Source organism: Panthera tigris, chromosome X (assembly GCF_018350195.1).
Source record: "Panthera tigris isolate Pti1 chromosome X, P.tigris_Pti1_mat1.1, whole genome shotgun sequence".
Lineage (NCBI taxonomy): Eukaryota > Metazoa > Chordata > Mammalia > Carnivora > Felidae > Panthera > Panthera tigris.
Window position 1 is genome coordinate 97,177,306 of NC_056677.1, and position 71,061 is coordinate 97,248,366.

General features: G+C 49.4%; 1 protein-coding gene across 9 annotated transcripts; it reads right to left on the reverse strand.

Annotated features, from left to right (window-relative positions):
- Positions 1 to 2,665: 2,665 nt before the first annotated feature.
- On the reverse strand, positions 2,666 to 60,000 carry KIAA1210 (KIAA1210 ortholog). 9 transcript variants are annotated; one of them, XM_042974665.1, is made up of 12 exons: positions 59,560 to 59,629; positions 43,032 to 43,279; positions 39,481 to 39,551; positions 33,571 to 33,736; positions 31,287 to 31,404; positions 30,593 to 30,730; positions 25,450 to 25,602; positions 15,582 to 15,690; positions 9,908 to 13,645; positions 8,748 to 8,899; positions 6,343 to 6,448; positions 2,666 to 4,721 (listed from the first exon to the last, which is right to left on the reverse strand). In XM_042974665.1, the coding sequence occupies exons 2-12, from the start codon at positions 43,262 to 43,264 to the stop codon at positions 4,513 to 4,515; spliced, it is 5,193 nt and encodes a 1,730-aa protein (XP_042830599.1). In that variant the 5' UTR covers positions 43,265 to 43,279; positions 59,560 to 59,629; the 3' UTR covers positions 2,666 to 4,512. The 9 variants fall into 9 exon arrangements, with proteins under 9 accessions (XP_042830599.1, XP_042830606.1, XP_042830602.1 ...); XM_042974666.1 differs by having other exon boundaries at positions 4,629 to 5,292; XM_042974672.1 differs by lacking the exons at positions 43,032 to 43,279; positions 59,560 to 59,629 and adding an exon at positions 59,930 to 60,000.
- Positions 60,001 to 71,061: the final 11,061 nt, after the last annotated feature.

Consider the following 71,061-nt stretch of genomic DNA (forward strand, 5'->3'; position numbering starts at 1 on the left):
AAAAAGCATGCATAGGAGAGATGCCTACAAATGTAGCATGTGTGGGTGGGAAAGGTAAATAACTCATTTAGGGTGGTGACTACCTCTTGGGGAAACGAAGGGAGGAGAATCCTACTGGGGAGGGCTCCGCAGTGGCTTCAACTGTATTTCCAATGTTACATTTCTTTGTTTACATAAGTTTATTTATTTTGAGAGAGAGAGAGTGCTCCTGCGCGCACTGGAGCGAGCACAAGCAGGGGAGGGGCAGAGAGGAGAGACAGAATCCCGAGCAGGCTCTGCGCCATCAGAGATCCAGAGTTGGATGCTTATCCAACTGTGCCACCCAGGCGCCCCTGCAGTGTTGCATTTCTTAAGCTGGGTGGTGGGTCCATAGACGTTGATAGAGTATTCTCTCTAATTTTGTATAGATCTGAAATATTTCCTAATAAAAAATGAAAAAAACAAAAGGAGGAGAGAAGAAGCTTAATCTCTAGACTCCACTTAAGGGGGCAGAAAGGTACAGGCGTACCTGACCAGAGGATCAGAGAAGGGGAAGGGCCCGGGGGTTTGAGAGGAGGGGGCCTCATTTCTGCATTTAGTTAAGGTTTCCCAGGTGCCGCCTTGGAGGCATGAGATAGCTTCTCCAGCATTTTGTGGTAGCTCATTTCATATGCTAATTTATTTAGCATTATTTTTTCATTGAGGTGAAACTCACTTAAAATTGACCATCTACAGGGGCGCCTGGGTGGCTCAGTCAGTTAAGCGTCCGACTTCGGCTCAGGTCACGATCTCACTGTCCGTGAGTTCGAGCCCCGCGTCGGGCTCTGTGCTGACTGCTCAGAACCTGGAGCCTGTTTCAGATTCTGTGTCTCCCTCTCTCTCTGACCTTCCCCCGTTCATGCTCTGTCTCTCCCTGTCTCAAAAATAAATAAAACGTTAAAAAAAAATTTTAAAAATAAAATTGACCATCTACAACTGAACAATTCAGTGACGTTCACAATTTTGGGCAACTATCACTTCAGTTCCAAAACACTTTGATCACCCTCAAACTCTTTACTCTTTAAGTAGTCCTGCCCCATCCTGCCCTGTCCCAGCCCCAGGCAACCACCAGCGTGTTTCCCATCTCTAAGAATTTCCTTATTCTAGACATTACATATAAATGAAAAGCATACAACATGTGAACTTTCGACCCCAGCTTCTTTCACTTAGCCTTAAGCTCTTCGGAGGCATCCACGGTGCAGCAGGTAGCCGCACTCCATTCTTTCTTTTGACTGAATGTTTTCTTCTTCACTTTTTATTAACGTTTATTTATTTTTGAGAGAGAGACTGAGCGCGAGCAGGGGAGGGGCAGAGCGAGAGGGGGACACGGAATCCGAAGCGGGCTCCAGGCTCCGAGCTGTCGGCACAGAGCCCGACGCGGGACTCGAACTCACGAACCGTGATCACATGACCTGAGCCTAATTCGACGCTTAACCGACTGAGCCACCCAGGCGCCGCAAAGAATATTTTACTGTACGTATAGGCCACAATCTCTTTATCCATTCTTCTGTTGCTAGACATTTACATTGTTTTCCACCATTTGGCTATTGTGAATAGTGTTGCTATGAGCATTCCTGTTCAAGTATTTGTGCGTTACTTACACATACGTGCGTCGACCTCCCCCCCACCTCCCCACCCCCTGGCCAGTGAACTTCTGAATTACTGGGACCTTAAAAGGTTTTTATCTTTTTCCCCCCAAAGCCCTAGGCACCGAGTTTTTCACTTAGTGGATACTCCACCAAACTCCTGTTGAAGTGAAGTAAACCGAACACTTTCACCATCCTTTTTTTTAAAAGGAGCATTTAAAATGCGTTATCGTGTATTCCTTATGGCTAGAACCGCATGGGGGTGAGACAGAGGCCCAGATGCCTTGTCATCATTACCTGAGTCCACGGGGACAAGGGGTACGCCCCGCTGCCCATGCTCCAGGCCCCGGGCAGCGGGAACAGTCCCAAGCCTGCTGCCAGGGCCTGCGCGCTCCTCTTGGAGCTGTCCTGTGGGGTGGGGGGGGTGGGGCAGGAAGACCTACACCATCGGAGCAGAACTTAGAGGGGTCTGAGAATTCCAAATCCCCACTGGCCCTTTCAGGTCATTACGAAGGTACATTTGTCATGGGAGGAGAGAAACTATCCAGTAAAACGTGCTGATTTAAATCTATAAATATATGGTATGTGGCTCCCCCCCCCCCGAGCTTTTTTTCTGACAACTGCAAATGCCATAAATGCTACAGGAGGTCCAGGGTAAATATCCTCGTCCATCACCCCTTTCCCTTCTGCGGTCCATGTTACACTTCCCTACCTGTGCACGACGGGGCCCCTCGCTTCTGAAAACACTTGTTCTAATAGCCCATCTTGCTACAAGACGTAGATCTAGTCCCTAGTCTTGGCTGGAGTACAGCCACCAACCATCTTTCCCCCTGTCGTCACCCCCAACAGCAGGTATTTATACGCAGAACTTCGATACCATTTCTTCCCCATACAGACCCCCACCTGGAGGCCATCGGCTTGGTTGGGCACATCTGCGTGGAGGCCCTCTGTGCTCCGCACAGCCTCTTAAGAACATTCTGCTTCTCGGACAGCCCTCAGCTCTGAGTTATCAATAACGCTATTCGACTTCCCTCCCCACGCGACAAAGACAGACTACCGAATAGGCTTTATTGAATTTATTTGCTTTGCACGTATATAATAAAAGTCAAGAATGCTAAAAGAAGCTGAAAACGTCTCAGAACGCGCATCTATGCATTGAAAAAAACCTTAACCTCTTAAAAACAGAGTTTTGTTAACCGTGGGAAAGAAGTGATTAATGGAGAGCTCTCAGAGTGAGAACGAGCTAATAGTGGTCTACGCTGAGGGAAGGGGGGTAAGGAGGTGTTAACAGCTAAGTACCAGGGTCACTGGGTAAAGCACATCCACCTAAATAAACGGCTCACTATGGGAATATAAAGGAAATCAAACCCGATCAATCAAGAACCTAGCATTATCAGAACGGCAAAGATACAGCATCGGGAAAAATCGTTGCCTTATAAAGAAAATGCAAAATCCAGCATATGATTGTACAAGGTCACGTCACGCCATCACCGGCAAAACCAAGCATCGAGGGTTTAAATTCACTTTGGCACCTCACTGCCTCTCTGAATTTTGTTTTTGCATGAGGCAGTGCCCCACTCTGAGTTTAAAGGCACAGTTAGATGTCTAGGCTTACATTTCTGTTGAAGCAAAGCAGCCCCGTGGTGACAGAGGCAGACACAGTAAAACGTATACCGAGAAGACACTTCTGGGTCTCCTAAGAAAATGAGCGAGGTACGGCCTAGGCACCCAAAAGAAGCTCTCCCTTCGGTGTGTTTGGGGGCTGGAATGGAAGGAAGGGATCTGGGGTGAGTGGTTCACTGGGGGGAGGTGGGGGCTGTCTAGCCGAGTGACTTTTGAGGTGTGTGCCTCCAGGAATGAGGACAGGCAGAGGCTAGGCGGATGGAATTACTTAAGGTTTCCAGTTGGCAGAAAGTGAACTGTTCTATGGCTTTGGGGTTGTGGTCTTGCTTTGGGCTAAAATCTCGTGAAACAGAGGCTGCCGAGGAGAAGAGACTGGAAACCGAGCTACGTGGAGCTTTCCACCTTAAAACTAGAGCCAGAGAGAAGACAGCTCTCCAGGGGCCCCAGACTTCCTGCAGGAAGGCTTCCCATCTGCCTGATAGAAAGTAGTTTTTGGCGTCTGTAGGATTTTGAATTGGGTCTTTGCTTAAAAAACAAGATCTATATGGCATTCAGCACATCTCGCGGCAACTAAAGAGTCACAGCGGCATTGGGGCAAGAGGTCAAACACTGATGAGCTAACCATCTAAGGGAGGACGATAATCCCCAAGAAATTCTCTGTCTCAGTGGGAGGTGTTCACGGCTACCAGACCTGTGACATGGGGACATGTGCACAGAGGGAGCTCTAAGCTGCAGGCGCTGGGGAGCCCCAGGGATACAAGGGCGGTGCTTCAAAGGGCAATGGCGAATTGGAGGACAGGCTGGGCAAAATTTTCCTCGGAGCTTCAGTTCCACCATCTCCTCTAGGGGCCTCTGCAAAGCTTGGAGCAGGAACCAAAGAACTGAAACATTCAACCAGGCTCACAAAACCTAAAAGCCAATCCTTGGGCCAAGCCATCTGGCCATTTCCATTCGAATTAATTTATTTAATCAAGGGAAATGACCGCGTCTTAGTTGCTCCAACAAAATGTTTTTTTTGCTTTCCGTCTCCTAAGGCACATTGTCCAACGTTCGAGATTTCCCCACCCTATGGCAGTGCAAACATTGTCACATCGTTTTTATAGAGGAAACGCTGGGTTTTCAGACGTTGGCGGTGACTGTCCTGAAGGTTAGGCATTCATGGCATTGGCTGCATTCTAACGGTTATTAGCTTGCATGACCATCTTAAGGCTCTTTTGCTTAATGAAGAAAAATGGTTAAAAGTCAGTCAGTCACGACTTGGCATTAATATAGCGCTTGGCGATTATCATTTGAAATGTTGACTCTCCACCCGGGAACTACTCAATGCATGATTTCTGTTATATGGCTCCAAGCTTTGGCTTTCTTCTTGGCCACGGAGAACCAGACTGGCTCCTCTGGCTGTACCGGCTCTTGGAGCGTGGCTGGGGGGAGTGGAAGAGCGCTGGATTCCTTTTCCCACGGCGAGCTCTTGAAACGTCCCGTCACCTTCAAATCCTACAAGAACCACAGCAAATGACACACAAGCGGTAAGAGACACGGAGCTACGTCGATGGGAGAGCAGTACAGTTCTTCCTCCTTTCAGCTTTCCTCTGGCTTCTAAAAGCCAGCGCATGTGCACTGCCCCGGGTGGGATGTCGAAGGGACAAAATCTACGTGGCTATGGCCACAGGGGCCTGGGCATGGGAAGGCCTGAGAGAAAACACCTACAGCTGTAACGGCCAATCTTTGGCCGGTTGTTGTTACTGGATGGCCTTGCACTTTTGGATTGAGACCAGAGAGGAAGCAGATAGTTATGTTATCTCTTCATTCCGCTTTATGGTTGACTTAGTGGCTTAGACTCAACCCGTGGTTCTCAAGGCGGGTTACACATTAGAATCGCCAAGGGCTTTTCTTTCTTTCTTTCTTTCTTTTTTCTTTCTTTCTTTATTTTAAGCAATCAGACATTTGTTTGCTTCGGGAGACACAGATTTGAGTAGAAACCGGACTGGTGTTAATGTCGGGTCCTACTATTTCGTGGCCAGACCATGGTTTCCTAAATTCCTCGTCAAATTCTTCACGAAAGGGACTACGGGAGAGGACAAAGATGATTCAATACAAATCCATCCACCCCTCCCCCTCCCCCCGCCCCCCCCCACCCCCCCCCCGGCTCCTGCTGAAAAGAAAATCCCCCTGGCACACAACTCTACTGATGAGACCACATTCTTTCTTAATTTTATTTATTTATTGTGTGTGTGTGTGAGAGAGAGAGAGAGCGAGCGAGCGCGAGTGGGATAGGGGCAGAGAGAGAATGAAAGAGAATCCCAAGCTGGCTCCGTGCAGCCAGCACAGAGCCTGACACAGGGTTCGAACTCACGAATAGTGAATCCATGACCTGAGCCGAGATCAAGAGTCAGCTCCGTAACCGGCGGAGCCACCCGGGCGTCCCGATGAGACCGCATTCTATTCTATCCCAGCCCAGTGCTCTCTCAGCTGTTGACATCGCCCCACTTCTCACATCTTGTTCAGAAGGTGGAGAAACAGGCGTTTTACATAGTCAAAAGGAGGAGTGCCTGGGTGGCTCAGTCGGTTAAGCATCCAACTTGGGCTCGGGCCACGGTCTCGCGGTTCATGGGTTCGAGCCCCGCATCGGGCTCTCCGCTGTCAGCGCGGAGCCCGCTTTGGATCCTCAGTCCCCGCCCCCCCAACCCCTCCCCTGCTTGCATTCTCTCTCTCTCAAAAATAAATAAACATCAAAAAAAAAAAAAAATAGTTAAAAGGAACAATTCAATACCACTGGGCCTTCACAGTGGATTAAAGTGCCATTGGGGCTGTAGGAGGCAAGAAAATACTGTTTTCCCATGAACTGGAAAGTAGCTTTTGCTTCTTTCCTCCTGAATACCAGCCGCAGGAACATTTTAGTGAGTGATCACAATTTTGTGCCTGTAACAGCGTCCTCGATGAGGCGGGAGCCCGGAAGACCCTCTGGAAGTTTCACAGTGGACTTAGAGCGGTCGTAATAACTGGATTTGCCTAAAACAAGCTAATATTTGCACCGGGGCGGGGGGGGGGGGAGGGGGAGAAAAGGAAGGCGTGGATTGTTGCCAGGGTCCTTTTTGGGGGGAGGGTGTGTTTTTACCTTCTTTGGTAGGCTGAAGTAGCTTCTTCAGTGCCATCTGCCCCTGTTTATTGACGTTGAAAATACAACTACTTGCCGGTTGGTTTTCATCTTCTAAGATATCTCCCTTTAATACAAAAAGCGACAACGAAAGGCTTGTAAGTCCTGACGTGGAAAAGAGCCAATCGCTTATTCAGAAAACCACAAGGGGCAAAGCCTCATCCCGGGTAGGAGTTCAACATTAGTCAAAAGGAAAGAGAGAGAGGGAGACAGAGAGGGGGAGAGAGAGAGAGAGAGAGAGAAGGAAGGAAATAGCACTGGGAGACCTTGGTTCAGAATTGAGGTTCACAAAACCTTAGCTGGGTCAAGTTTACCACCTCCGAGATCTGGAAGAAAAAGGCTGTTCTAATCCCACAAATGGTTTAATTATGCTTAAAATAACATGATTATTTAACCTGAGAACAACCTTTTCCCAAGCACATCACCGGCACTTAACAGCAAGCTGACGGAATGTGGCGGTTACCAGTGAATCTTGTCAGCGAATGGAAGTGAGTTCCACAGGATCTCACTTAGCCAAACTGTTGACATCTGCCTTGCACTCTTCGCATTAGAAAGAGATGTAGCCATGAGTCTTTTCGGAGTTATACAGTTGAAGCTTTTCAAACGAACCTCTGCACAACTGGTCTCAACGAATGGGTTTATATACCCTACCGCGTTTCCCCGACAACAGCTTTAACTAAGGTGGACTTGGCCCCTCTATGGTCCTCTTCCCACAAAGATACTAATGATGGAAGGTGAAAAAAAACTCTTTAAAGCAGAGTTCAACAGATCTGAACGTGATCCATCAACAAATACAGGAAGCACTTACGAGTACGGGACCTTAGACATATCTCTTTTTTTAATGTAAAAAAAATTTTTTTTAAGTTTATTTATTTTTGAGACATAGAGACACAGAGCATGAATGGGGGAGGGTCAGAGAGAGAGGGAGACACAGAATCGGAAGCAGGCTCCAGGCTCTGAGCCATCAGCCCAGAGCCCGATGCGGGGCTCGAACTCACGGACCGCGAGATCATGACCTGAGCCGAAGTTGGATGCTTAACCGACTGAGCCACCCAGGCGCCCCTAAAAAATTTTTTTTAACGTTTATTCATGTTTGAGAGACAGAGACAGGGCACGAGTAGGGAAGGGGCAGAGAGAGAGGGAGACACAGAATCCGAAGCAGGCTCGGATCCGAGCTGTTAGCACAGAGCCCGACACGGGGCTCGAACTCACCAACCGCGAGATCATGACCTGAGCTGAAGTCGGACGCTCAACCGACCGAGCCACCCAGGTGCCCTTTTTAACGTTTATTTTTGAAAGACAGACAGAGAGAGAGAGAGAGAACAAGTGGAGGAGGGGCAGAGAGAGAGAGAGAGACAGACAGACAGACAGAATCTGAAGTAGGCTCCAGGCTCCTTGAACTGTCAGCACAGAGCCCGATGCAGAGCTCGAACTCACAGACCAAGAGATCATGACCTGAGCCAAACTCACAAGCTTAACCGACTGAGTCACCCAGGGGCCCCGTAGATATATCTCTTGATATGCAAATTTGATTTGTTTTCTGGACAGTTTCGACAAGAGGGCTTCTCATTCCAACACCTCCAAAGACATTGCAAATGGGACACTGAAAGCAAAACACCACCCCATCACCCCCCATCCGCATGTGGGACCATTAGTCTAGCTCATCACATAACTTTTCTTCTAACCTATAAGGAGGTGCCACACCAAACCAAAGCAAGATGTGAAACCCCAAATAGCAAACATTGCCTTTATAAGGTAAACTGCTGTGTATGATATGGAAAGGTGTCCAGAAGTGAAATGTTACATGGAAAAAAAAAATATGGCTAGTTTGAGTCCATTTATAGCTTTTTCTATGATTTATTCCTCACTTCTCAACCGACTTCATGGAATACTGCTCTATAATATTTAGGACAGGATTGGATTTACAGAACCTTTTTGTATTAATTACTTTTCATGAGCCCTTTAAGACCATAAAGCAGGGCACGTCATTTTTTTGTTTACTCATTTTTGAGAGAGAGAGAGAGAGACAGAGAGAGAGAGCGTGGGAAGGGCAGAGAGAGAGGGAGACAGAGGATCTGAAGCAGGCTCCAGCTGAAAGCTTGATACGGGGCTCGAACTCACGAAACGTGAGATCATGACCTGAGCCGAAGTCAGACGCTCAACCGACCGAACCACCCAGGCGCCCCAGCAGGACACGTTATTGTATGAGTCCAAGGCAAGACCTTTCTCCCTGAAGAGCCTCCCGGCCTTGATTAATGCACCGACAGAGGTGGGAAGCTGCACGCTTGGCCAAATTCCCAATGCGAGCTTAGTCAACCAGTTCTAACACCCTTCGGGAGTGTTCTGTGGGCGGCCGCACGTCCTACCGCACGTGAAGGCTCTTTGATCGCGGCTCTGTTCTTGGTTCTCAGCTCTTTCCTAGGAAGGAGGGCCTGAGAACTCTTCTGCCTCTCCTTTACCTCGGTTATCCAAGTTGGCTCCGAGATGCTATAATATTCCTGTCGACCAGGAGCCTTTCCTGAGAAAGGAAAGAAAGTAGTTACAACCGAAGTGAGGCAGGCAGCGTCTCGGGCCAGGCTGGGGCCGACCCACGATAACGTAACCGCGTGGGATCCTCATTAATTGCCAGATGAAAATAAACAGCTATCGCACAGAAAAGGCCCCCTTCTTCTGTGCCATCCCCACAACTTGGCAAAGGCAGGAGCTCCTTGCGAAGATAAGAGGCTGTACCTCCACGTTTGCACACTGTCCTCTCACCGGTCCCTTTCCCTCCCTTGTCCATCCCTCTTCCTGTCCCCAAGTCAGGGGAGGACAGTGGTTGCCAGGTGGGCCGCGAAAACTCCCCGGAGGCCAGGGGCTCAGGCTATTGATGTCATTCCTGTAACCCCAAGGGATACCTCATAGCCTTATGGCCCCTCACCCAAGTGTGTGGTTCCACGGGTGGGGTTACGGGCCTACTCAAGAGTATGTGGTGGCCAGTCTGAAGGTACAAAGGCTTTGAGAGAGACCAGTGCCCCAAAGACCACCTAGCTCAGGATTCTTAGGCACGTCAGGGGTGTGAAGAAGCTAAGGAACTATGAACATTCCCAGTGAATTAAGATTTCGGCCTGAGAGGCTGCCCATAGCGCTCTACTAATGAGTTGGCTTTGAAAATCCCCACGGTGTTGTGGGCAGAGCATAGGACGTGTGAAAGTATTTGGAGAAAAGTATACAATTCCACCTCAGGGTAAGGTGTACAGAGGGTCAGGGGAGAAGGAATAAGGAGGTGGTCGTGTGTCCATCAGAGAATGTGGACAGCTGTCCAGATGGCTGGATCTCCCCGGGAAAGGGAAGATTCACAACTGACCGTCTCCACGTCCATTCATCTAGAACGGGGCACCACCCTGCTCAGAAAATGCACCAAGACAGCCCCATCGAAGCATCAGCTCAGCCGGCCAGGCTAGAACAGACTTCCTCCCGTTCAAGGCTTTGATTTCTCGTGCTTCCCTCCACTCGGTACTTGCCCTCTGGAAAAAGAAAGTCTCACCTGGGACCTTGTAAGCGGGTTGATTCCCAGCTATGATTTCAGATTTGGGCCTGTCCTGTTGCTTCTCTGCAAACTCATATCCTGGGATGAGGTGCTCTGCGGTGCCCAGGAACCCATGGGAAGCGCTTCTTCTGATTTGCTTCCCTTTACATACAGGAAATGACTTTGGGCCCAGGGAGAGTGAAGAAAGCTTGGTCCGGTCATCTTGTGTCTCACCCTTGAACTTGTCCGAGGTAGGGATTTTTCTCAGTCGAATTCCAAAGACGTTTTCAACATCAGCCTCGGTGGTGGCCACGTCTGAGTGGCTGTTATTTGGATCGCTGCTCTTGACAACTTCCTCCTTAGGGTACGTGACCCCGGAAGTGGATGTTTGGCTGGCGGGAGCAAAAGTGAACTTCACGGGTTTCGCAGCAGGAGCCAGGATATTCTTAATGAGGTCTTCAGAGCTGTGGCTACGCTTCTTGGTTCCGTGTGGAGAAGCCGGGCCTTTGGGGACGGACCGGCTGCTAGGATTGCTCCCAGAAATGGCTCCCTCAGCAGCAGCGCCCGCGGAACCGGAAGGAACCTGTTGCTGACGTTCAGGGTCTGCAAAAGCCCAGAAGGAGGATCTGCGAGGCAGGGGCTCCTCAGAACAACTCCACCCCACAGGCGCACTCGCTGAGCCTGTTGAGGAAACATGTGGTTGTGATTCAGGCCCCTTCTTGGCTTGGGAAGGGCCTCCAGAAGGCAGCTTGTCTTCAAAACTCTTCCTGTCTTCAAGAGCGCTCACAGAGACCAGGGAGCCATCTTGCTGGTACTCAAGCTTCCCCAGTGCCTGGGAAAGGTATCTGGGAGGCGGCTGCTTTTTTGAACCACTCGACTTCGCGGGAGCGCTCTCCGAATGCGAGGAGACTTCTTTGGGGTCTTGGGGCCTCCCTGAGGACTGTAAAGGGCCTTTCCAAGGCAGCAGCTGTGAGGAAATGCCTCCCCCCATGTTGGCGTTCTCCTGACCTGAGAAGACTTGGCACTGGGCCTCGGGCCTCATCGAAGGTTTGGAAGGTGGATTTGTAGATGGGGGATTCGTGTGAAATCCCCACTCGGCCGCGGGGCTCTCTGAAAAGACTCGTTCTGCCATGTACTTCACAAATGACTGGGAAGGATATCTAGGAATCGGTGACTTCTTAGACATGTTTCCTTCAAGGGCCTTGTTCTCTAGACGCAAGGACATTTCCTGGACTTTAGACCTGATCAAGACCTGGGTAGGATTCTTGGGAGGCAGTGGCTTCCCGGAGACGGCGCCCTCCACAGCATTGCTCTCAAAATTTGAAGATATTTGCTGGACTTTGTGTCCCGCAAGGGACCTGGAAAACTGCCTGGGAGGCAGTGGTTCTGCAGAAGCCTCCTTCTTGGCGGCCACGCTCTCCAGCCCTGCAGAGACTGCTTGTTTCCCCACGGGTTTCATCGGGGACTGAGAAGACATTCTGGGCGGGGGCTGCGCCTTGGACCCGCCCTTCTCGGCCACAGCGCCCTCCAGACCCGTGGAGGCCGCTTGCTTGGATTTACGGTTGCCCAGGGCCTGCAGAGGGCTTTTGGGAGGCTTTGGCTCCACCGGAGTGCTCCGTGCTGCGGGAGCACTCGCTGAACCCGAGGAGGCTTCTTGCTCAACTCTGGGGCTCACCCAGGCCCGGGAGGTGTGTGGGGGAGGCATCTTCTCCTCAGGACCGCTGCCCTCAGAAGCCCTCACCGAGTCGGGGGGGAGGGTCTGTGCCTGGAGTCTGGGCCTCCCCGATGGCTGGGAAGGGCCTCCGCGAGGCGGCTCGGCAGACGTGCCCTCGTTGACCGCAGCGTTCTCTGAGATCTGCTGGCTTTGAGGATTCACCAGGGGCCGAGCAGAATGTTTGGGGAGCAGTGGCCCCCCAAAAGCGCCCCCCTCAGCTGCAGCGCTCTCCGGACTCGCAGAGACTTGTCGCTGGACCAGAGGTTGCCTCGGGGACTGATGTTTGGGGACCAGCGGCTGCATAGAAGTGTCCTTCTCAACCACAGCACTTTCCGCACCGGGGGGGACTTGTTTCTCAACTACCGATCTCAGTGAGGTCCAGAAAGGACCCTTGGGTGGCAGCACTTGCTTCGAAATAGATACGTGCTCTGGACCTGGAGGGAATGCATCCCCCGCCGGGAATTTCGGGGGAGGCTTAGAATGACATTTGAGGGCCGCGGGATTGACCCCTGGGGTCATAGCAATTTCTGGACTTTTGGAGACCGGTTGCCCAACTTTACACCTCATCAGGAGCTTCAAAGAGGTCCTGGGAGGCAGCGGCTCCAGGGAGAGGCCCCAGTCCCTGGCAGTGCTCTCCAGACACGCCGAGGCTTGCTGCTCGGCCTTGGCACCCGTCCCGGACTGGGGCAGCAGGTGCTCCGCAGAGCCGCTCCACTGTGCCAAGGCCCTCGTCGGGCCGGACGACACTTGCTGCCAAACAGCCGGCTTCGCGAAGGACTGAGGAAGCTGTTGGAGAGTGAGCCGCTGCATGGAAACATCCCACTCCTTAAGCGCGCTCTTCGAAACTGAGGGGGTTCCTCCTTGGTCCTTGGGCTTCTCCTTCCAGGCCCGGGGAGGGTCAACACTCTTGTACTTGTCAGCGTAACTGTGCCACTCGGTGGACGCTTTGGGCTCCCCCAAGACCTCGGAAGCGGAGCTCTTGGTCTCCGTGAAGACTTCCTGGCCACGGTCGGGCTTCCCCGCCGACTGGAGAGAGCGCCTGGGACGCACCTGCTGCTCCGAGGTGTCTTCGTCCTCAGGAGCACTCTCGGAATCCAAGGAGGCCTCTTCAGCTTCGGGCCGCGCCGCGGTCCAGGAAGGGGATCTAGAAGCCGGCTGCTGCCCGGGCCGGCTCGGTTCCACAGCTGAACTTCCTGGTTTGGGGAAGACTTTTTGGTCACCTTTGGGCTTCTCCCGCTGGAAAGCAGGCCTGGGAGGCACCTGCTCAGAACCACCCCCCACCTCTGAAGAACTCTCGGAATCAGAGGACTCTTCTTCAGCTTGGAACTTCACCACGGCCAGGGAAAGGCTTCCGAGAGGCGGCGTCTCCACAGAAACGCCTCTCTTTGCCAAAGCACTTGGCGGAGCCGAAATACCTGCTGTGAAGGCCGGGAGACACTTTCCAGGAGGCATTTCTCTGCAGACAGTTGGAATACCTTGAACTGACTCCATTTTCAGCTGGATACCTTGCAAATCGGAGCTGCAGGCTTCTTCCCTCTCCGACTGGGTGCGAGAAGGATCCTTAAACACCTCGGCCTCGGTTGCCGCTGACGAGAGAGAAGCTATGGCTTCTGGCCTGTTGGCTCCCGGGGCCCCGTCCTCACGGCATGTCGATGGGTCGCCAACCGTGGACCCTTCCACGTCTTCAGGTACAGATTGGGCTCCTGCTGCGGTTCCAGCTTTAAAATCCATCCCAGTATTTCTCTTTCCCAGGCCATCTTTATCCGAGAGTCCCTCCTGAGGAGTCACGCTTTTGGCCGGTGGAGTCGTGCACTGCTCCAGAGAGAGGTCCGCAGAGAAGACAGAAAACTGTTTGAAGGTTCTTTCTCTGAGCCCACACTCACTCATTCCTATAGCACCGGGACCTCTCCTTGCACATTGTCTTCCAAACGCCGCCGTCGACAGGTAGCCCTGAGTGCCAGCAGCCTCTGGGTTTGCGGTCTGCTCTGCCGTCTTCTTATCCGGAGTTTCGGTTTTCTTGCTCTGCTCCAGGCTTGAGGCACCTGTGCCAAAGAGGACACAAGGAAAAGAAAACCATGTGGGCCTTTGACTTCCTAAAATAAGACTATTCTGCCCCGGCCCCATGGGTACCTATGTACCACTGAATTCCTCAGGCTAAAAGACGAAGCCATTCAGAAGAAAGGGAGCCCCTTGGTCACCGTCAGCCTCTGCAGCTGGAAATTTTGACCTCAAAGTGAAATCCCAGTTTTGCGAACTGGCTACAACGTTGGCTCGTCAACATCAAATCCGTAGTCCGGTCCACCAGGAGGCGTGAGACACAATAAAAGGCAATGTTTTTGGTAAGATTTAAAAAAAAAAAACTGTTTATTTATTTTTGAGAGAGGGCGTGCAAGGGGGGTAGGGGCAGAGATGGGGGAGGCTGGGGACAGAGGACCCGAAGCAGGCTCAACGCTGACAGCAGAGAGCCCGATGTGGGGACTCAAACCCACGAACCGTGAGATCACGACCTGAGCCCGAAGTCACGAGCTAGACGCTTAACTGACTGAGCCACCTGGGTTTGAACCCGTAACAAGCATTACCCTTTAGGAAACTGACTGGGGCCGGGCAAAGGGGAATTTCACTTCCTGATTAGTATTTAGATTTTTTACTTAATTCTAATTTCCATATCATGTGCAGATATCGCTTTAATTTTTTGCAAGGTGCCAACAGGGGGTCATCTGGGAGGTAGGATTGCGGCCCCCTTTTCTTTTGCTTTTTACTCTCTTGTATTAAATCAATCTGATGTCATGCACATGCAAAGCAATTCTTGGAAAGCCTGAACAGTTACATCAGTCTATACAGGCTTCGGGTCAAGCACAAGACAGCGGTTACACAGATGGCCCCACGCCTCCCTCGTAATTTATGAGGAACCGTTGGGTCCCCAGGTGGGAGGGCCCTCACCGCCTTCTCCTGCTCATCATCTGCCACATGCCCCGAACTCTGCCTAGTTGTCTCAGGTCCCGCATGCAGCACTGGGCATAGCTGGCTGCACTCCAAATTATACGGAAAACCAGCGTGTCTGCCCCCACGGACACGGAAGCAGGTCTAGCCTCCATGTATAAAAGGGACAACTATTAAAAATAAATATGAGGGGCGCCCGGGTGGCTCAGTTGGTTAAGCGTCCAACTTCGGCGGCTTGGGATTCTGTGTCTCCCTCTCTCTCTGCCCCTCCCCCACTCGTGCTCCGTCGCTCTCTGTTTCTCTCTCTCTCTCTCTCTCTCCAAAATAAATAAACATTAAAACAATTTTAAACGTTAAAAAACTTAAACAATAAGAAATATGAGAAAAAGATTAAGAAAGAAGTAAATTGAATTTTCATCGCATTTTCTCCTCCTCCTCCTCCTTCTCCTCCTCCTCCTCCTTCTTCCTGCAGATGAGTTTTGTGAATTTTCATGGGAAAATGTGTCTAGGGAGCTCCTGTCTTTGAACCCACACGGGGAAATCCTTTGTGGCAAAAATATACCTGTTCAACTTAATTGTGGAGCTAGAATTTTGTTGTATCGAGTATTGCTTGAAATTAGGCTGCCATCGGCAGCAACCAACGTCCCCATACACACACACACACACACACACACACACACACACACACACACAGAGATTGTCACCCCAGTGGTATTTGTTATTTGGGGGATTTGGTAGGTGCCGGCTGTCAAGGACACCTATCCACAGCTGCCCAGATCTCTGGCTGGAAACGCATTTAGATAAAATAGAGATCTGGGTATAATCTTTTACCTTAATCCCCCACAAGGGGCAATTGTATTAGCCGGGCAGTTTCAATGGAGGAACCTGGACCCCGTTGGTGTGCACCTGAACTTGAACACTCTCCGAGGACCGGAGGCAGCAGGCTTAGCTGAATCTCACTCCACAGCTCCTATCACCTACCCCTGTGCCATAAAGCTCCTAATACGCGTTTCTGAATGAGGGTAAGGATGTGCCAACCTGCACTGTCGTTTTTCGGCTTCTTTTGGACAGCTTCTTGGGATGTCGTTGTACTCTTCTCTTCTTGAGACACCAGCGGAACACCTGGCTTCCCCTGTTTTGGCTCCCCCTAAAAGAGGGAAAGAAAGCGCTTGAACCCGACTGAAGGGTTTCCCACCCACCCTTGCGTGGTTGCCAAAGAAAGTAACATCAGGGGGGAAAAAAAAGTCCTTGATATCCAAATGGCTCAGCTGGGAGCATAACGACACCATTAACCATAGAAATCATGTCCAATCGCATTCATCCTCCGCTGATCCTTTTCCCTGTTGGAAGTGATCATTTTACCTATTGGAAGCGAGTCACGCGAATTCCAAGTTTCTGACCCCTGAGCGATGTGCTGCAGGGAACCTTCTAAAACTAACCCCGGAAACCGCCGAACCACGCTACCAGGCCGTCGGTCTGCAGCCGTGGTTGTTGGGCCGGACGGCAACCAGCTTCTTGGCGACGCGGGCATTCCCAAATGCGTTGCACCCGACCTGGGAGCCAAATTCAAAGCCCGTTTGGCTTCTTTTCAGGGAATTTAGTGAAAGCACGAATCAGGCCTCTCCAGCTCCAAGGAAGCAAAGAGGATCGGAGGTTTGCTGGGAAAGAAGAGAGAACACGACGAAGGGTTCAGCCCTTATGCGGAAAGGGTTGGGCTTGGTTTAACAATAAACCGGGTTTACAGATGATTACAGCACAGCTTTGGAAATGTCAGAGGAGCAGCGTGCCGAGCGGTGACCGAAATTTGGTCCGTGCGAGCCTTTATGGACGTACCTCTGATCTATTACTGATACTGATACTGATCTGATGTATCAAGTGTGTTACCGTTGACGCCCTCACTCGAAGTGCCTGTGCAGACAGACTCAGGTCAAAGTAATCTACTGGTGAGTGAATGAGGTGAGGTAGACCCGGGCTCAAGTCTCTGCTCCATTATTGACTCACCGTGTGACCTCGGCCAGTGATTCTTGAAATCTCTGTGTCCACGTCTATCTCTAAATCTCTACACCCACATCTATAAACCAGGGGGTGAGGAGAAAGGCCAAGAGATTCCAGAGCAAGGAGCAGGTGGCAGCAGCCTCTGTGTCATAAATGATCCCGGACCCTTTCGTATGCGCCCACGAGTCAGGGAGAGTCGCACGGAAGAAGACGGGCTGACCTTCTTAGAGACCGATGCCCAGGCGTTTTCTTAATTAGGTCATGCAGAAGGGAGTCAGAGGTTCACGCTAACTCTCCCTCGGCTACCCCACCGCCCCATCTCCTAGGTTTGTGGCGAGGTGTCCAGGCGACGATGCACGTAAATAGGGTTTAGTGCACAAGGATGAGTCCCCTTCTGCTCGACAACCAAGGAGATCCTCTCAGGGCCACCAGAGGGCCCCCCGGACCTGCTGTCCTGCCACCTCTTCTTTCTTTTTAAAAAAAAATTTTTTTTAACGTTTATTTATTTTTGAGACAGAGAGAGACAGAGCATGAATGGGGGAGGGTCAGAGAGAGGGAGACACAGAATCTGAAACAGGCTCCGGGCTCTGAGCTGTCAGCACAGGGGCCCGATGCGGGGCTCGAACTCACGGACCGCGAGATCATGACCTGAGCCGAAGTCGGCGCTCAACCGACTGAGCCACCCAGGCGCCCCATGCCACCTCTTCTTTCAACCCACAGTTTGTTCTCTTTCTGAAGCTAAATTGAGGTGTCCGAGCTGAGCTCTCTCTCTGCCCCTCCCCCACTTGTGCTCTCTCAAAACTAAAGAAACGTTGCAAAAATGATAATTGAAAGAAACCTGATCTGGGCTACGGTTGAATACCCTCTACAAAGAAAGGCTGAGTGAATTCCCAGCAGTTTCTGGGGTTTAGGTCACTGTGTCTGCTTTCTTCAGTCCCTTTTATGGAAGTTCCGCACGCGGGTTCGCTCCCCTCTCGGGGGTGGGGCAGGGTGTCGAGTTTGGGACCGTGCCCTTGACTTTACCATCCCTCCTCGGGGTATGGATCCCCCAAACCATACCACTCCCCCAAGAGCAGTTTGTGAAGGTTGGAACCCATTCTCTTAGGATATGAGGGTTTTTGTCCCGGGCCTCTTGAAAGACTCACAGTCGTTTGAATGTTCTTCTGCTTCTGCTTCCAGGGATTTAAAGCCATCTTGTGTCAAGCACAAGGGGCTGAAGAATCCCAACAGGCCTTCGGGGAGGCCGGGGTGCTAAAACCAATGGGCAGCTGAGCGCTGCTGGGAGAGGTTATCATGGTAAATGTGGTCAAGGACTGTGAGTGGACGGGTCCGGGTGAGGGCTCAAAGGAGCTCTGGAGAGAGTGGGAGAAAAGAAATGAGGCAGCTCCGCGTGCTGGAAATTGTTCCGGCTGACGACTTCCCAAAGAAGAAATCTCTCCTGATTTCTTTACGTGTCCCTTTCCCTCCAGCAATATTCACGCTTCTGGTCAACGGGCTCACTTCTGCTGCTTCCCTCGTAGGGGAGGGCAAGAAACCTGAAGTTCAGGGGGCTCCCCTGCTTCGAAAGGATGCGGGGGCTCCCCTCTGCCCTCAGAGAGGAACTCAGCCACTTCATGGAGCTTACAAGGTCAGAGGATTTGTATTTTCTCTCATCCCCTACCCCCCGTTTCGTAGCAGGAGGGGCTGACTGGGGTGAGAGGCCCAGTCTGTGTCAAGAAAACCCAATAGGGTCCTGGGGTTTCTCCATAGGAGGGGGGGAGGGCGCGGAGGGGAGAAAATCAGGGTGGAAAAGGGGCTTGTCTTTTGCCTAAACAGCACGCTGCTTTGATTGACATTTACTGTTCCAGAATGAGGAAGCAGGACCCTGAGGAACTGAGCGTCCTCACCCGCGATGAGGTGGGATGGATCCTGTCACCTTTGCCTCGTTATGGCTGGCTTCCCCTTATTGCCAAACCATCCGGGCCTGGGGCTCCCCAGTCGAGCTCCTCTGTAGAGGTTTCCAAATAGCCTTCCCTGGGCTTCCCGCCGTCGCCTTTGCTACACCTCAAAGGCACAGCCCAGAGCACCTCCCGCTCCTGAGAAACTCCAAATATCTGTGTTTAGGAGAGCCCCTCCGAAGGCCAGGTGATGAGCCATCTCTTCCCTGGACACCAGTGGCAGGCGATCGGGTTCCGCGGGTGGACGGAATTTCCATTTCTGTGGACTCGCTGGCTCTTTCCAACCTGGCTTGTCACCGCACCCGGGGCCCCTCTGGTATCCGCGGCTTTCACATCTCTTCACATGTCCCCACCTCTGCTGTGTGTTGGTCCGGTGATACCCTACGGGGCTCCAGATACGGTCCTCGTATGGCCTGTGACTCCAGTGCCTGGGGACATAACACGGTGTTAACGGGTCGGCCAACGCTCTGCCCAGGTCACTATTCCGTTTCCGGTTCTAGGCAAGGCTGAAGGAACGCTAGCTTTTGGAGGGTCCATCGCCCAAGATTAGGAGGGGTCCCGGGCCTTTCTTAACTTCTTTATTCGTGAATTCATGGGACACCTCTTCCTGGTGGTGTATATTTGCCTGCGTTATCTACAGGAACAACACGTGTTATTGCTGGGCACGCTGTTCCTGCACGTTCCGGTGGCTTGCCTCTCTCACTTCCTTTAGGTCTTGATACAAAAGCCACCTTCTCAGTGACAGACACCTTCCCTGGCTAACCTATTTAAAATTTTAGCCGCCCGGCGGGGGGTTCAGTCGCTTAAGCATCCGACTTCGGCTCAGGTCATGAGCTCCCGGTTCGTGGGTTCGAGCCCCGCGTCGGGGTCTGTGCTGACAGCTCGGAGCCTGGAGCCTGCTTCCGATTCTGCGTCTCCCTCTCTCTCTGCCCCTCCCCCCCCGCCCCGAAAAATAACTAAACGTAAAAAAAAGAAAGTCTCCATACGTGTGAGCAGCTGTTGCTGTTTGGGGCGCTGGTGGTATAAATTTAGAGAGCTGCTAGAGTCCACGTGGTTTGGTGAAAAAGTGGTGTGGATTTAGGCAGGAATCCCGCGTTTGAATCAGCTTCGGTTGGCTCTGTAGCCTTGGCCAAGTCATTTCACCTCTCTGAACCTCTTTGGGTTGCTTTGTTTGTTTCCACCTAAAACGGGAATAATAGTATCTTCCCTACCTACCTTACTGAGTTACTGAGACAATCAAATGCACCTATATGTGCAAAATCACTTTGTAAGCTACAAATTTCCATGCAACGGCGGCGGGGGTGGGGGCATTACGCCCTCCTTTGATGTGTCAGGGGATTTAAAAAAATATATCACTGGGCTTCAAAAACCTATCTATAAATACTAATGGTGAATTATGGAATAGGCCCTCAGGGGTAAAGCAAAAGACGCGGTAAGGAGGCAATCCTGCCGGACTCTAAATTAACTCTTCATTAGCCTATACGATGTTAGGACTGGCAACGGCTTAACCCCCACCACGTTCAATAGCAACATTCACCCTGCAGTGGAGCTAAAGCCCAGGTGCTTGATCAGCTCAGACTATAAGCACCTAAGTACTTGATACACCCCTTTCCCAAGAGCGAAAAGCGATTGGGTTGTGTATGCATGGCTTCTCTTTCGCACACTTATTTTTCCCCGTGAAAAGCAATATTGAAGAAGAAAGATCATCTACGGGCTCATCAGGGAATACAGATGAACATGAGCCAGGTTGGGAAAGTGGCGGGGGGTCAGGGAAGTGCTAAGCAGGAAGATCCTCTGGTCCAAGGTGGGGGCTAAAGATGGCCGGCGGGGTGGATGAGTCAGGCCCTGTTAGGTCAGACCGTCTGGGCTTGTGTATCTCTGTGTGGTAAGAGCCGACGTCAAACAGAGTCACCATGGCTCACTATGTCACTGGGTCGCCTGCGCTCTGCAAAGGTATCTGTTCGTCCCCATTGCCGGTCTCGCCTCTACTCAAAGGACACAAGCCACTGAACCAGGACAGAGGGCTGTGAGGCCGAAAGAGGAAGATCACTCAGGGGGGTTTCGCTAACCACAACTGCAAGGGACAAAGCGCTCAACTCTTCACCCAAGGAAACGTGGAAGACACAGGCTGAGGCAGCGAGGCTTCAGGCAATCCTTCCTGTTCTGCCCCCGGGAGGGGGTGGGGTGGACCTGGAGTAAAAGGTCGGCGGTGTCCTTTGAAAAACCTCTCTTTATCATTACTTTTTGCCATTTTAATTATGAGTCCTGGTGTCCTTGAAGGGTAATGGGTTTCCCCCCTGGTACCAGTAGGAGGCAGCAGCTTGGAGAAGAAAATAAAACGGCGAACTTGAACTTGGAAAGACTCCTTGGAGATGGAGTCCTCTTTTCGTCTGACTTTCCTATTTGGAGGATTCGGTTTGGCGCCGAGCTCCTTAGTCGATCCTCAGTGAGAAGGCGGTAGGAGTTGGGTTGGTGGGGAGGCCTCCAGGGATAGACTGCTTGGGGGTCATAATTTATGGGAAGCTTAGAGAAGCCTCCGGGCCAGCATATCTGGTTGGGATGGTGATTCCAGCGATTTCTTGGGATGACGCGGTTGCCACCACCTGTCCCCCTTGTGTTCACCACGGTGAACTAATGAACCAAGAAGCATGGCAGAAACAGCCAAGAAACTCTCATGCCTGGGGGTGATAGGAGGTTGACTAGACCACCAAAGATTAGACTTTCTGTCTGCCAGCCCAACGCTTAACGTACTGCAAGCAACCTGACTGAATTCTTGAATTTACTAATAGGAAGTTCATGACACTCCAGCAGGACGAATGTTTAGACTGGTGCTTGGAAATGTTGACTATAAATAATTTAACTCTGTTCATTAGCCTATAAAATGCATAGTTAGCCTACTCAAATTCACAGCAAGAGAAAACTCTGTATCTTAAAATGTCAAAGCTAGCAAAAGGAAGTAAGTAATAAAGATTAAGGCAGAGACAGTGAAATGGGGAATAGAAAAAACAATAGAGAAAGTCGATGAAACCAAAAGTTGGTTCTTTGAAGAGTAAAACAAAATCGACGAATCTTTAGGAAGATTTACTGAGACAAAAAGACAGAAGACACAAATCCCTAGAAGTAGAAATGAAAAGGGAAAATTACTATGGACTTTACAGAAATAAAAGGAATTATAAGACAATACTATACATAATTGTATGTCAACAAATTAGATTACCTAGATGAAAGAGATAAATTCCTAGACACATCCAAAGTATCAAAATTGACTCAAGAAGAAATAGAAAATCTGAATTGACCGATAACGAGTAAAGATACTGAATCAGTAATCAAAACTTCCCAACAATAACAAAAAAGACCAGGACCAGATGGCCTCACCGATAAATTTTACCAAACTTTTAAATAGTTAACACCAATCCTTAACAAATATTTCAAAAAAAAAATTGAAGAGGAAACACTTGCTGATTCTACGAGGCCACCACTGTCATGATTCCAAAGCCAAATAAAGGTATCATGAGAAAAGAATACTTTAGTCCTATGTCCCTCGTAAATACACACGCAAAAATACTAGCAAACAAGGTCCAACAGCATATTAAGGCAATTGTATAGCACGGCAATCAATTGCAAGGAGGTTTCATATGAAAATCACTCAATGTAATAATATACCATATTAATAGAATGAAGGAAAAAAAACTACACGATCATTTCAATTGATGTAGAAAAGCACTGTTAACAGGCGTGCCCGGGGTGGCTCAGTGGGTTAAGCATCTGACTTTGGCTCAGGTCATGATCTCATAGTTTGTGAGTTTGAGCCCCATATCAGGCTCTCTGCTGTCAGCACAGAGTTTGCTTCAGATCCTCTGCCCCACCACCACCCCCCCCCCCCGCACTCTCTCTCTCTCTCTCTCTCAAAAATGAATAAACATTTAAAAAAAAAGGAAAGAAAAGCATTTGACAAAATCCAACACTTGTTCATACTAAAAACACCTAACAAACTAGGGATAGAAAGCTTATATGAAAAATCCATAGCTGATATCATACTCAATGGTGAAAAACTGAAATCTTTCCCCCTAAGATCAGGAATAAGAAAAGGATGTTTGCTTTTGCCACTTTTATTTGTTTTACTGGAAGTTCTAGCCAATTAGGCAAGGAAGAGAAACAAAACGCATGCAAACTGGAAAGGAAGAAGTAAAACTATCTCCATTTATAAATGGCATGATCTTATATATAGAAAATTATGTATCTACAGATATATATATATACATATACATATGAATGGAGACATATATATACATATACATATATATATATATGTCTCCATTCATCTGCAGTTAACTGATTTCCAACAAGGGCGCCAAGAATATTAAATGGAAGAAATAATAGTTTTTTCAACAAACAGTGCTGGGACAACTGGGTGGTCACATGCAAGCCATGGCAACACTGTATGTTAACTAACTTGAATTAAAAAGAAAATGAAGTTAGACCCTATCTCACCCCATATATAAATATGAACTAAAAACGGATCAAAGACCTAAATATAAGAGCTAAAACTCTTTGAAGGAAACATAGGGGTAAATCTTCATGATCGTAAGTTGGGCAATGGCTTCTTAGATATGACACCAAAAACACAAGTTATCAAAAGAAAAAATATCAATAAATTTGACTTCGTCAAAATTAAATTTTTAAAAAATTTTATTCTTTTGATAGAATTAGAAGACAACTCACGGAATAGGGGGGGAACGTTTGCAAACCATAGATCTGAAGAGGGTCTAGTATCCAGAATATATAAAGAATTCATAACTCAACAACAAAAACCAACGCATTAAATAAAAAATGGGCAAAGGTCTTAAACAGACATGTCTCCAAAGAAGGTATACAAATGGCCAATGAGCACAAGAAAAGATGGTTAACATCATTAGTCACTAGTGAAATACAAATCAAAACCACAATGAGATACATACACTTCACAGCCACTAGAATGACTATTTTTAAAAAAATGGAAAATGACAAGTGTTGACCGGCACGTGAAGATACCGGAACCCTTAAACATAGCTGGTGGGAACGTAAAGTGGTGCAGCTGCTGAGAAACACAGTTCGGCGGCTCCTCAAAAGGTTAAATACAGAATTACCATATGATCCGGCAATTTCACTGCTAGGTATACACCCAAAAGAGCGGAAAACATATGCTCAAACACAAACTTGTGTACGAACGTTCACAGCAGCACCATTCATGATAGCCAATAGGTAGATAGGACCCAAATATCCATCAGTGGATGAAGAGCTACACAAAATATGGTATATCCATACAATGGAGTATTATTCAGCCATAGAAACAACTGGAGTACTATAACATGGGTGAATCTCAAAGGCATGGTACGAAGTGAAAGAGGCCATATACAAAAGGCCATATATTGTGTGATTACACTTATATGATAGGCAAATCCAGAGGCAGAAATCAGACTGGTGGCTGCCAGGGGCTGAGAGGAAAGAGGAATGAATGATGAATGACTGCTTAATAAGTGTGGGGGAATCAAAACCATTCGGGACCTAGATAGGAGTGATGGCTGTGAATTAATGCCACTGAATTGTATGCTTTAACGTGATACATTTTTTTGAAGTCTATTTATTTATTTTGGGGGGGTGGCGCATGGAAGGGGCAGAGAGAAAGGGAGAGAAAGACTGCCAAGCAGGCTCTGCGCTGTCAGCACAGAGCCTGTCGTGGGGCTGGGACCCACGAACCATGAGGTCATGACCTGAGCCAAAGCCGAGAGCCAGACGCTTAACTGACTGAGCCACCCAGGTGCCCCTAACATGATAAAGCTTACGTTATGTGTATTTTATCACAATAAAAGTTATCTAATTCAATCCTTCCACCAATTCAGACTAATTTGTCTGATTTAGCAGTATTCTGCTGAAAATACTTACAGTCATAGTCTAAATCCATTGGCTGGTGAGGAACCATATCCACCTACCATTTGCCTATGCTTTAATTTTGTTCCTAACTTGACTGGGGTTTTGTTGTTGTTGTTGTTGACATATTTAACTGAAGGCTGCTTCCCTCCATTGGATCTTTTAACATCAAAACAGTTTTGTGCTGACTGGTCAATTATCTTCATTATAAATTACCTTCCTGTTTACTTTTTAGTTCCCAACGTTAATTGTTCTAAATGCTACTTCACTTTAAAAGTCCTAGGGCACCTGGGTGGCTCAGTGGGTTAAGCACCCGACTCGATTTCGGCTCACCTTATGATCTCATGGTTCATGGGCTCGAGTCCCACATTGGGCTCCGCACTGACAGTGTGGAACCTGAATGGGATTCTCTCTCTCCCTCTCTCTCTGCCCCTCCCCTGCTAGTGTTCTCTCTCTCTCAAAATAAATAAGTAAACAATATATATATATATATATATATATATATATATATATATATATTTAAAAGTCCTTTCAAGTTCACTAACAGCCAATTAAATTAACCATTCATTAGTTTGAGAACGGAAGTATTGATATGGGTACAATCTACTAATTTCCCAGTTGTTGATGGATATGACTTCATTGACAAACCCAGATGCATAAAATGCACAATACATGCCCTTTCACGTGTCAAATGATTTTTCACATGGGTGTGCGTCTACCAAACAATACTACATGCCCTAACCCTTGAGATTCTGCCATTCGAAAACACAGAGCCTTTACTCCCATAAAAATCTCCATTGTTTTCTTCCCAAAATAACTGAAAACCTCGGCAAACTATTCTTGTTTTCTGAAATACTGTCTTCTGTTGCTCATCAACTAAAGTGCTGATGATTTGGTTTGTAGACTGGGCAGAAAACCACCATGCAAGTCAAAAGTAAAAAATGGCTGCTCCTTCCCCAAATGTCCCCCTAGTGCTCAACTCCAGCGGAAGAGAGTGCAAGCAGAGATCATGCCTCCGACCTGTGCCCCACATCCAAACCAAGCCCTAGGAGGGGGCTAACACTCACCTTCTTCATTGTCAAGATCTGCTCTGAAACGTCCTTTGGTGAGCTCTCAGGTGTCTCCTCATCAACAGAGATTTCCTCAAAGTCCTTAGAGATTGTGTCAGAACGGATAAGAGGTGGGCTGATGCTTCGTTGGCGTGGCAGCAGTGATGGGCTCTGTTAAGGAGGAGAATAGAAGGAAAAGTTAAAACCTGTGCGCTTTCTTCCAAATTACTGATGTCCTCTTGTTGCTTGATGGCGGAAGGGCTAAGAACCCAAAGTGAGAAAACAAGCCAAGAAAAGAATCTCCCACCTCCCTGTCTTCAGTTCTTATACCTATGCAAGCCGAAGCCCAAGAGTTTTGGTTTGCCCTCTGGGTTGCTGCACACTTCTGCCAATCCCCACACAAAGACAGAAACTTCAAATTGCTTGTTTGATCAAAATGAAAATTCTGGGCTGCAGGGCTGGTTCCATATCCACAAATCAATCAACATGATACGTCACATTAATAAAAGAAAGGATAAGAACCACATGATTCTCTCAAGAGATGCAGAGAAAGCATTTGACAAAATACAGCATCCTTTCTTGATAAAAACCCTCAAGAAAGTAGGGATAGAAGGATCCTACCTCGAGATCATAAAAGCCATATATGAACGACCCACTGTTAACATAATCTTCAATGGGGAAAAACTGACAAATTTCCCCCGAAGGTCAGGAACAAGACAGGGATGTCCACTCTCAGCACTGCTGTTCAACACAGTGTTGAAAGCAATCAGACAACAAAAAGAAATAAAAGGCATTCAAATCAGCAAGGAAGAAGTCGAAACTTTCACTCTGCACAGACGACATGATACTCTTTGTGGAAAACCCAAAAGACTCCACCAAAAAACTGCTAGAGCTGATACATGAATTCAGTAAAGTCGCAGGATATAAAATCAATGTACAGAAACCTGTGGCATTTCTAGACACCAATAATGAAGCAGGAGAAAAAGAAATCAAGGACTCAAGCCCATTTACAATTGCACCAAAAACCATAAAATACCTAGGAATAAACTTAACCAAAGAGCAAAAGATCCATACACTGAAAACTACAGAAAGCTTATGAAAGAAATTAAAGAAGACACAAAAAATGGAAAAACATCCCACGCTCATGGATTGGAAGAACAAATATTGTTAAAATGTCGATAACTACCCAAAGCAATCTACATATTCAATGCAATCCTTATCAAAATAATGCCAGAATTCTTCACAGAGAGAGAACAAACAATTATAAAATTTATATGGAACTAGAAAAGACCCTGAATAGCCACAGTAATGTTTCAGAAGAAACCAAAGCTGAAGGCATCACAATTCCGGACCTCAAGCTGTATTACAAAGCCATAATCATCAAGACAGTATGGTACTGGCACACACAGATCAATGGAACAGAATAGGGAACCCAGAAATGGACCCACAAACACATGGCCAACTAATCTTTGACAAAGCAGGAAAGAATATCCGATGGAAAAAAGACAGTCTCTTCAGCAAATGGTGTTGGGAAAACTGGACAGCAACATGCAGAAGAATGAACCTGGACCACTTTCTTACACTATACACAAAATAAATTCAAAATGGATGAAAGACCTAAACGTGAGACAGGAAGCCATCAAAATCCTACAGGAGAAAACAGGCAACAACTTTCACCTCAGCCACAGCAACTTCTTACTAGACATGTCTGTGGAGGTGAGGAAAACAAAAACAAAAATGAACTATTGGGACCTCATCAAGATAAAGAGCTTCAGCACAGCAAAGGAAACAATCCACAAAACTAAAAGGCAACCGCCAGAATGGGAGAAGATATTTGCAAATGACATATCTGATAAAGGGTTTGGCTAGTATCCGAAATCTATAAAGAACTTATCAAACTCAACATCCAAAAAACAAATAATCCAGTGAAGAAATGGGCAAAAGACATGAACAGACACTTGTCCAAAGAAGACATCCAGATGGCAAAGAGACACATGAAAAGATGCTCCACATCACTCATCATCAGGGAAATACAAATCAAGACCACAGTGAGGTACCACCTGTCACGTGTCATGATGGCTAACACTAAAAACTCAAGAAACAATAGATGTTGGCCAGGATGTAGAGAAAGGGGGATGCTATTGCACTGCTGGTGGGAATGCAAACTGGTGCGGCCACTCTGGAAAACAGTTATGGAGGTTCCTCAAAAAATTACAACTAGAACTACCCTACAACCCAGCAATTCCACTATTAGGTATTTATCAAAAAATGCTGATTCAAAGGGGTACACGCACCCCAATGTTTATAGCAGCGCTATCAACAATAGCCAAATTATGGAAAGAGCCCAAATATCTATCTACTGACAAACAGATAACAAATATGTGGTATATATATACACAAGGGAGTATCACTCGATCAAAAAGAATGAAATCTTGCCATTTGCAACAACGTGGATGGAACCAGAGTGTATGATGCTAAGCGAAATAAGTCAGTCAGAGAAAGACAAATACGATAGGATTTCCCTCATATGTGAAATTTATGAAACAAAACAGATGAACATAGGGGAAAGAAAGGACAAATAAGATCAAAAGAGAGAGAGAGGCAAACCATAAGACACTCTTAAATATAGAGAACAAACTGGGGATTACTGGAGGGTAGGTGGGTGGGGGGATGGGCTCAATGGGTGATGGGCATCAAGGAGGACACTTGTTGGGATGAGCCCTGGGTGTCCTATGTAAGTGATGAATCACTAAATTCTACTCCCCCACCCCCCCCCCCAAAAAAAGGGTCAGCCACTTAACTCACTGAGCCACCCAGGTGCCCCAACAATGCATGATTATTAATGAAGGTTTGGAAACGACTACAATGTAGAGGGAAAAAACAATCCAATCCTGCAGGCACTGTAACATTTTGACATATTTCCGGTCATCTATCTCGTAAAATTCCCCATTCAAAGAATCTTGGCTGGTTCTTAACTTTAATCATTATAAAATATTGCATCCTGTTTTACTAAAAAAAAAAAAAAACAAAACACACAAACCAACCCAGAATTATGGTGTTCTCTCTCTACTGATGCTAACTATAAATCTTACTTGAGTCCCATCTTTGTTTTGATTTTGGCTCTATCTTTGGAAGTCTAGTTCTTGCGGAGGTGAGTTTGGGGGTTAGGACCTAGGCTTGGCATCCAAACTACGAGCCTTGCTCCTATCATTCTGGGAATTGTCTGGATCAGATCTTGGCTGTGTCGATTGTTTATCTGAATCCTGTCAAGACTGATTTTTCTAGAGTTATGAGAAAATCTGCAGAACCAGCCCCGAGCAGAACAGCTTTACTAGTTTTCCCAAGGGAATAAAATTGGTCATTTGAGTTTTCCTTGGGCTTCAGCAGACTCATTGAGTTGATTCTACCTTGAAGCTCATGGTACACTTGAATCTGAGGCACTGGTCCCTGCCATGGTCATTTTGACGTGAATCAGAATCCCCGGGTTTATCTTTAATACTGGCTAAGCATCCACAGCGTGCCGTGCCCCGATCTGAGCATTGGGCCTATAACAATGAACGAAACAAAAGTTTTGCTGTCATGGAGCGGACGTGCTTCTTTCTGTCATAGGCTCTGCTGCTGTTCAGGACAGATGGACTTCAAACCCTCGAAGCCAAAGAAAGGGGGCCCCGACGAGGATTTTTCCAACGTTCTGCCCCTGGGGTACTCCTGGCCAGTGTCTAAGGTGACCCCTCATTCCTACCAGGCCCTACTGGGAGCTCCTGAGATGAAATCTCAAGAGATTCACCATCCCCAAGCCCAATTCTAATAATAAGAACTACAATAATGACAACTAACTTTTACGGAGGCCTCTACGTTGCTTTCATCCCTATTATTTCCTTCCTTTTGCTAGCTTTGGGTCTAGTCTGTTCTCTTCCCAGTTCCTTCGGGTGGCGAGTTAGGTTATTGATTTGAGCTCTTTCTCCCGGACAGGGAGGAAGTGCTCTCCAGAGGCGGATTTCATTTGAACCTTGCAACAATTCCTTGAGGCATCAGCTCTTGTGGTCCCCATTTTACAGATGGGGAAAAGCAGGTCTGAGAGACGATAGGACTGGCCCTAATTCTCGTGGCGGCACCGCAGGCATTCGAAAGGCCTGCTTGCCTTTATAGCCCATGTTCTTAACCCCTGTGGACTCCTATCTCCTAACTATTAGGGGCAGGAAAGGGATGTCCCATACTCAAGTGCAGGGAGTTTAATTTTTTTTTTTTAATTTTTTTTAACGTTTATTTAATTTTGAGACAGAGAGAGACAGAGCATGAACGGGGGAGGGGCAGAGAGAGAGAGGGAGACACAGAATCCGAAACAGGCTCCAGGCTCTGAGCGGTCAGACCAGAGCCCGACGCGGGGCTCGAACTCACACACCGTGGGATCATGACCTGAGCCGAGGTCGGTCGCTTAACCGACCGAGCCACCCCGGCGCCCCAGTCTTGGTATTTCTGACAGAACTGTATACCGGGAGTTCATCTCCCACAATCTCCCAGGTGATCTGAATGCCACTTAATCCATGACGAATCCTGTCCCTTCAAGGGATCCAGCCATTGGCCAATTCCGTAGTTGCGTGGCTTCTATGCAGCATTGGGTGTCAGGACCCTCAACCGAATGCTGTCAACCACCCTGTCATGTAGGGTTGTCACCTTGGCGCCTAAGGGAAGTTTCCCGTGCGGAGGTCAAACTGGCGGTTGATGGTTCGGGTTCTGTCAATACGCTACCCTGTCTTCAGCCCTGTTTCCCAGAAGAAGGACTAAGGGACTAGGCCAAAGATGTGAGGAGGGGGCCCAAGCCAGCCATTCCGGCAAACTTGCCTTTGAGCTATTGCAGCTTTCCCTCCCGGCTTCATTGTGAGAGGAAATGCCTCTAGAATCCTTACCTTTAATGCCCCCCCCCCATCTCTGCCATAAGAGTCTCTCTGTTGCCGGGACTAAGAGAAGAGGCCTCCAGGAAACAGGGCTCCCCTTTCTGAACTGGAGAGCTAACCGTGTAGCACTTGGTCATGGATAGAGTAAAACCTTGCTTTGTGAGCATGATTCGTTCTGGTCAGGCGATCAGCCCAAGATCATGGAGCCCGTAAGCAGCAGACTGTCTGACTCAGCCACCGTAGTCGGAACAATCCCACTCCATTACCTCAGTGACGTCGGATCCCCCGGCCCAAAGTGCACTTCTGGGTACATATGGGAGCATAGGTCCAAACGTAACTCCCAAAACAGCTCGGTGCAGACTACCAGTCCCGGTTCTGGGCAGAGTTCTGGAAACATAAGATCTCTGTAGAAGAAAGAAAAAAACACAGCGGTCGGAATGCCTGCACATTGACAGTGGGACGCGACCCTAATATACTTGAAGCATTCTTGGGGTGTGTCCAGAGAAGTGAACATGGTAATGCCAGGCCACACTGCGTGCTGGGTGCCAGGGAAGCACATCACGCATTTACACGTTCTCCATTCTTTTTTTTTTTTTTAATTTTTTTTTAACCTTTATTTATTTTTGAGACAGAGAGAGACAGAGCATGAATGGGGGAGGGGCAGAGAGAGAGAGGGAGACACCGAATCGGAAACAGGCTCCAGGCTCGGAGCCGTCAGCCCAGAGCCCGACGCGGGGCTCGAACTCACGGACCGTGAGATCGTGACCTGAGCCGAAGTCAGGTGCTCAACCGACTGAGCCACCCAGGCGCCCCATCTCCATTCTTTACAATAGCCCTGCGGGGTAGAATCAGCCGAGAAGCAAGCCCAAAGTCCCCCCGTGCTTGTTTTTTGGCAGAGCAGGACGAGGGAACAGAAGAGGAGCAGCCGAATTAGGCACTGAGGCTTGAGTTCACTATTACCTGCAGAGATCTGCCTCTCTGGAGCTCTGGAGAGGGGTAGATTTTACTTGCAGGCTCAGGATCCATCATGAAGATGCTGTCATGGGACAGGGCTTTGCTCCCCATGTTGCTCTTGGCCCTGAACGGGAAGAAAGGGGTCTTGGAAAAGCAGCCCAAGGGCCACAGGAAGTGAAGATACGTGTATATGCATAGAATGATACGTATACCATAGACACGTCAGAAAGAGGGCACATGTGCTGCCATAGAAAGTGTTCCACGAGGGGCGCCTGGGTGGCTCAGTCGGTTAAGCGGCCGGCTTCGGCTCAGGTCACGATCTCGCGGTCCGTGAGTTCGAGCCCCGCGTCGGGCTCTGTGCTGACGGCTCGGAACCTGGAGCCTGCTTCAGATTCTGTGTCTCCCTCTCTCTCTGCCCCTCCCCAGCTCGCACTCTGTCTCTCTCTCTCTCTCTCAAAAATAAATAAACGTTAAAAAAATTTTTTTTAAAGAAAGTGTTCCACGAGACAGTAAGTGAAAAAATAAAGGATAGTACGGTCCCATGTAATACATATGCCTATATTACATACATACATAGTTTATGATCATAGAAAAAAGTCTGCGAGGATATCCACCAAATAATTAGTGGTAGTTCCCTCTGAGAAATGGCACTGAGGACAGGAGGGGGATTTTAATTTCCTACTTTATGTACTTCTCTATAATTGTGAGTTTTTAAATTACCGACACACATCTTTTTTATATAATAGTTTTGAGATGTGGTTTACGTACCATACAATTCACGCATTTCATGTGTACAATTCAATAGTGGCAGCCCTGTGGCATGGGGAAAAAGACCCTGAGTCTTGCTGTTATCTTTTTAAAAATGTTTATTTATTTATTTGGGGGGGGGGGGAGAGAATCCCAAGCAGGCCCCACACTGAGTGGGCTCGATCCTTGAGCCATGAGATCGTGACCTGAGCCAAAATCAAGAGTCAGATACTCAACCGACTGAGCCACCCAGGCGCCCCTGAGTCTTGCTGTTATTAAGGTGAGAGTTATAAAAGATCTTTCACACTCAAATTTCTCTCTAGTGTTTTTGTTTTGATTTAAAATATCAAATATCTGCCCAGGTACTGGAGACTCTCATTCACCAGATCTTTTCCTCGTTCACACGAGGGTTCTGTGATACATGTGTCCTATCCTCTAAATCATCTTACGCACACGTCCCACCCCACTGTCACCCCCAGATTGCTAAACCCAGAAGGAAATACCTTCTGGACTGGGAATTAAGCCAGGTTGATGACAATTAAGCACTAAGACAAATCATAGAAGTTAGAAATGGAAGGAGGAAGGCACAAAAGGCTCCTTTTGGAATGTGGGAATTTATTAAAATTTCAACCAAAGACATCACAAGAACACTACAGACTAATATCGCTTACGAATATAGATGTAAAACTCTTCAATAAAATACTAGTAATCCGAATCCAACAGCTGGGGGCACCTGGGTGGCTCGGTCAGGTAAGCATCCGACTTCAGCCCAGGTCATGATCTCACAGTTCGTGAGTTCGAGCCCCGCGTCGGGCTCTGTGCTGGCAGCTCGGAGCTCGGAGCCTGGAGCCTGCTTCAGATTCTGTGTTCCCCTCTCTCTCTGCCCCTCCCCTGCTTGTACTCTCTCTCTCTCTCTCTCTCAAAAATAAATAAACATTAAAAAAAACCTGAATCCAACAACATAAAGAATGAGACACTATTACCAAGTAGATATGATGATGAAAGGCTGAATACTTTCTCCCTCAGATCAGGAAGAAGACAAGGATGTCTGCTCTTGCCACTTCTTTTTTGTGGTTGTTGTTATTGTTAACGTTTGTCTGTTTATTTATTTATCAGTTCTATCGATCTACAGTCAATATCCTGTCGATCACTCAATAGTGGTATGATTTGTGAGCTCTGAAACACGTCCGTCCGCCCATAACCATCTCCCCCACGGTTTTTTTTTTTTTAAGTTTATTTGTTTTGAAAGAGACAGAGCACACGAGTGGGGGTGGGGGGCCAGAGAGGGAGGGAGAGAGAGAGAGAGAGAGAGAGAGAGAATCCCAAGCAGGCTCTGCGCTGCCGGTGCAGAGCCTGAGGTGGGGGCTCGAACCCACGAACCGTGAGAACACGACCGAAGCCGCATTCAAGAGCCAGACGCTTAACCAACTGAGCCAGCCGGTGGCTCAGGCAGACACCTGAGCGCGGAGAAAACCGCCGCCGCCCCCCCCTGCCCCCGGGGCCTTGGCTGCCTTGGCGGTGGCCACAGCCCCCCTGAGCTTACCGAGGCTCAGTCTGATCTTCATGAACTGGCTTCAGAGCAGAGATGTTGATGTTGCCGCTGGACAGGCTTGGTTTTAGCTTCCTCCCTCCCCCGGCATCCTCGGGCTCTTTTTTCTTCTTCTTGCCAAAGAAGCTCTTGAAGACTTTAAACTTGGATTTCTTCTTTCCTGGAGGGTAGGAAGGCAAGCAAGGCAGGGTGTGACGGTGGAAGGGAGGGACAGGGGAGGAAACAGGGCCTTTGTGACACGAACGAGGACTGGGGTCCCCGGTGCCCCGCAGATCTCGGCCTTCGCCCACCCCCCGGCACCATTCATTTGGCCTGTTCTCTTGTTCACAGCTCAGGATTAACAAAGCGGCTGAGTCTCTGGGGAGCCCGGAAGCTCAGGCCCCAGCTTGCGGCCTTTGGGCCGGCCTCTAAGCTGGCGCAACTCACCGGGCATCAGCCCGCCTCTCTATCTCCCCCACCAGCCCACACCTCTTTGCTGACCTAAGACGTTCATTCACATGCAGCAGTTGTTAAGCCAATAATGATAATAATAAGAAGCACCGGGCATCCCCCTGACTTCGCCCTGGTGGCCGGAATCATGGCAATCCAGTTGAGGACCCCCGGAGTCCCTGGCGGGGGGCTGGTTCTGCCCTGGCTTGTGTGTGAAAGGGTGCAGCCCCACGGGGTGAGCGCTGTCGGGAGCGGCGCAGCCCTGGAGGCCGTCCTCAAGGAGGTGGGTTATGAGGTAGGGAGACGGCTGGGGATTGGGAAGAAAGGGCCACCAGGGAAAGAAGCTGCCTGTGCCAGAGGCATGACAGAATCAGACACCAAAGGGTTTTGCAAGGGGTGCGTGTGTGCGTGCGTGCGTACAAGCGTGTGGGCGTGCGTGTGTTACGTGCACTGTGTGCGTTCGTCAATTACTGCCAGTTGGTTTGGATTATCGACAGGGCTCCTGCCCTCTGCACACGCAAATAACTGAAAGTTTGCTCGATCTACAATAACTACCAGGGCGGCAGCGCGGAATGGGAGCTGTCGATGCTCCTAAGGCTGTTTGGGCTTTTGTTAGTCTCCTAACAAGCACATGTGCCTTTATCGGGGCTCAGCAGGAGACGGGCAGGGACAGGGGAGTCCGTGCTGCAGCCTTCAGGGGGAGAAATCAGCTCTTACTCAGCTTTCGCGTGCAATCGTTCACCAGCGGAGCTGTCTCATCCCAATTCCTAACAATCTGGTGTGTGGAGGGTCTATTGCCAGCATAGCAATGCTGGGCTGGCAGGGAAAGGTCTGGGCAAGGGGGTGGGGGGTGGGGGGTGGTCGATGGGGCTGCCACTAGAAAGGCTTAGTGATGTAATGGAAAGTACCACCCAAGAGCCAGAACACTCTGGAATCCTCGGCTTGGCCCTGCTATCGGTTAGCTCTGTGACTTCGGATAAGTGACTCAACCTCTCTGGAACTCTACAGGGAAAAGAAGGGATCACACTAATCAGCATCTCCCAAAGTGCGTTCAGAGGACTGTCGTACGTTATGTCTATTGCATGAGAAAGGGATCTGTGGTCCGGTCGTTCTGGAAAACGCTGGACTAGACGAAGTTTAGAGCTCTGCTTTCCAACAAGACTTTTCTGGAACTTCAAGATGCCCACGTGTACGGTGAAGCTCTATGATACTGGGCAACAGCGTTGTCTCCCAAGTGCAAAGAACCAGAATGTCTGGCAAAACACGCTGGCTGAACTAGGGTTCCTTCTAGCTCTGAAACTCTATGGCCTATTTGCAAACTGATTACTCCCAAACCCGCCTATTAGAAAGGTTTCTAAACTTCAAGGCCTGCCTTAAGTCCAGTGTGCCACCAATCACGACAATGAACCCTTCTCTCTGCACACCTAAAGCTTGACTGTTGGCCCTCCAAGTTTTACATCTGAATGCTCTCTCATCTATTCATCCATCCGTCTATCCATCCATCCGTCCGTCCGTCCACCCATCCATCCAACAAATATTTAAGACCAAGCACTCACTATGCTTTGGGTATCAACGAGAAAGGAATGAGATATAGTTCTGTGTCTTAGCTACTGTCCCCGACATCAAGGCTGTAGGCTGGCCCTCGTCGGCATCTTCTTTAGCATCCAGCACAGCACAAGGCACACAGTAGCACCCAAGGGACAGCTGAGTCCTTTGAGGGGTGCAGGATACCAACACAGCTTGTCACTTCCCTTACATTGAGATCACTGAGCAGAGTCATCCTTAAGCATCCTATAATTTAAACACTGGCCCTTGCCGGGGTTGATATAAATTGTAAATAACGTACGTAAAGAGCTTAACATAGGATCTGGCATGTCGCAAGTGCTAATGAATGTGGCCTAGCGCTAAGGAATCAACGATCACTTGTTTCTTTTCTAAAAACTTTTTTTTTACGTAAGCTCTAAGCTCAATGTGGGGCTCGAACTCATGACCCTGAGATCAAGACTTGTATGCTCTACCAGCCTGAGCCAACCAGGCGCCCCCATAATTCCTGATCTATCAATTCTGTCTATCTACGGTTCATATCGTATCGATCACTCAATAGTGAACCGTACGATATGCATGATTAGAAGCAGAAGCCAGCATGGGGTGGGGCAAGAAGACTATAGGACTGTTTGCTTGATCATCAATGCTTCAGTAATTTCCGTTTGCGATGGCTCAGGCAATTTCTCATCTAATAGGATGTACCTAAATAGGGTCACGGTTGGGACCACCTTGGCAAATCTACCTACAGACAGAAAGGATAAAACATGAAGATATAGCAGGAAACGTAATTTGTCCAAGCTTGCTTCTGTAATTGTTTCAGGAAATAATGAAACTAATTTCTATGATAAATTACTTAATAATCATTAAATAATAAGTTATTTTCAATGATGCTTGGCCTCATCGAACATTCAGTGCGAAGGTGCTGAGGAGCATGCTGTACAGTGGAGGCTGGCTCGAAAATGACCAATATTTTGTCCTCTGGCCTCCTCTCTTGATCTCCCCGTCCCCGAGTGATTTCTAAAATTGATTCAATAGTGAGATTTTTATGAAAATTCCTCATTGCTACATTATACCAATTGTTATAACCAGTTCTTTGCCGGAAAAGGTTTACCAGCTGGACCTTGGGGGGGGGGGGGAGGGGCGGGGAATGCCCTTATCTGTGGCATCTGCCCATTGCTCTGGTGTAAATACACTGCGGTCAAGGGCAAGCTCCCACATGCCATTTGGGAACAGATGTGCACCTTCTCCCGAACCAGAGCTAAATAATTGCTGCCCAGTAAGGACGGACTGGCCAGCGTCCCCTCACAAGTGGGAACGAGCACACCATTATCATTTTAGCCTCTGCAGACACTGCCGTGTATCACCCAGAAGGAATAAGATTTATTGGTTGTTGCCTGGCAGTCCCCTTCTGGCCTTCTGGAAGAGGAACAACCTGATGCTCAAGAGTATTTAGAAACACGGCGAGTTTTGCCCCTCTCGCTTCAAAATCCCAGAATAGAAGGCAGGAGAGCATCGGCGGCCGGTGGCTCGGCTTGTGACACAATCTAGAAACGCTTAATAATTGAATAAAAACACTTCTCTAAACTCTTCAGGCTATACAACTGAACGTACCAAGCACAGTCGTTGTATGGGCGGACAAAACAATGCACTCACACATTTTTATGCCCCTAAATTAGCAACGTGTCTAGTGACTTTAGAACCATAACCGGGTGCTAAGAATTTAATTCTGCATATCTTTCAATCTCCCCCCAATTTTCCATTCCTGCCAGGCAACAACAACAACTTGTTTTCCCACGAGGGTCCAAAATACCTTAAGTAATGCATGTCTCTTTTCAACCATGGGCACTAGAAAGAAACTTATGTTTCCATTCGTCCCTGTGGGGTAGCGCTGGGTATGGCGGTGGGAGAGCTTTGTTGGTGGAGCTGGGGGGAGGGGGCGGGGCACCAAGACACGCTAACCACCACACGTGGCAGGTTGGTGGCTCACTGACCCAGGGCAGTGGACTTGGAAGCCAAGACTTGGTCTCGCAGGGGATGGTGGAAGCTGTTTTGGCTTAGGAAAGCTCCCCACCCTCAACCACATCAGATCCCATGTATGGAGATGAGCCCTGGGAAATAGATACAAATCTGGGAATTGTCCACATGCTACGTTTTGTTTGTTTGTTTGTTTGTTTTTTGCAACCCTAATGAAATCTGACACAGTGGCCATATATCCAAGTGCACGAGCTGGCCTTTTGAGCCCGGCACAGGCTCGTTTTCAAAAGCTGCTTAACTGCAAAGGGTAGGTGGACCTAGGCAGCAGGTAGAGGTCAAAACCCACATTTGTATCCAGCAATGTTTACGTAGGTCACCTCTACACTGGGTAACTCGTGCCCCCACAGGGTACAGCAGTGGTGGTCAGTGAGCTGCCGGCTGACAGCTGTCTGCACTTCTCCTGTAACAAAGCCATCGATTTCCCTGTCCAAGTCCAAGGACTATGTATTCCCAAACAGTCAGCAGCTTTCAACATCCTCATCCAATGAGGGCCTGTCACGTGCCAGAAAACAGCCCATGGAAAGCCGTTTTGCCCCCCAGAGAGGAAAACACCATTAACTCCAAGGAAGAAATCATTGCTTCCGGGTTGTAGATTTCCTTATCCACCACGCACACAGGCAGCCCATCTGGGTTGAACTTAATGGGCTGTAAAAATGCATCGCATAACGGTTGACTTTGTTCTCTTGCATCGCTGGTTAGAAAGAAAACATTTCTAACTAGCCTTCCTTTCCGTCAACCCCCACACAGCCGTGTCATTCTCTGATTAGCAATGACCAGTTCTAAAAACATACCCAAATGTTTGGTCGTTTAAAAACAAAATCTTGGGAACAGAGAAAAGGCACTTCCTTACCTCCACTCTTCATCAAGATGAACCGCATTGCCACCTTCTTTTGTAGGCATCTAACTCATATCCAAAGAGGTCAGTTGGTTTGGTTGTCGGAGCTGCCTTGGTGGAGAGGCCTACCGTTCATTTATTTATTCATTCATCGATCGAATATTTGGGGTGTCTAATTACTCTCTCTGAGACCCGCTACTAAACATTAGTGACACAGAAACGAAGACCCAAGCTCTGTTCTCAAGGATCCATGCACCAAGTTCAGCATCCCCCGCCCCCCATCATCACTGAAATCATGCCCCTGGAAAGCCACAACAGAGTTCCAGTCTATCCTTCCGGACCAAGTCTTCCACATCATGCAACTGCTAAAGAACACTCAACGAAACTTGAAAAACCACCCAGTGAACTGTTACATTTAGTTCTGTCTTTAGACTCAATGTCTTATTTTATGTCTGATGGTTCCTTTCTTTGGGGGGTGGGGTGTCAGTGAAGTTCATCATTTAGTGACCTTTGCCTCCCTTACATGATACTCTATCCATGGCCACGCATCACTCGTAGCTGGCCCCACAGTTTACGGAATGGATTCACACCCGAGTAAGTTTTACAAAAAGCAGTTTTGTAAATTGAGTCGTATTTAACAGAAGCTTGTGGTGGCATCTTTTACCTGTACTCCCCCCTTTACTCCTCAAACTACAAACTTATCTGTTGGTTAAATCTGGACTACTATCTATAGTATAACTTCAGTCAAATCTCTTGGATCATGGTAGGCTCCGATTTTTTTTTTTTTTCTGATTAAGCAGAAATACTTCTCCTGCCTTAGCAAGTAGAACCCGGTAACCATCCCCACAGAGGACTGCAGGGCCTCAGACAAGCCTTCTGATACCAGAGTTGGACACAAAAGAGAAGAGGTAAAAAGACTGCAAAGTAAATGTGCACTGGGTCTAATATTATTAGAAATTTGATATGAACTCGTTTGCCTGTGACTTCATTTTTTCCCCCTAGGGGTTCAACACAGTAAAGAAAGCTAGGTCTAGTTAGCAACATTTTACTGGGCTACTTACCCTCATCACCGGCCTCTAGAACTTCCAGGCTTCCAGAAGCTTCCCTCAGGGATTCAGCCATAGTAGGATCACTACAGTAAAATATTGAGTGAAAAAGCAAAAGATCATCATCTGCTATCCACTCATTTTACACACTCATTTTGTACTTGGATGTGTATCCATTCACACACACACACACACACACACACACACACACACACAGTTCCACCTGGAGATATGGGAGAAGCAACGGAGTGAAGAAATTCAGAAGCCCCTCAGAAATCCCAGGGGAAGACAAGAGAATTCCTTGGGCCAGGAGCACAAATTTTTTTAGAGAAATTCTCTTCCCATCACCACCCATTTCTCTGCATCTCTTTAAAGCAAAACGTTAAAGAGTTACCTCATCTATACTTACTAGGCTTATGTCTTCACTTCTTGTTCTCCTGGGTTCTCTCTATTCAGGCTTCCAACCCAACCTACTTCTAAAACCACTCTACCAAAAACTGCTCTGGCTAAATGCAACCATCAGTTACTTGACTTCCCTGCACCATTGGACACTCCCCCTTTTTGTATAATGTTATCGCTTTGCCTTTCTGAACATCACACTCCCTGAATTTTCCTCCTACCTCATTGGCTGTCCTCAATCTCCTTTGCTGAATCTTTCTCCTCTCCCCAGATATGAAACATTGTTGCACCTAAAAGCTCTGTCCTTGGCCCTCTTTATCTACAATCATTTCCTAGACCAGTGCCATTAAATAGAAACATTAACATGAGCCACAATTGCAAGCCATGTATGGAATTTTTAAAAATATTTATTTTGGGGAGAGCTCGAGCGGGGTAGGGGCAGAGAGAGGGGGACAGAGGGTTCGAAGCGGGCTCTGCAGCAGACAGCCCGATGTGGGGCTCAAACTCACGAACTGTGAAATCATGACCCGAGCCAAAGTCAGATGCTCAACTGACTGAGCCACCCAGGTGCCCCCACTACGTCTGTAATTTTTAAATTTCCAGGAGCCACACTGAAGTTTTAGCTCAACAGAACCAACACATTATCATATTTTAGTTAACTCAACAGAGACCAAATATTAGCAACTCCACGTGTAATCATTCTAAAACTAATGTCAATGGGATATTTTACATTCTTTTTTTTTCATGCGAAGTCTGAAATGTGGTTTGCATTTGACGTGCACAGCACATCTCAATTCGAGCTGGCCAATTTCAAGTGCTCAAGGGTCCCATGTGACTACTGGCTACCATCCCCTAAATGATCTCGTTCAGAGCTGAAATACCCTCTATACACTGGACTCCAAAGTTTCTCCCTCTCGACTGGATGTCTTCTCTGAACTCCATATCCTTATAACCAACTGCCCAGCCAACATCTCCAACCAACAGCGCATGGAACTCTTGCTTTCACTCGTACTCAGTCCTCTCCCACCCCAGTTTTCCCAGGCTCAGAAAATGCCACTAACCGAATGCTCAGACTGAAATCTAGGAGCTCCTGATTCCTCTCTTTCCACCGTATGCCACAGCTAACCCGACAGGGAATCCTGTGAGTCCTTCCTTCTACGTATTTCTGTAATCCGACCATTTCTTGCCTCGGCTGAACCGCCATTAGCTTGTTGCTGCATTACTGCAATGACCCCACTGGTCTCCCTCCTTCCCTTTTTGCCTTCTTACTGTCCACACAGTGGCCACATCGGTCACGTCAGTCCCCTGCTCGACCTCCCCCCACCCCAGTGGCTTGCCATCGCGCTCAGAGCAACATCCCAGCTCCTTATCCTGGGCCCTATGAGATGTGGCCCCACCCCCACGCCCCCTGACTGTCAATTCTGCTACCCTCCTCCTCTGTCCCTCTGCTGCGGCCTCACTGGCCTGCTCACTAATCTCCAACACACTCCAACACACAATCAACAACACACTTTCAGTCTCAGGATCTTTGCACCTGCTGCGCCCTTTGCCTGGAGGGCTCTGTCCCCCGGTAGTTGCATGGTTGACCCCTTTGTAGCATTTAGGCTAGCTCAACCATCCCCTCCCAGAGAAGACCTCCGTGAGCATCTTAGTTAGAGCCTCCTGTCTCTCTCCGTCACATGACCCTTTATTAGCATCTTTATAGCACTCAGGGCCACCTGAAATTATATTCTGTATTACTTGTTTCTTGTCTGTCTTCTCTACCGGAACTTAAATTCCCCAAGGTCAGGGGCGTTGTCAATTTTGTTCATCACTGAGTCTCCCGGCCCCTAGAACGGTACGTAGACGCAGCAGGCACCCAAGAAAGGTTTGTTGAATGAATGCCTACAGTCAATAAAGGAAGGGGAAGGAATGCAAAAGCCGTCTTTGTGGTCAGAAATCTCTCTTTTTTTTTTTTTAATGTTTATTTTTGAGAGAGAGAGAGTGCACGCAAGCGGGGGGGGGGGAGCAGAGAGAGGGGAGGAGGAAAGAGGATCCGAAGCGGGCTCCTTGCCGACAGCAGAGAACCTATGCGGGGCTGGAACTCACAAACCGTGAGATCATGACCGGAGCCGAAGTGGGGCGCTTAACTGACAGAAACACCCAGGCACCCCTGCGGCCAGAAGTTTCTTACAAGTAGAGGCATCTGTAGGAGGCAGAGGAACATTTGTCCTGGGGGAGGAAGCTCCTCGTCTCCCAGCTCCAGGACCCTGGGTGTGGAGCCCCACTCAGCTGGGCTGGGCCCGGATCCTCACGGAGGAAGCTTCAGGAGCAGATATGCTGCCTCCTTCTACTTATAGCCTCCACCACCAGCAACCCTCTTTCCCTTTGCCCTCAGGCTGACTTTCTTAACCAGCGCTTGGCCTTCCGAACATCTCCTCCGAGAAGCATCCTTGTGTTTCTTTCACGTGTCCCATTAAGGCTAATACAAATCTGAAGTGAATGTGTTCCTTAGTTAGACCAGGGCTCGTCAAGCGTGACCTTTTGGGGGCGCCTGGGTGGCTCAGTGGGTTAAGCGTCCGACTTCAGCTCAGGTCATGATCTCTCTGTTCGTGAGTTCGAGCCCCGCGTCGGGCTCTGGGCTGATGGCTCAGAGCCTGGAGCCTGCTTCGGATTCTGTGTCTCCCTCTCTCTCTGCCCCTCCCCCCAAAAATAAAATAAACATATATATAAAAGAGTGGCCTCTGGTCTATACTTTTATTTATTTATGACATTTAGCAAAAACTGTCACCTCACTGATATCTCAAAAAAAGTCACAATGTTTGCTCTCAGATAACACTCTGACCACGAGCCTCCCCTGCTTCCACGAGTTCATCAACTTCCTGCCGCCCTCAGGATGAAAGCCAAGTTCTTGATGCTCAAGGCCCTCTGCAATCTGGTGTCCCCTGCCCCCTTCCATTGTCCCAGAAGTCCACCCCCGCTCACACCCTCACGTCCAGAATCGCCAGTCATTCCCCAAACACGCCACGTCCTCCCACACTCTGGGCTCTCCACAGGCTGCTTGGCCTAGAATACCAATGCCCTAATCCCCAGCGCCTTGAAATCCTACGCGTTCCTCAAAGGTCACCACCCACGCATGCCCCATGCTCTCGGTCCTTTGCACACGCCTCTGTCATAGTTGACATCACCTTGAAGACCGGGACCGCATTTTGCTCATCTGGAGATCCCCAACACCTAGCGCGACACCAGGCGCATCGAAGGTGCCCACCGCATGTTCTTCTGGATGGACCCGGGAGCAGGGAGTGGGGGGTGGCTGCGGTGACGAATGGGAAATCGGTGGCAAAAGTGGCGCCCTTTTCAAACAGACGGGGGCAAGACGATTCACACTTGCGGTAAAAAATCCCCTGTGTGCGAAACCCATGTAAAAGCTGGCCAGCTGAGTAAGGAAAGAGGAGATAATGTAAGTTTTTATCCAGAGCCACTTCCAAGGAACATAAAGTCATGTAATAATGGTCACTGGGAAGGAAAAAAAAAAAAAGAGAGAGGTTAGAGTGGGAGAGAGCCAAAGCATAAGAGACTCTTAAAAACTGAGAACAAACTGAGGGTTGATGGGGGGTGGGAGGGAGGGAGGGTGGGTGATGGGTATTGAGGAGGGCCCCTTTTGGGATGAGCACTGGGTGTTGTATGCAAACCAATTTGACAATAAATTTCATATACTGAAAAAAAAAAATAATGGTCACTGGGAAGCCTGGCCCCGCAGAGACATGGAGTTTCGTTATGGGTCATCATTTAAATGCTTGCTCGCTCTCTCTCGGCCGACCCTAGATGCTGAGGCCTCGGAGCTGACTTTCGCTTCTCAGACTGTCTGACTTGAGGGCTGAACAAGGGCTCTAGGGGGTAAAAAAAAAAAAGAAAGACAAAAAGGGAATAAGGCCTGTCTTCCAAGGTTGTTGACATTTTTTAACCACAGCCCGGTTCAGGTTCAAAGATTCGGAAGATTTTGCCTGATAGCTTTGTCCCCCTTCCCAGAGTGGGGAATGCTAATGGAAAGCAGCTGGCCTCTTTTTTCTTTTTTTTTTTTAAATAATCTGGAAGGGCTGAAATGCTTTTTTTTTTTTTTTTTTTACATAGAGCCCGTGGTGGGCAGAATCCTAATACGGCCCCGAAGATTGCTGCTCCCCCCCTAGTGTGCATCCCCATAAATCGCCTCCCCTTGAGTGTGGGTGGGCCTAGCCTAATCAGGTAAGCTCTTCTGAAAAGCCTGTCCAGAGGTCAGACAGACAAGTCAGAGAGATTCGAAGCCACGGCAGACACTCTCCTTTTGGCCTGGAAGGAACAAACACCTATGTCGTGCTGAGGACCCCGTGGCAGGGAATGGCAGGTGGCCTCCAGTAACTGAGGCCAACCCTTGGCCGACAGCCAGTCAGAAAGTGGGGACCTCAGCCCTACGGGCTCCAAAACCCGAATTCTCCCAACCAGTCAGTCTGGAAGAAACCCTTGAACCTCAGAGGCGCCCCCAGCCATGGCCGATACACCGATTGCAGCCTGACGACCCCCTGAGCAGGGGACGCAGCTACACCGTGCCTGGGCTCTCGGCTCTCGCAAACTGAGAGGTAATATATTTGCATTGCGTAAGACACGAACATGCTTGTCATTTGTTACACGGCAAGAGAAAACAAATACAAGTCCCACAGGCCTCAGCTCCGGTTGGGGAAGAAGGCAGACGCGGGGTAAGGACGTAAGATGAAACACAGAACTCGGTAAGCAGTCCTCGAGGGGATCCTCTGCTCTCGTCCCCCAGCCCGCTTAGCTTCCTCATGCTCCTAGGAGCAGATGTGGGCGCCCTCACGGTATCCCGGGTAGAGGAAAACAATATATATTTTTTAACGTTTATTTATTTATTTTGAGAGAGGGGCGGCGTGAGCAGGGGAGGGGCAGAGAGAGAAAGGGAGACAGAGAATCCCAAGCAGGCTCCGTGCTGTCAGCGTGGAGCCCGATGCGGGGCTTGAACTCATGTACTGTGAGATCACGACCTGAGCGGAAACCAAGATTCGAATGCTTGACCCACTGGGCCACCCAGGCGCCCCGAGGGAAACAATCTTGATGGTCATTTATCCTGGCTCGGAGAGTCCTTGGGTGGATATGTGCCCAACGCAGAAACTGCCACGTGGCCTTTGGTGGCACGTGATGTGATAGGACACCTTCAGGGACTTCCGCAAGCCCACGGGTGTCAGCAGGAAGACGTACGAGGGATACAGGGTCACCTCTCTACCCTCCACACTCACGCCTATGGGCATTTGACCACCGGAACCATGAAGGAGATGCCTAATCACGCTCTCGGGGACTCCCGCCTCGGACACCTGCTCTAGAGAAATTGTCACCAGGGACTTTCTCCCGCTCTAGGAGGCCAGAGACAAATGAAAGCCCGCCGCTCCCTGCTTCCCCGCCACAGGGAAGCCCATTTCAGGAATACCTCTTCTCTCCCTGATCGTCAGCCAAGGAGCATATCTCTGTCCCGGAGACTGGAGGCAGCCTCAAAAGAATAGGTGTCCTGGCGGGAAGACTGCTGGAAATTTCTGTGGAGATCCGTCCCGCCGCTAGAAGAGAGCAGCGGGAAAGGTCCCGCCTTGTCTTAAGAGCAGCAGTGACAATAGCCGCGCTGGCTGCAGCCTCTTCTCTTCCTCCTCCCCTTCTTCTTCCTTCTTTTTCCTTCTTGGTGTCTTCTCCTCTTCCAGTGGTTCCATTTTAAGGGGGCGCCTGGGCGGCCCAGTCGCTTGAGCGTCCGACTTTGATTCAAGTCATGATCTCAGGGTTTGTGGGTCTGAGCCCCGTGTGGGGATCTCTGCTGCTCAGCAGAGAGCCCGTTTTGGATTCTGTTTCTCTCTCTCTCTCTCTCTCTCTCTCTCTCTGCGTCCCTCCCCTGCTCACACTCTCTTTCAAAAATAAATAACCATTTTTTAAGAATGAACAAAAAGGGGGTGCCTGGGTGGCTCAGTCAGTTGGGTGTCCGACTTCGGCTCAGGTCATGATCTCGCGGTCCGTGAGTTCGAGCCCCGCATCGGACCCTGGGCTGATAGCTCAGAGCCTGGAGCCTGTTTCGGATTCTGTGTCTCCCTCTCTCTCTGACCCTCCCCTGCTCATGCTCTGTGTCTCTCTGTCTCAAAATTAAATAAATGTTAAAAAAAAATTAAAAAAAAAAGATACTTAGCATGCCTCCAGTTCTGCCTTTTCTTTCCCTCCATCGCTCCTCACGCACCCCCCCCCCCCAGGGCAAACCAGTAGAGGCTCAGAAAGAGCCACCTGACGCCACCCCCAACACTTTAGATCCTCCGGGGGGCTGCAAATGCAAAGAACCTGGCCTACAGCGTTCTTTCTGCCATCTGTCTAGTGGCCTCAAAGCCTAGCTGATGCGCAGCCCCCTTCTGTCCTGTCAGTCCACCCATCCTACGATTAAGGGAGGGCTCCGGTCTTACAGTGAGCATTACAGTGAATACAATGAACGAAACTGCCGAGTCCTTACTCGGTGCCGGGCAAGCGCCGTGAAAACTGGTCTCACGGGCAGTGTTGACTGAATCCTCACAAGGCCCTATGAGGTGGGCATTGCTACTTTCATCCCCGTTTCCCGGAGGAGGAAACGGAGTCTCGCTGAAATGAGGTCACCCGTGCAAGGTCGCACAAGCAGTAAGTCTTAGAAGAGCCAGGACTCAAATCCGGTCCCGGAGGATTTCAGAGCCCAGGACTCAGCCACCGTACTCTTCCTCTTCGTAACTTGGCCAAATCTGCTCCTGCCCCCAAAGAATCTCAGGTCCTGGCCTATGAAAGGACCCGAAAATTGGACAACTAGCCAGGTCACTATCAGCCCCTAACATCTTTTGCAAAGATTCATTGGCCATGTTAACAATGAAGAGTCCTGCTCAAAACGGGGTCCCCGGACACACTTATGGTGGAGGCGTCACACAGTATTACAGGGGACAGGTCTACAGCATGGGCCCCTTGGGTGGCCAGGCTGAAGTAGGGCACCCACAAGGGAAGCAGGAAGCATGAGGACCCTGGGGGAGTCAGGGTAGAGCCAGAATTGAGTCAAGGGCCCCCGAGGATGGATTTCGCTGCTCAAGTCCTTCCCCAGCAGAGTGGCTTTTAATTTTATGACGTATTTGTTGTGGTTTCTGTGATTACAGCTCCTAGCATTCAATGATCCATCTGTTTTGGGTGTGTGTGTGTGTGTGTGTGTGTGTGTGAAAAAATCTCCAAAGAGGGGGAAAAAGGCAAAGGGCGAAAGGGGGTGGCAGTGCTGGGGCCGGGCGTGAGTTCTGCGTGGCCGCGGGGATTCTGTGCGCCACGACACAGAGGCTTCCTGGCCTTTGAATTCGAAAGGCACGGAGGAGAGGAGGGGGAACCAGGAGAGAGAAAAAGGAGGAAGAAAACCAGGCCACAGGAAGGTGCCCCCACGACAGGCCGCACTATCCGCCTTCTATGAAGGTACCTTGTAGCTTTTTGGTTTCATCAAGGCCCTTTAAGCTCACGGGGTGGGGGCGGGGGGAGGTCATCTCAGCTTCACCTCCTAGGTACCGTAACTAGCCTTTCACCTCCCGGTTCTGAAGGGCAAGAGACAGGGGTCTCAGAGCGCCCTGTGCCTTAGCAGGGGTGGAGGGAGGAGAGGGGAGAAGAACAGGGGATGCCGCCGTCCGCAAGAGGCACACGCCTCCTGAAATGAAAACGCATCCAAGAATCCGAGAGCCCTGGTCATTCTCGGTCAAGGTGATACCTGAGAGCCTAAGGCGTCAGATTTTCTTAGCCCTGAGCCCCACAGACAGCCCTGCAGCCAGGCAGCGGGAGGCAGCTGCGGCCTTGGAGTCACAGGAAGCCTTACCCAAAGGTTCCCCGACCCCAAAATCTCTCCCTTTCCCCCAACCGTGACATTGCCGTCCCTTGCCACACGGCCCCAAATACCCACCATTGCAATCATTCCCTCCGAACCAAAGTCAGAACGGTCTCTCCCAGGACCCCCCCTCTCCTTACCACCCCGAAGTCCTTATGCAGACCCGCAATGATCCTCCCTATTCTGCGGATGAGGGAGACTGAAAGGCTGAGTAGCTGCCCAGGGTCCCACGCGAGTACGCGGGGAAGGCAGGATTTGAGCCGAAGTGGCCGGGGGCCCAAGAGCGCTGCATAAAATGACGCACTCCCTGGTGACGACGGACCAGGACACGTGAGGGACAGGAGAACGGTGTTTGATCAGGAATCGGGAGGCCTGGGGCCTGACTCTCCCCTTCCAACGGTTTCTCTTTGTGGCCTTGCCGCCCAGTGATGCCTCCTCACTGGGCCTCAGTTCCCCCATGTGTAACGTGAGGAGGTGAACCAAAACCTATCACGTGTTCTCTTATGACGTCCTATGACAAGGACCCAAAGGCTAAACTCTAGGGTAGTGACTACACGGCGGAGGGGTCTGTAGCCCCGAGCGTCTGGGACCAGGAAGCCGGAATGTGCGTTGCTAGGATGTGTGGTACAGGGGGCCAAGGTGAGGCCAGAGAAGCGTGTCCGAAACACGTTGCAAAGCCAAGTCCAGCGGGGAGCAGCAAAGCCAAGCCAGAGAACTAAGATCGAGACGTAAAAGAACGAGGGAAGGCGAGAGTGAAGAGGAAAGAGCAAACGAAAGAATCAGGGAATCGAACTCGTGCAGCCACGGGAAGTTCTAAAGGCTGCTTTTGTGGGTGGCTCCGTTTATAGCAGCAAAAGGGGGGGGGCGCCTGGGTGCCTCAGTTGGTTAAACGCCCAACTTCGGCTCAGATCATAATCTCACGGGTTTGAGCCCCGTGTCGGGCTCTGTGCTGACCGCTCGGAGCCTGCTTTGGATTCTGTGTCTCCCTCTCTCTCTGCCCCTCCCCCTGCTCATGCTCTATCTCTCTCTGTCTCAAAACTAAATAAAACATTAAAAAAAAATTTTTTTTTCTTAAATAAAGCGGCAAAAGGGACTACAAGGGACCTATCCGTGTAAGGCTGGGGTAATCATGAGAGGCCTGATAGATGAGACCCACCTTAAGATGGGCCCTCTGCTGGGAAGAAAATTTGTTCACAGCTTAAGCCCTGAGGAACTTACTGGAAAGTCAGCGTGGGTGAGTTAGGGTGGGGGCAGCGAGGGCAAATGACAGCCACGGACCCTGGGTGACCGGGAAGAGCCTGGAAAATCTGGTCCACAACGATGTGCTTGGAGCACTGAGTCACGGGCGGCACCTGCTTCCCTTACATCCCCTCTGCCTCGGGGTCAAGTCTGCTCTCATAACTGACTCTCAGACCTCTTTGGTCCAGTGCCTGGAAAAGAAGCCAGAAGCTCCTGGAGCGCTCCTGACGGGCCACAGGAAGGAGGCTCTAGGACTGGGGACATTAGACAGCAGGTGATTGGAAAAAGGAGCGCCCCAGAGCCTGGCTCTAGTGCCCGGGAGCAGCGCTTAAATGGGGGTGGGAGACGGCCGGCCCCCCTCTCCCCACCCCCACAACCCCGACGGACACCGCTCTGTCGTCCACTTGAGGGTGATTTCCACTTGGAAGCACACAGCCAGCATCCGAGGAATAAATGAGATAGTCCGTGAAAAAGAGCACAGTGCCCCGGTACAAAGTAAGTGCTCACTAAATAGTAGGGTTTTTCTAAAAACTACAACAGATAGGGACGCGGGTGTGGGAAATGAGTTCGAGGCGGAAGTCGACATCCCGTATAACAAACATGCATTCGTGGGCCCTCAGCCCCAGGGATTCTGATTCCCCATTGGCGGCGGGCCCAGAGATCTGCTTGTTCTATAAGCTCCCAGGCGGGTCTGAAGGAGAGGGTCCCAGGCATCCCGCTTTAAGGAAACCCTGTTGTGAATCATGACTGGGGCAGCCATGTCCCAGAAATGGATGGCAGGGCAAGGGTAGTGAAGAAACAGCAACTTGAATGATATCTCGAAAGAACTGTGATCACAAAGGAAGGTATTTTGTTTTTCTAATAAACATCTCTAACACGTGAGCCCCCAGCGGGGCCCATAGCAACTTTTGGAGATTTGACATTCCAGCTTTGCTGTTAATTAGCCGTGAGGCCTTGGCCCGCCAAGTCCCTCCCCTGGGCCTGTTTCCTCACCGAAGAGCTAAGGAATGCAATTAAACTTGGAGTCTAGGATTCCTTTTATCCCAGGCATTCTAGGATTTTCTGATTCATTGAGATAGACAATCTATCAAAATCCCCAGTTCTTCCCCAGAGAGGCCAGATTCTGTCGAGGCCCACTCTAAACCCCACCTGAGCTGGCCAACAGGGGACCAGCCTACAGAGCAGACCCTTCAGAAGCCTGTCAGTATTTTCAGAAAACTCTCCTACTTTCAGATTGTTTAGAAACCTAAACTATTCTTTCCATTTTAAAAACGCACAGGGGGCACCTGGGTGGCTCGGTCGGTTAAGCGTCCGACTTCGGCTCAGGTCATGATCTCGCGGTCCGTGAGCTCGAGCCCCGCATCGGGCTCTGGGCTGACGGCTCAGAGCCTGGAGCCTGCTTCCGATTCTGTGTCTCCCTCTCTCTCTGCCCTTCCCCCATTCATGCTCTGTCTCTCTCTGTCTCAAAAATAAATAAACGTTAAAAAAAATTTAAAAAAAAATGCACAGGCTGTGGAAAATAATATGGGGTTTCCTTTAAAACATAAAAATAGGGTCACCATATGATTCAGTAATTCCACTACTGGGTATTTACCCAAAGAAAATGAAAACACTAATTCAAGAAGATATACGCACCCCTATAATTATGGCAGCATTATTTACAAGAGCCGAGATAGGGAAGCCATCCAAGTGTCCATTGAGAGATGAATGGGTAAAGAAGACGTGATACACACACACACACACACACACACTGGAATATTACTCAGCCATAAAAACTGAAATCTTGCCATTTGCCATAACATGGATGGACGTAGAGGGCATTGTGCTAAGTGAAAGAAGTCAGCCAGAGAAAAACAAATACCATATGATTTGACTCAACTCATATGTGGAATTTAAGGAACAGAGCAAAAGAATAAACGAAGAAACAAAAGAGACAAACAAAAATCAGGCTCTTAAAGACGGACAACAAACTTGTCTCCACGGAGCCAGGAGATCATGACCTGAGCCGAAACCAAGAGTCAGACGCTCAGCTGACTGAGCCACCCAGGCGCACCCCTCCCCCCAAAACAAATATTTTTAAAAAATCTTTTCAAATCAGGAATCCATCCCTATCAGGGAGCTCCCTGCTTCCTCCAAGTTGGAATAAGCAAACGCAGGCCATTTCTGCACGAAATAAGGATCTTTGACAACTGACGTCTGGAGCCACGGGCGCAGGAGAAACGAACATTCATCACCTGTCACAGTAAAATGATCTTCTTCAACAACAGGTGATGGAGGAGGAGTGGGGACTGGGGACTGGAGACCCCCCCCCCCCCAAGTATCACAAATGAACAGTGAACTAACACAGACGCCTCGTCCGTATGCTTTATGTAGACTCATGGGAGTAGACGTTCCCTGCCTTCTCTACTAGGCTCTGCTTAACATGTGGGTAGGCAGGTGTGCTCCCAGGACCGTTTCCTCTCCCCAACCCCCCCCCCCCATCATGGACGTCAGGAGAGTCTCCCTCTGACTTGCTTCTCTGTCCATTTCCCCCGGAACATTTGGGTTTAGGGCAAAGGAAGATTTGATGCAGCAAGATCTGAAGGAGGGTGGGGAGGTGACACGACCCACAGCTTATATGGGCCGGGCCTTGGCCCCTGGGGCCCACAGGACAGAAGATAAGAGATAAGGACCTGGCTGATGTAAAAACGCAACAGGACTTTATCAGTCTTCGGTGGCAATCTTTTCTGAAATACAGTGCCTACCGTTTGTTGCTCTGTCCTTACCCCTATCTAGGTGTTCCCACCCCTGTGTCACTTGTTTCTGTCCTTTCTTGTTTCTGTTCTTTATTTTGAACACCTCCCTCGTATGCTATGGTAGATAACTGAACAATATTGTTATAATCTTGTTGTGTTTGCGACAAGGAAAACAGCTTCGAATGTTCAGATTTGAGGAGTAAAATGTTCTGTTTCTCCTTTCAAAAAAAAAAAATTCAAGTAAGTTGCCTTAACAATATGGAGCCCTTTGTTAATTTTTTCCCATTGAGCCTGGGCCCCAGTAGATGGAACTCTTCCTCTCCCTAGAGGGCTCTGAGGGTTTTAAGGACAGAACCTCAAACAACGAAGATCTTCGCAAGCTGTGTGGCCTAGAACAAGTCATATCATTTCTTCATGCCTCAGTTTCCTCAGCCATGTAATGAATCTGTCTGCGAACAGAATTTGGGAGACGGAGGGAGTAGGTGTTTTGCTTCCTGGGCAAGTCACTGAGCTACTCAAAATCTAAACCTCCTTCTCTGTCAAGTGGGGCTAAGAGCAGTGCCTTCATCATAGGCTACCTGTGAGGACTCATCCGTTTAAGAACTGTTTGTTGAGCCCTGCTATGTGCTAAGAAGAGATCAGAACAGGGCACAAAAAAAAAGAGAAGGGTCCTGCTCTCACAGGGGACTTGGTGAACTAACTCACGGAAGGCTCTGGGCATGAGCGTAACGTATAGTAAACACTCAGTACATGTAAGCTATTCTCATGATTACTCTCCCAAGGTATTAATGACCTATGGCCCCTGTTCTTCGTCAGTGTCCCGAAAGCACGGGGTAAGACTTCCTGCAGTTTTCCACACTCTCCAGGACCCCCCTGGTGGCCCGCTTTGTAAAGTGACCATCGGCACCGAGGGCTACGGCCCAGGGCTGCGTGAGCACAAAGCCAGCTGGATCCAACCCCTGCCCTTTGCCCGTTATTAGCCACTGGGTCCACCGGCCACAGATACGGCTTGAGTTTGAATTCCAGATGCCCACCGAGCCACCCAGGCGCCCCGGACTTTGGCTCAGATCATGATCTCCCAGTTTGTGGGTTCGAGCCCCGAGTCGGGGTCTGTGCGGACAACTCAGAGCCTGCAGCCTGCTTCGGATTCTGTGTCTCCCTCTCTCGCTGCCCCTCCCCTGCTCACACTCTGTCTCTCTCTCAAATAAACATTAAAAAAAATTTTTTAATGAAATAAATTCCAGATGCCTAGGAAACCCACTGTCCCCAGAAAGCCTCTCTCTGAGCACACAGAGCACGATGGCTTCTTTCAGGGAACCCCCAGGCTCAGGTGAGGCTGCTCACGTCCCTCATGAACACTATACTTGTGACCAGCTCAGAGCCTGGTGCTCTGTCCTTTGTCCTCACCTGTCCCTGAACAGTTCAGCCTGCTCTTCTGGACATGACAGTGGCCCAGCAGAGAGAATCCTTTCCCTCTTTCCTTCTCTCAAGAAAGGACTAAACAGGGACACCTGGGTGGCTCAGTCGGTTAAGTATCTGACTTCAGTTCAGGTCATGATCTTGTACTCTTGAGTTCAAGCCCCGCATTGGGCTCCGTGCTGACAGCTCGGAGCCTGGAGCTCAGAGCTTGGAGCCTGGAGCCTGCTTTGGATTTTGTGTCTCTCCCCCCAACCCCAAATGCCAAGCTTCTGTGCGCACTTAGAGTGGCTCCTGGACTCTCCTGCCACACGCTTGGCTGGGTGACAGAGGGAGGAGGACCCGACGTCGTGAAGAGCTCCCGGTTTCCGTCTGCTCTCCGACACAACCTCCCCACGTCATCTGCAATATTAAGGCGACTCTACCGAGGCAGGAATTTTGTGCCGTCTAAAAAAAGAGCACTCTTGTGTGCAGACTCATACCATAAATCTGACACTTACAGAGGGCTTTGTGCTATTCAGACCACTTCCGGGCGCCTGGGTGGCTCAGTTGGTTAAGCATCCGACACCTGGTTGGTTGCAGCTCAGGTCATGATTTCACAGCTCATGAGTTCGAGCCCCATGCTGGCTCTGCACTGTCAGCACAGAGCCTGCTTGAGATGCTATCTCTCCCTCTCCCTCTCCCTCTCTCTCTCTGCCCCTCCCCTGTTCTCTCTCTCTCTCTCTCTCAAAATAAATAAATAAACTTAAAAAAAAAAAAAACCCACTTCCATAGCCATTTGACCCTCCCAGCAATTCTCTGACATAGACAGGGAAGTAGCATTATTGTGATGATCATTTTTATTATTCCCATTTGACAGATGAGAAAACCGAGGCCCAAAGAGGCATGCCTGTGGTAATGCCGTGAGGGTCCCATTTTACAGATGAGGAAACTGAGGCTCAGAAGGCTTCGATGACTCAAGACCATAAAGCTAGAAAGTGGTAGTCCGCTGAAGTTGAGTCTAATATGGAAGCCACTCAGCCCATGGGGCTATTTAACTTCAAGTCCATGGGGCGCCTGGGTGGCTCAGTCGGTGAAGTGTCCAACTTCGGCTCAGGTCCTGACCTCACGGTCGGTGGGTTCGAGCCCCGTGTCGGGCTCTGTGCTGACAGCTCGGAGCCTGGAGCCCGCCTCACATTCTGTGTCTCCCAATCTCTCTGCCCCTCCTACGCTTGTCCTCTCTCTCTCTCTCTCTCTCTCTCTCTCTCTCTCCCTCTCTCAAAAATCAATAAATAAACATTTTAAAAAATAAATGAAATAAAATCAAAACTCAGTTCCTCAGTCACACTAGCCACACTGCAAATGCTCAATAGCCACAGGTGGCTAGTGCTTCTCATTAGTGGACAGAACAAACAGAGAACACCACAGAACCTTCTATTGGATGTTGCTGGTCTAAATAAACACTTAGGGTGTTCCTCTTCAGACCACAACTTTGGTCACGTGTTATTATTTGCAGGCGGGGCTTCTCAAGGTTGACACGACTGACATGGGGGGCTGGAAAATTCTTTGTTGTGGGGCGGGCGGAGGGGGGGGAACCTCTTCCTAAGCACGGCAGGATGTTCAGAGGCATGCCTAGCCTCTACCCACTAGATGTCAGTAGCACGCCTTCCCCCTCGCTGTGACAACTGAAAGTGTCTCCAGACGGGGCCAAAGGTCCCTGGTGGGGAGGGGGGCAAAATCACTCCCCGTGTCCCTGCTGGGAGCCTGTGGGTTAAGGTTAGTAAGGTATACGAACGAACGAACGAACGGCAACTTTTTCGCTACCTTAACTTGGCCTTCTGAAAACAAGCTACTTCACCCAACCTCGCTTCTCCTACTGAATCGTGACTTACAGCAATTTGCATCCAGTGGCTGGTTTTCATAGCTATTGGAGATTTCATGAAAAGAGTAAAGCCATTTAAAGCAGAACCCGAGTGGAGATGCCAACCGGGGATTACTATAATGTTCTGTACGACCAGCTCCTCAAACTTCCTAGCCGCCGACCAGAACTATGAATTTGGAAAGGAAAGATGTAAAAAACAGACTGGTCTGGGATTCAGTCAGTTGAGCGTCCGACTCTTGATTTCCGTTCAGGTCATGATCCCAGGGATTCTCTCTGCCTCTCTCTCTGCCCCCTCTCCCTCGCTTGTGCTCTCTCGCTCTAAAAAAAAAAAAAAATGGATTGGTTTATAAACCTAGAAGAACGTTAGAGCAAAAAAATCAATTAGGAAATGACAGAAGCAGTTGCATACTACATTTTGGCTACTGATGTCCGGAAACAACAAACAACAAAAAATTGTGCCACTTGGGAAATTAGTGAAAAAATCCCCCAAACGCCCAAGTGGGCGCTACAGAAAGGCTTGCAGAGGATTCCGATGGAACTGGTATAAGCATTCTCATATAAAATGCTGAAATTAGCTACTGATGAAATAATACACTTTTCCACATTTCAAATATATTCCCAAGGAAACGAAACCTCCCTGCAGCAAATGGAACCCTCAGAATGCTGCTAAAGACCAAATTAAACCTGCCAACTACACCTTCTGAGAAATCTCCAAAAGCGTTTTTAAAATTAAAAAAAAAAAAAAAAGCTTTTAAAACCATTTCCTCCTAATGACTTTTTCCAGAGTTAAACATTTTAGCGGCCCCTGGGTGGCTCAGTCGGTTAAGCGTCCGACTTCGGCTCAGGTCATGATCTCGCAGTTGGTGAGTCTGAACCCCGCGTCGGGCTCCGTGCTGACAATGTGGGCCTGCTTGGGATTCTCTCTCTCTCCCTCTCTCTCTCTCTCTCTCTCTCTGTCCCTCCCCTGTGCTCGCTGTCTCTCAATATAAATAAATAAGTTTTAAAAATATATAAATGAATGAATGAATGAGTAAATAAATAAAATAATGAATTCCGGGGTGCCTGGATGGTTCAGTCGGTTAAGCGTCAACTCTGATTTCAGCTCAGGTCATGATCTCATGGTTTGTGAGTTCGAGCCCCAAGTCTGGCTCCGGGGTTGACAGTGTGGAACCTGCTTGGAATTCTTTCTCCCTCTCTCTCTCTCTCTCTCTGTGTCAAAATAAATAAACTTAAAAGAACAAAAAGAACTTTCCCGGCTGAAGCGGGGAGGGGGGGGTTGGGGGGGACGGGGGCTGGGACAGGGCCTTGAGGGCTCCCCTTTGGCTCTCACGAATGGAAAGTGCGTCAGACAGATGCCACAAGGTGAATGCAGGTTAGCAAAATGCAATAGCCAGTCCGGGCCCCTTGCCAGAGGACTGGAGTTAACAGCCTTTCTTCTAAAACTAGAAGGAAAACAAACAAACAAAAACCTGAAAAAAGAGAAGGAAGCAGAGTGCCTCCGGGGTCTCTAACGACCACATTACACAATTCCAGCGAGGAGTGGAAGTCGGGTCTAAGCTGGGGGGCTGTGGATACACATTTCTGGTGCTTTCTGCCGGCTCACGTTTGGCCTCCCCAGCTGGAAGCTCATGCAGGGCCGGGCTCTGCGTTCAGGAGCACAGGAGGCAGGTGGAATGGGGAGACAGTGGGAGACTCAGCTCCTGGAAGGATCTGCGGGGTCGGGCCTCTTCTAGCACTGGGTGCCAGGGGCCCTGGTCGGTCAGGTGCCCTCCCGCCGAGGCGCTAAGCCTCACCTTCCCGGCTCCCGTTCTTAGATGAGGAGAAGCCCACTAGTACGACGGGAGGGGCCCACCGGCCCGGCACGCTCCCCGAGATGACCACCAAGCACCAGAGTGACGCAAAAGCACTGAAGTCCCATGGACACGCGCGCTGTCGGGAATAATCCATCATCGCCTGCCAGTCTGACGGGGAGACGGGCCCTGGAGCCCAGGGTGGCAGTGTGCTGGTCTAGGGGAATCACTTAACATCTTTGGGGTCCAACTTCTTCACCCTTAAAATAAAGGCGTTTTCACCCATGCCACCATTACGGGATCTTTTCTGGCAAGTTCTTTTGCTTTTCCTCCGTCTCCTCCTTCACGGGCACGTAGTTATGGCAAGACTACTTGTATTTTCTCCCTTCTACCAGTAAGCATTTTCACTGATCCCTTGATAAATTCCTGCTGTCACCGGCTGTCATACAATGTGTATAAAAGTAACGGGACTTAGGGGCGCCGGGAGTGGGGGTGGGGGGCTCAGCTGGTTAAGTGTCCGACTCTAGGTTTCGGCTCCAGTCGTGGTCTCACGGTTCGTGAGTTCAAGTCCCACCCACATCGGGCTCCGTGCTGACAGTGCAGAGCCTGCTTGGGATTCTCTCTCTCCCTCTCTCTCCCTCTCTCTCTCTCTCCGCCCCCTCCCCTGCTTTGCGCACTCTCTCTCTCTCTCAAAATAAGTAAATAAAACTTTAAAAAAATGAGAGCAGGACTTAATAGCTAGCTACCTTAAGCAACAGCTGTATCTACAATAACCAGCTCAGAATTTAAACACCAAAACGGGTACCCTCGCAAGTGGAGTAGAGCAAGGCATCAGTGAGGCTGGTGGAAGGCCTGGAAGCATATGGGTGGCTCCGAACACAGCCTTTTCCACCAGTGGCCAAACACCCCGAACACCTCCGATTCATAAAATAAAGGTCCCCACCTACGGGTAAAATCGCGACCCCAGGCGTGATCTGGACAGGAAACTGCCAAGCCTGTGTTTCCACCGTGCGTTTCGACTTCCAAAGCCTGCCTACCGGGGCCCCTCGAAAGGCTACAAACCCTCCCCATATGGCCAAGCTGTGATTCTAGGTCGCCCCCTTGTTGGGGCCGTTGGGGGACGGAAGGTGGGAGAGAAGCGAAGCTTACGGTGTGGGGAGGGGGCAGCCAAGGAAAGAAAGAAAGGGAGGAAGAAGGGAGGGAGGGAGCCCTGGGAAAACTCCACCAGCTGGGAGGCCGAATACCGTCCAGCGCGCAACATACTTGGAAAACGAAGGCGACTCGGGGGAGATTTAACGCGGTTTCTCCACTCATCCAAATCCCGCGCTCTCTTTCCGTCCCTTCCTCCTTCCTCTCGGCTCTCCCATTTCTGGCCCGGGTTCCTCCATCTGCTCCGGTCTTCCCTTACATTCCCTCCTCCTGAGCTCATACCTCCCACCCCACCTCTTGCAAAAGCTTCTCAAGGGTGTCCCGGTTCAGTTGAGAGCATGCCTTCAACACATGCTTGTGGCCTGGCTCCAGAAAAAAAAAAAAAAAAAAGGCAAACTTTCTTCCAGTGTTGAGCACAAAGCTTGCTCCGGAGCAGGTACACAGTATTTTGGAACGTCTACGGAGCCTCTGTGCCTGTTAGGTCCTTCGAGGGACTCCGAGCCACTTACTCACAGAGGCTGTGGCTCCTTAACCTCCTTAAATGCCTCCTTTTACCTTCTCCCATCTCTTCAGCCGTCTGATGAGCTCAGGCCTTCAACTGTGGCTACAGGAGTAGCCATTGGTCCACGAGTGTCTCTTGTCCACCCCCAACGACCTCAGGCTCCCCCTGATCCCCTCCACGGAAAGCAGACATCAGGATGAAGGGGCCCCGAGGAAGGCCCGTCGTTCGGCCGCAAACAGGAGAATCTAATATGAGCTCCCGGGGAAGAAGGGCTGGACGCTCGCCTGGGAGCAATGACATTGCCATGATCACCTCCCACGGCAATGGCTCTATCTCGCTGGCCTCCCAGGCACGCCCGGCCATGCCCGCCGACCTCTCTGTCATCTGGGGCTCCGGTGAACGACACAGAGGCGTAGACGTCTACCCAGGGGCGCCCGCTGCCAGTTTTGAAGCAGCAGCAAAAGGGGGCAGTCAGTCTACGCACACCTCCGTGTCTGAACCACCTCCGTTCAGCACTCCAAACGGAGGGCCGCAAAGAATCACACGGAACAGTGCTTTGGGCCGGCAGGTCAGGGGCTGTCAGTCCCGGTCTACAGAAATGCCTTTCCAGGAGAGGAGAGAGCACGGCGGGGGCCAAGTGCACCCCTGCAACCCTCAGCTGTTGGAGACCTGCAGCCAGTGAGGTGAATCTCTGGCCGGGATTCCAGGTTCCAGCTTCATGAATGAAAATGGAAAAGAATCGTGTACCCTTGCGTGCCCGATTACTGCGAAGGTTATTCTAACAGGGCTACTAGTCAAGGAAATTAACCTTGTAAAACCCAGATCGGTGGGGTGCTTTATTTCAAGACGACTTGGGCTACGCTTGGACACGTGCAAGCTGCAACCTGTAGCTTTGCCCCCGTCTCTCTCCCTAACCCGCCTGGTTTATAAACATCGTCCTCGTGCAGCTGTCCCTTCTCAAAACCCTCGAGCCATTTGTCACACACGCTGGCGCCGGCGAGGCTGCACGAGTGCCACAAAGGACCCTCGCCCCGAGAGGTTGGGCATCACCCCCGCGCAGGGAAGGGGACTCCGGGAATAAGGGTATTGCCGCGTGCATCCCTACCGCTCGGCGACATCTTCCCTTCGGAGCGTCTCCTCCTCACCTTCGCGAGGAAATGAATCCACAACCGCCAGAGCCCCGGAGAAACCGTCCCGCGTTCCGGCCAGTCCCGGGCTCCCTGGGACTCAGGAGAGGCAGGTGCGCGCGCGCGGCTGCCGGAGCCGGGCGGGGGGGGGGGGGGGGTGTTGGGGGAGGACGGAGTCTGCGGGCCCACGCCCACCTGCGCCAGGCTCCCCGCGCGTGCTGCCCCCAGGCGGTGGGCGCGAGGCCGCGGGTTCGAGCCCCGGCCCGGGCCGGACTCGCTCCGCGCTGGTCCTGTGGGCGGCGAGCGGTCCCCGCGGCGGAGGCCGAGGGCTCTGCCACCCTCGGCTCCGGGGAGCCTAGTCGGAGCCCTGACTGCGCCCGCCACTTACTCTGGAGTCTTCGGGCGGCCGTAGGACCCAGCCACGGCGCGCCTCGGAGAGGCAGGGCCCGCTCAGAGGCCGGGCAGCGCGCAGCGGGGGGAAGGCAGGTGGGGCAGCTCTGATGCCCGCGGGCTGATGCACTAACCCAGATAAAGTTTCTGCTCCGAGGCCTCTCTCGCTGTCTTCTGAACGAGGTCTCAGAAGGGCTGGGCTTGTTCCTTACAGGACTGGGAACTGTTAACTCCCCTTTTTCCTCTGCCTCTGACTTCCCGCGACCACAGCATCCTCGGTGCAAACTGCCAGGTGCTCTTAGGCCGTCTGTGTCCCTGCAAGGCTAACGAGGACGAGGAGCCCTAAGGGCTTAGCAGAGGCCTTTACCCAGGCAGAGGAGGACACGCAACAGCTTTGGGAAGGCCATGTAAATAAGCACTTTCTGGCATTTTTGATTCTGCAGGCTTCGGGGCGGGGGAGGGAGAAGGGGGGCAGGAGGGACAGAGGGGAGAAGAGAGAGGCAGGCAAGGCTGCATACATTCCCACCTCAGTCTGAACACTATTTTTGACCCGTCCAAGCGGTTCTTGTTCAATCTTAAGGAAAGTGATTTATACACCCTAAGCAAGGAGGAAGGAAGGAAGGAAGGAAGGAAGGAAGGAAGGAAGGAAAGAAGGAAGGAAAGAAGGAAGGAAGGAAGGAAGAAGGAGGGAGGAGAGAGGAAAGAGAGAGGAGAGAAGACAGAAAGAAAGAAGAAAGAGAGAGAGTGAGGAAGAAGGGAGGGAGGGAGGAAAAAGAGAGGAAAGAAGGAAGAAAAAGAAGAAAGAAAGAAGAAAGAGAGGGAGGAAGAAGGGAGGAAAGAGAGAAGGAGAGAAGAAAGGAAAGAAAGAAAGAAAGAGAGAGAGAAAGAAAAAAGGAAGGGAGGGAAGGGAAGGAAAAAAAGAAGGTAGGGAAGGAAGGAAGGGAGGGAGGAAGGAAGGAAAGAAAAAAGCATGAATGTCCTTAAAATTGTGAAATCTCCGTGTCCTTCAGATAGAAGTCCGCAGCAAAGATTGTGTACACGTGCTAACACGGTTTATTTACATTGCCTGGATTCGGAGATACTGCTGATCAGACCGAAAGAATGAGAGCGAGTGCGAATGCCACCTAATGCTTGCTGCCCTGTAGGGCATCCTTCCCACCCCGGCTTCAAGAAACAGGTGTCCCCGCCCTGGCATCTGACATGCAGAGGCAACAGTTTGCAATATTTTGACTTTCAAAGCACCCGGTGAGAGTGTGAAAGGCAAAGCCGATGCAGATGCAGGCTTTTGGCTTTTTTAAATTGAGAGAAATGGAGGTCTTGAAAGGTCAAGGCTTCTGTGTGCGCATTCAGTGCGGGGATCATTAAACCCTGCAGGACTGGGCGTAATCTGGCAGCCTTTCTGAATCTGGCTTCCCTGAACTCGGAGAAAGAAGAAAACCAGGTCCCGGCCCCTCAGGGGGTCTTAGCCAGTCTGTAGCTGAGGGCCTTGTTTCTTCTTCAGTCTGCAAGAGGCAACACCCTGCTTCTGGAATTTCACCCGGTGAGGGGACTGGGGTCTCTGGGGCAGGGTGGTGCATGGGCCACTCTCTGCCTAACTTGTTGAGGAAAGGGATGCACAACTGCCCAAGGACTAGATTTACGCGGAGCATGCTGAATCCTCACCTGTGGCTAAGATTTCTGGAAGAATGCCTTTCTAGCTAGCATGTATGGTCAGTGCTCCATGATTCATAGGTGGCCTACCCCCTTAGTGGATTTTCTGCGATTATGGTTTAACCAACTTCTACCTACCCGGGTTGGAATACCGTGGAGGGTTAGGAAAGACCGATTTTATTATCTTTATCATTGTTACTATTATTTGTAGGAAAGACCAGGTTTTTTTTTTACGTTTTTTTGTTTTTGTTTTTGTTTTATTTTTGGGACAGAGAGAGACAGAGCATGAACGGGGGAGGGGCAGAGAGAGAGGGAGACACAGAATCGGAAACAGGCTCCAGGCTCCGAGCCATCAGCCCAGAGCCTGACGCGGGGCTCGAACTCACGGACCGCGAGATCGTGACCTGGCTGAAGTCGGACGCTTAACCGACTGTGCCACCCAGGCGCCCCGGAAAGACCAGGTTTGATGCTGGCCAGAGAAGAAGAAGCTAGGTAGGAAGGCAAATCTTTGGCATTCCCCCCCCACTCAAATAGACCACGCCCCGAAAACCCCAGAATTTTGTTCTTTGACTAGACATGCTTTGCTATGAATGACCGGGAGCGGAGGGTCCGCAGAAAATCCATCCTGGAATTCCCAGACCGCACTGATGGCTCCTTCTCCTGAACTATTGCACCGTTTGCGGTCAGGGCTCTGGAGCCAGAACTGGGTTCAAATCCTGCCTAGGTTTCTGATGTGTGATAGCCATATTGGGATTTCGTAGAAAATGTTCTCAGGAGGTCCATGCTGAAGTTCTTAGAGGTGAAGCGTAATGATGGCTCAGTTTGTGCCCAAGTAAGTCAGGAAAATGAATGGGTAGGGACGTGTGTGTGTGTGCGTGTGCGGAGAGAGAGAGACAGAATGATAAAGCAAATGTAGGGAGGTGTTGACAGTCGGCGATTGTAGGTGAGCCTACACGTGTCTTCTTAGACTAGTCTTTCAACTTGCCTGCGGCCTGGAAGGTGTTTTCAAAATTAAAAGTTGGGGTTACCATCTGGGTTCTGCCCGCCTCGATCAACTGCGTCAGCCGCAAATTATTTACTTCTTGTAAATCCGAGTTCCCTTGGCTCTAACGTGGAGATACTGGGACGCCTGGGTGGCTCAGCCGGTTGAGCGTCTGGCTGGATAGCGGGTTCAGGTCATGATCCCAGGGTCGCAGATAGAGCCCCCGCGTCAGGATCCATGCTGAACGCTCAGCCTGTTTGGGATTCTGTCTCCCCCTGCCCCCTCTCTGCCCCTAACGCTCCCCTGCTAAAAGAAAGAAAGAAAGAAAGAAAGAAAGAAAGAAAGAAAGAAAGAAAGAAAGATAATAGAACCTATCCCGTTAGGTTGTTTATGGGGATGAAATTGAGATAATAAATGTCCTGCCCTTGACATGGTGCCTGTCCCTTACGAAGGCCTCAATAACTGCTAGGATTTGCTACTATCACGCGAGTGGCATTCAACATGTGATGGCGTGCTGTCTCCTCGTGCTCTCAAGGTGTTTCGCATGCAGATAGCCTATATCCTTCCCTTCGATTTTTAAGCCTCCAGAGGGCAAAACGCACTCCTTACCCTTTTTCTAGCGTCTACCAGAGTAGCTGGCACAGCACTGCGGAAACCACAGCGAGGGAACTGAGGGCCTCGCTGGGTTGACTTCGATGTTACCGTTCTGTGAAATCGGTGGTCATAGCATTGCCCGGAAAATGCTCACGTGCCCACGGGCCAGCCATCATCGATGACAGACCAGTAGAAGAGAATGTTAGCACTGCACGGTGGGCCCTGGGTAAGAAAGCAGGCGCCCGAGACAAGTCTCGGGGGATAGGCTTTGGGAATTCTTCAGGTTGAAGGTAGATACCTTCGTGCACAGCCAGACTTTTGGAAAGAGCGTCCACCTTTTGTAAGTTCCAGGAGGGCGTGCATTCCGTTACTTGGCTTGCCGGATGAGGAGGACTTCTACTGAGGCACATCCTTAGGACGCCAGGCCAATAAAGCAGATTTGCAGGGGTGGCAGGGTACAGATGCCCCCTCCCAGTAACGGGGAGAACACAAACACTGCAGGTGACCCCCCACGCCGGTTCTTGGAGAAATGCTTCCATTGCTTCTGGAAGGAATCTGATCTTCCTGGCTCCAACCATTGATTCCAGTGAGCCGAAAACAGGGTAAATTCAACTGAAACCTTCAGGACTGACTTCAAAAACCCTGCTAGGACTTTTAAACATCTGGCTCTTGAAAAATCTCTGTAATCCCTAGAGCCTGAAATGGAGAACGGTGAGACTCCCTGACTTCTGAGTAGATGCATACCATTCCAGAAGGTTCCTCTCAGTCCCGGTCTCTCCTCCCTTTTCTTTTGGCTCCTGTCTCCCTGCTTCCTCTTTCCTTTTTTTTTTTTTTTAATGTTTTAATGTTTATTTATTTTTGAGACAGAGAGAGAGAGAGAGAGAGAGACATACTGTGATTGGGGCAGGGACAGAGAGAGAGGGAGACACAGAATCCGAAGCGGGCTCCAGGCTCCGCGCTGTCAGCACAGAGCCCAATGCGGGGCTCGAACTCGTGAACTCAAGTCGGACGCTTAACCGACTGAGAGTCACCCAGGCGCCCCCCCCCTTCCTCTTTCCTTCTCCCCTCAGCCCTACCTCCCGAGGCTCACTAAACGAATTCCCTTCCCGCTAAAGGCTGGCAAAGAAGCAGTGGGTTCAGGGGTTTGGGATGACAGAGACAAAGCAGTTTCGCGTCCGCATCCACGTGACTGCTGCTCACAGCATCCCAGATGGAGCGACATCTCCGAAGGCTTCGGAGGATAAGCTAGAGAGCTGGGTTGTGGCCTCTATGGAGCCATTCATCCTGACATCTCAGCCTGTCTTCGGAATATCTGCTCTCACAACATCCTAGGGCGTCTGCGGGCCGGTGGGATTCAGGAATCAAAGGCCAACAGAGCCAGGACCATCTCTAAGGGAGTTGGCCTGGGGAAAATGACAGACACTGGGTGGAGCGGGGACCTCCCCCAACCCCCAACGTTTCAGGAAGGTCGAGGCTGATGTAGATTGGGATTGGCGTTCAGGGCTACAGAGGTAAGGAATGGGGAGGAGGAACCCAGTACAATCCTCTGGTGGGGCTGGGGCGAGGGAAGACACCTCCCTGGGGTTGGAGGGATAAAAGGCAGAATGCTTGCAGAGTGATGCTTACCCGGGTATTTTCTAAAAGCAGTTCCCGGCTCTGCCTCCTCCCCCTCCCCCTCCTCCCCATCGTCCCTCTCCTCCCCCTCCTCCCCCTCCTTCTCTCCCTTCCCCCTCCCTCTCCCTCCTCCCCCTTCCCCTCCCCCTCTATCAGGTCCTTTTCAGACTCACTGAGGATCTCCTTCTGCCTGGACACCTTGGACTGGGGAAGGGAGGGGACAATCGGGAAAGTCACCATCACTTGCCACACTCCAGACTTGTCCCTGTGCTGGAGAAGAGCAACCAGATTTGGAGGAAGTCTGTCTTGTGTAGCTCGTTTCGAATGTAGTTTTATTACTCTCAGGCTATACATCCAATCGCACAGACTTGGCTCCAGGTGTGGGCCTGACTGAACAGACAAGAGTTTGGAAACAGACATTGTGGAAAGTTTCTAAACGCAGCCCCATCCATCCGCCTGCCTGCTAGATTGGCCTGTTTTCAGATTTTCCCTTTCTCGAGTGGAAACTGGAGCCCAGAGGGGGCCAATGCTGTTGGGAGGAAAGGTGCAAGGATTCGGAAGGTCCTCGCCAGCTTCTTTCTGGACGCATTCACTTCCTTTCCCCGGGTTATGAGAAAACTCTGGAATGATCCCTTCCACTCACCCCCTCTCCCTGGCCCTCAGGAGTACTAAGGAAGGAGGCCGATTTTCCCCTCACCTCCAGCCATGGCCAAACTGATGATCTCCAACCTGCAAATCACCAGGAAAGAGAAAGCACACACATTTATCACCCACACTTCGCTTAGCCCAGAGCCTGGAGGTGTGAGGCAGCTGGGGCCCCCCAGCTGCCACCTCCGTAGTGGAGACCCTGCCAAGTGTCACTTCCCCTATGGGGCAGCCCACAGGCCCCCTCCTCCACCAAGCCTTCAGCCCAGGGAGCAAAGACTCAGCCAGGAATGCCACCCCACTGGAGGAGGGACACTTGCTTGGCACAGTAAATTGGGTTTTTACCACCCAGCCGGGCACAGAACTGTTCTGGCTTCCTTGCCCAGGCAGCTGAGAGGGAAGCGACCCCCGCTGGGTCTGGAATCAGTGATTCACGGGGGGGCCTACCCAAACAGCCTCCTGCTGTCATTTTACTTCCTTCATTACCTAACATCCTGGAGAAGGAGTTGCTAGCCCTTCCTCCCACGCCTGAGTTGAGTGACTGGTCAGTGGGACAAGTAAAGGCATGTCGCCAGGGCAGCTGGCCTCTAAGAACTCCCCCCAAAGAAAGAAAAAATGGTTAAAAAAAACTCTTATGGCACACAAAGGTATAAAATAATGAAACATGGGGCGCTGGGGTGGCTCAGTCGGTTAAGCGTCCGACTTCGGCTCAGGTCGTGATCTCACGGTTCGTGGGTTCGACCCCCGCGTCAGGCTCTGTGCCAACAGCTCGGAGCCTGGAGCCTGCTTCACATTCTGTGTCTCCCTCTCTCTCTGCCCTTCTCCTCTCATGCTGTCTTTCTCTTTCTGTCTCTCAAAAGAATAAACATTAAAAAAATAAAATTAAAAAGAATAAATAAAATAATGAAACATGAACACCCCTCTCGACTCTTCATCTCCCAAAGTCCATTACCCGACTTCTTGGGTTCCTTCCAGGAAAGAAAAAAGTTGTGTGTGTGTGTGTGTGTGTGTGTGTGTATATCTCAAATCATCACATTGTACACCTTAGACTTACACAATGTTATATGTCAATTATATCTCAATAAAGCTAGGGAAAAAATGACACAGTAGAACTTCTGGTTTCCAGTTCTGCATGTAAGAGCTTAGAAGCCACCGTTCTATCCTAATAAGTACAAAGCTGAGCAGACTGAAAAATCAACAACTCCTCTTGGATCTACAAGAGAGGGGAGGACTTAAGGCAAACTGTTGCCCCCAAGATTGGAGAGACAGACAAGCAAATACAAGGAGACATGGCTTCCCAAAGCCAAGATTCACCAGCAGAAAACTGCCACAGGAACTGGTACCTGGGCGGAGGCGGGAGGGGGGGGGACCCTGAACTATAACTAACAAGTTGATAGAGGTTCAGTATGGCCCACTCTGCGAGTTAAAAACTAGCCAGGCTAACTGAGAAAAAAAGAGAAAGGACACAAATTACTAATATCAGAAATGAAAGAGGGGACATCATTACCAATCCTATGGACATTAAAAGGGTAATAAAGGAATACTATGGACAACTCTAAGCCCACAGATTTGATAACCTAGATGAAATGGACCGATTCCCTGAAAGACACGATTTGCCAAACGTACACTAGAAGTAGACAATTTAAATAGGTCTATATCTGTTATAGATATTGACAATTTAAATTACTTATTGACATAATAAGTTTCCAAAACAGAAAGCACCAGGCCCAGATGGGTTCACTGGTGAAGTCTACCAAACATTTAAGTAAGAAATTATACTAATTCTCTACAATCTCTATCAGAAGATGAAAGCAGAGGGACTACTTGTTAACTCATTCAATGAGGTCAGCATTACCCTAATACCAAAACCAAAGAAATTACAAGAAAATTACAGACCAATATCTCTCAAGAACATAGATGCAAAAATCCTCAGGGCGCCTGGGTGGCTCAGTCGGTTCAGCGTCCAACTTCAGCTCAGGTCATGATCTTGTGGTTTGTGAGTTTGAGCCCCACGTCGGGCTCTGTGCTGACAGCTCACAGCCTGGAACCTGCTTTGGATTCTGTGTCCCTCTCTCTCTCTGCCCCTCCCCCACTCGTGCTCTGTCTCTCTCAAAAATAAACATTAAACATTTTTTTTAAATCCTCAACAAAATATTAGCAAATTGAATCCAACAACATATAAACAAATGATATTTATTTCACAACAAATGGTAGATATTCCAGGTATACAGGGCTGGTTCAACATTCAAAAGTCAATTAATGTAATCCATCACATTAAAAAGCTAAAAAGGAAAAATGACGTGATCATATCAATAGATACAGAAAAAAGCATTTAACAAAATCCAACACCCATCCATGATAAAAACTCTCAATAAACCAGGAACTTAAAAAACTGCCTCAATTTGATAATATGTTCAAAGAACTTACAATTCACATCATACTTGAAGCTTTCCCACTAAGATCAGAAACAAGGCAAGGATGTCGCCTCTCACCACTTTTTTTCCAACATCATACTAGAAATAGTAACTAGTACAATAAGACAAAAAAGGAAGTAAAAGGTATTCAGACTGGAAAGGAAGAAACAAAACTGTCCCTGTTCACAGATAACATGATTGTCTATGCAGAAAATCCCAAAGAAGCAACAAAAAGACTACTAAAACTAATAAGCAATTATAGCAAGGTTGCAGGATACAAAGTTAATCTACAAATGTCATTTGCTTTCCTGTATGTCAGCCATAACCAAGTGCAATTTGAAATTAAAAACATAATACCATTTACATTAGCATCCCCACAAATGAAATGCTTACCTATAAATCTAACAAAATGTGTATAAGATCTTCAAGTTTCCTAAAAGAGGAAAATTACAAAACTGATGAACAAAATCAAAAAAGACCTAAATAAATGGAAAGATATCCCATGTTCATGGATAGGAAGACTCAATATTGTCAAAATTTCAGTTCCTCCCACCTTGATCTATAGAGTCAATATAACCCCAATAAAAATCCCAGCAAGTTATTTTGTGGCTATTAACAAAGTGGTTCTAAAGTTTATATGGAGAGGCAAAAGACCCAGAACAGCCAAACACAGTATTGAAGGAAAAGAACCAAGTTGAAGAACTGATACTACATGACTTTAAGACTTACTATAAAGCTGTAGTAGTCAAGACAGTGTGGTATTTGTAAAGAACATAGATCAATGGGGCAAAATGGAAAGCCGAGAAATAAGATTCACATAAATATACTCAAGTGATCTTTGACAAAGGAACAAAGGCAATACAATGGAGCAAAGACGGTCTTTTTAACAAATGGTACTGGAGCAACTGGACCGCCACATATGAAAAAAATAAATCTAAACATAGATTTCGCACCCTTCACAAAAATTAACTCACAGTGAATCATAGACCCAAATATAAAACACAAAACTGTAGGGGCGCCTGGGTGGCTCAGTCGGTTGGGCGTCTGACTTCGGCTCAGGTCATGATCTCGCGGTCCGTGAGTGGTCCGTGAGTTCGAGCCCCGCGTCGGGCTCTGTGCTGGCAGCTCAGAGCCTGGATCCTGTTTCAGATTCTGTGTCTCCCTCTCTCTCTGACCTTCCCCCATTCATGCTCTGTCTCTCTCTGTCTCAAAAATGAATAAACGTTAAGAAAAAAAAATTAAAAAAAAACAACACAAAACTGTAAAACTCCTGGAAGATAACATAGGAAAGAACCTACATGACCATGGTATGACCTAGGTGTGGCAATGACCTTTTAGATACAACACCAAAGGCACAATCTGTGAAAGAAATAATTGATCCACTAGACTTAGTTAAAAGGAAAAACTTCTGCTCTGTGAAAGACGATGTCAAGAGAATGAGAAGACAAGCCACAGACTGGGAGAAAATATTTGCAAAGGACACATCTGATGAAGAACCGTTATCCAAAATATACGAAGAACTCTGACAACTCAGCAGTAAGAAAACAACCTGATTTAAAAATGGGTCCAAGACCTTCACAGACAACTCATCAGAATGTACACAGATATACACAGATGGCAAAGAAACTTGAAAAGATGTTCCACATCGTATGTCCACACGGAAACATACGTGCAGATGTTTATAGCAGCTTTATCCATAATTGCCAAAACTCGGAAGCAACCAAGATGTCCTTCAACAAGGGAATGGATACATAAACTGTGGTGCGTCCGGACAATGGGATATTATTCAGCACAAAAAAAAGAGTTGAGCTACCAACACATGAAAAGAATTGGAAGATCCTTGAACTCATACTACTAAGTGAAAGAAGTTGCTGTGGCCTGAATGTTCGTGTCCCCCTAAAATCCACATGTCGGCAACCTAAATGCTCAAGGTGATGGTATTAGGAGGTAGGGCATTTTGGAGGTGACTGGGTCATGAGAGCAGAGCCCTCATGAAGGGGATTAGTGCCCCTATAAAAGAGGCCCCAGAGCTAGCCCATTCCTCCTACCATGTGATGGCACCCTGAGCAGTCAACCGTCCGCGACCGAGAACCCAGAAGAGGGCCTTCAGCTGACGGTCCTGGCACCCGAATCTTGGAGTTCCAGCCTCCAGAACTGTGAGAAATGTTTGTGGTTGGTCAGTCACTCATCGTGTGGCATTTTGTTACGGCGGCCCAGAAGAACTAAGACAGTAGCCAGTCTGAAAAGGCCGTATATAGTGTGTAATTCCAACTACACGACATTCTGGAAAAGGCAAAAGCGTGCAGACAGTAAAAAGATCAGCGGTCGTGGGGGCAGGGAGTATACGGGACATCTCTGTAGCTTCCTCTGAATTTTGCTGGGAGCCTGAAACTGCTCTAAAAAAAAGGAAGTCTTTACAAAAGTTGATTAATGCAAATAGAGAAAGAAGTCACCGTGAGACATGGCACGGGAGAGTGAAAACAACTGATTTGCTGCAAAGGTGTTCTGAATAGAGGGCCCCAGCTGAAAAATTTCCTGGAGGCTCCTTCATGCCCACCCCACTTCATTTTGGGGTGCTCACTCCTGCGTGCCCTCCTCCAACCCCAGCCTAGTCTCATTAGACTGAGCAGAGCTCCAAGAGTCTGGATACTACCCCCACTCCCCAGCACCAAACAGCACCTTTTATCTGAAATCTCTTCTCCCATACACAGGAAACTGCTCTGTGTTGCACGACAGTGACAGGCACGAGGGGTCAATCAAAGTCAATCGAATAATGCAAACTCTGTTAGGGCTGGTGTTAAAAATCTCCGGCATCCCAGTACCCTAAGCCCGTGGGAAATGACACACAGGTTTCAGAACCTTAGGAAATATTTTCATTCTTTTTTTTAAATGTATTTATTTTGAATGAAAGAGAGAGAGAGCGTGGGGGAGGGGCAGAGAGAGAGGGAGAGAGAGAGAATCTCCAGCAGGCTCCGCACTGTCAGCACAGAGCCCGATGCGGGGCCCGAGCCCACGAACCGCAAGATCATGACCTGAGCTGAAATCAAAAGTTGGGACGCTTAACTGACTGAGCCACCCCGGTGCCCCTGTTTTCACTCTCTTTAATGCTGACAATGGACATTGAGAGCACCGCAATAGATTTTTCAACAAGGGCAATTTTTTCACTCCCTTGTGTTGAGAGGTTGAACGTACAAATGGACAATAGCCAGACCATAGATGACAACAGGACTC

Excerpts from the sequence above, each read along its gene's own strand:
- KIAA1210 (XM_042974665.1), bottom strand. The coding sequence starts at position 43,264 with ATGGGTTTCGCACACAGGGGATTTTTTACCGCAAGTGTGAATCGTCTT. Across the intron at positions 6,449-8,747 it reads TCAAAGAGCCTTCACGTGCG|GGAGATATCTTAGAAGATGA; the intron begins GTAGGACGTGCG and ends TTTGTATTAAAG. Across the intron at positions 4,722-6,342 it reads ACTTCAGCCTACCAAAGAAG|GATTTGAAGGTGACGGGACG; the intron begins GTAAAAACACAC and ends TGGTTCTTGTAG.